This window comes from Pleurodeles waltl, chromosome 11 (genome assembly GCF_031143425.1).
Source record: "Pleurodeles waltl isolate 20211129_DDA chromosome 11, aPleWal1.hap1.20221129, whole genome shotgun sequence".
NCBI classification, from domain to species: Eukaryota; Metazoa; Chordata; class Amphibia; order Caudata; family Salamandridae; genus Pleurodeles; species Pleurodeles waltl.
Genome location: NC_090450.1, coordinates 835,791,026 through 835,862,484, shown reverse-complemented (window position 1 = coordinate 835,862,484; position 71,459 = coordinate 835,791,026).

Genomic DNA, 71,459 nt, shown 5'->3' with positions numbered 1-71,459 from the left:
TATCATCAAAGATGAGCTTGTGGGGCCTTTTCGGGTTGAGGATGGAGTCAAGCTCAACTCCCAGTCCTACTGCCAGTTCCTGGAAGACACCTTCTTCAAGCAGTGGTACAGGAAGAAGTCTGCATCCTTCAAGAAAAACATGATTTTCATGCAGGACAATGCTCCATCACACGCGTCCAAGTACTCCACAGCGTGGCTGGCAAGAAAGGGTATAAAAGAAGGAAATCTAATGACATGGCCTCCTTGTTCACCTGATCTGAACCCCATTGAGAACCTGTGGTCCATCATCAAATGTGAGATTTACAAGGAGGGAAAACAGTACACCTCTCTGAACAGTGTCTGGGAGGCTGTGGTTGCTGCTGCACGCAATGTTGATGGTGAACAGATCAAAACACTGACAGAATCCATGGATGGCAGGCTTTTGAGTGTCCTTGCAAAGAAAGGTGGCTATATTGGTCACTGATTCGTTTTTGTTTTGTTTTTGAATGTCAGAAATGTATATTTGTGAATGTTGAGATGTTATATTGGTTTCACTGGTAATAATAAATAATTGAAATGGGTATATATATTTTTTTGTTAAGTTGCCTAATAATTATGCACAGTAATAGTCACCTGCACACACAGATATCCCCCTAACATAGCTAAAACTAAAAACAAACTAAAAACTACTTCCAAAAATATTCAGCTTTGATATTAATGAGTTTTTTGGGTTCATTGAGAACATGGTTGTTGTTCAATAATAAAATTAATCCTCAAAAATACAACTTGCCTAATAATTCTGCACTCCCTGTATGTATATGTCAATTCAAATGTTTTGCATTTACCACTTTATAGAGTAGACACACTACCTTGTGGACTATAAGGCCTACTCAGGGGTGACCTGTGTAATATTTAAAAGTAAGGTTCTTCCAGTTACAAAAGGTTCTTTCTGAAAGGTTGACCTGCAGGTTTAAAGCCTGCATGATTTAGTAAACACAGGGTGGGCCTCAAGTATGTTTTATTTGTCAGCCGAGAGGATGCCCAACATATGCTGCAGTCCACAGCTGACATTTAACTTTCCCATGCCATTGGTGGTGGTGTATTTTCTGTATCACATACTATGTCCTTACTGAGCAATTAAATTAGGAATTAGCCAATTGTCCATGTTTTAGGATTCGGATTACATACTCTGATGGATGGCTAGCACTGCCCCAATGTTCAGAGTTCAAAGACTAGCAGCATCGGTACACAAAAAATGGGGGTGTCACAATAGATACATTTCTTCAACAGTCAGGGTGTTCATATTGAAAGAAAGGTGAAAGGAAAGTCGAAATTTACTAATTAAAAGCACCCATATGTTTCTTCTTTAAGATATCATTTTTGCATTTCGCACTAAATTAGGAGAAGGGCAAACGTTTCCTTATTACATTCTATTTTTGCATAAATATTTTTTTGTGGTAAAGCCAGTTTCAAGTCTTTTTGTATTTCTCTGGTCTTATGGGTTTTTGAAGGAGGGGTTGCAGGCATTATTCAAGTCAATTGCCAGTCTCTGCATTCAGAGCCTGTTTTGTATTGTTCACTATGAACCCAGCGACTTTAATGCCAGGGGCAAAGGAAACTGAAAATGAAAATATTTTGAAGAAAGATCTTTCTGATCTCAAAGATTCCTATTGGCCAACCTACAGATGGACTTGCTTGTAAAATTATTTTTACTAGAACATTTTCTAGTCAACAAACTGACATATTTGTACAGGCGAGCTCGACTGTTAACATATTAACACAGATTATAGCACTATCCAAGCAATCCATATATCTATTGATCATTGTCATACCTATATCATTGTACGGAGCCTGGGGGAAAGTATAACAGTGTGTCTTCCAGTATGTGACTATAAAAATCATCCCCCAAGTGGGTAAACAATTCACAGTACCGTCCCATGAGGCCGCGTCAACAAGAAACATATTACCAGGGATTATAATTACAGTACTTTCCACGTTTCAATCCCCAGGTCGAAACATAGCTCAATAGATTTGTGCAATTGATTACAGATTTCTTTCAATGACTGATGTCATACATGTACATTCCACTCGAATATTGAAAAGCTGAGTCTGAAGTTTGCAAAGACATAATTGGTGTGGAAGAAAGTCCACATTCTATAAGCAGTGTTAAATGGCTACTGATAAAGGGCGTGACATCGTGTAATAGGGGCAGTTGAACTATGCACATAGTATGAATTATGTGAGGCCTTAATGGCCAGTGTGACCACCAGCCTCTGCCTATATAAACATGCTTTCACCACATACTGCACTATATCGTCCATTTGAAAGAAAGGTGAACACAGAGCACTCCAGATCGTTGTCGTGGCAGACCCAAGGTCCACAGAAATTCACAAGCGAGAAGCTTTATTTGAAATCAGCCTCGGTGCTTGTTGTAATTTGCAACACTAGTGCTGGATGGCTAAATGCAAGCAGACTGTTTTTAGATAACACTATTATGGGTTGTCTGCCTGGTTATGCGTTTACTCCTACCACTGGCAAATAAGGGAACTGAGGAAATGGGGAGGTTACGCGGTACAGCATGCACACGATAAGATAATTTTTGGAATGTGGTACTGAAACTTAAGCCCCTTTCTAGAAGAGTATTGAATTTAGCCATGGTGGTGTAAGAAAATACAGTGTTAATCTATAGAGGCGTGCATCCATCTTTTCCTGTTTTTTTAGACCCCTACATCATTAAATAGCACCAATGTTGGACCACTGTTTGGTACGTGCTGCACCACATCTCTTTCTGCACAATTTCAGCCCTGCTATCACACCAGTGTCACCCTGGCCCATGCTTTGCATTTGTTCAGCAGAAGTCGGTTCGCTCCTTTAGAGAACCACCCGGCCTCTCTGTCAAAATGTATCCTCTTTTCACTAAGAAGTTAGGGCGCGAACCAAAGAAATAAATAAAGGGGCATTTGGTTGTTCGGGCCATTGCCGAATAACATGTGCACTCTGTGTGTTTGTTGATTTGAAAGTTATCTTGGTAGGCCTCTCAGTGCACTGTCACCAGCCAGTCACCAGTGCCACAGTGGCGACGAGTAAGGTGTAACTCTTTTTGCCCAACTGCACTCTCCAGTGCGATCCGGACTCCTGCCTGCCATCACTCTGGGTGCTGAAGCAAGCAGTGCTGCAACCTGCCCCCCTCTGCATGCCAAACAACAGAACCCCTGCAGAGACTTGTTGAGTTTCATGGTGGGAGCCCTTTAAGACCTGCCCTTCTGTCCCTCAAGGATCCCATACCCAGTGGTACATGGGCCCTCGCCTGCTTCTCAGCACTCTGCCCCGCCCACCTCAACATGCAGGACGGTGCTTGTGGAGACATCAGCACTCTAAGGTGTTCCAGGACTTTGGCGCGTGGCCAGAAGAGGCATTGGTGAGCCACTGATGCACCACTGAGCGGTGGAGCTGGTTGCTTCACTGCCACCTGCATTTGATGCCCTCATCACCAGCCATCATGTGGTGCTGCCACGCCCTACTCCTGCTTTTTCCCAAAGCCCATGCAGAGTCCGGCATACTGTGTATCTGCTCGTTTGCCTGTACTGGCTGCTGGAGGTCCGGCAATCATGTGGCCTGCACCCTCAGACTAAGGAGCTTTGTGGATCCTGTGAACTTTGCACACAAATACAATCTACCAGGCTGGTGTACTGTAGCGTTGTGTTGCCAAGTGGCTTCATTGGACAATTTGCTTCTGGGACATAATGGGTGAGTTGAGTACTGAGAAATTATAATGTTTATTGTTCGATTAATAAATGGTAAAACATGGTAAAATATCAATTTAAAATGACCAACTGCAAATGTCAAAAGGTTAAGGTCTTAAAAATGCTTGAAATCAATGAGACTAGTAATTAAAGGTCATTGGAAGCCCTGCCTCATCCGGCTCATTACAGTAATTAATAAAGCTGCGTAATCGGACTTAGGAGGAGAGCATCTGAACTATCATTTGCTAGTTGAAAGCCAAGGCACTCTACTTTTACTAACTCATTATGGGCATTAATAAGACTACCTGTTCTGAGCCAGAGCAGAACGTTTCGTGAGCGGGACATTCATAAATCATGGATGAAGTTTTAAACTAAGGCCCTCATTATAACATCAGCGGTAAAAACCACCTACCGCTGCGGCAACGGCCGCCAAAAGACCATCGGCTTGGCTATCAGCTGTCTGCCATAATATGACCACAGCCAGATTTCCGCCACAAGAATGGTGGAAATCTGGCTGTGGCCATACTGGCGGTTGGTGGTAAGGTGGCGCTGCAACCACCAGCAGCACCACGTCAGTAGACCGCCGACAGCCGTATTATGACAAATAATACAGCCTGGGGTGTTCTGCTGGCGGGTACTGCTGGTGGTAGCAGTGCCCCGTCAAGTCTCCTGCCGGAGGACCCCCTGGATCCAGGTAGTTGGGTCTCCAACAGGGAACGGGGTGGGGGTGTTGTGTGGGTGTGCGAGGGTGTGAGAATGTAGGTGTGTGCGTGAATGCGGGTGTGTTTTGAGTGTTGAATGCCTGTGTTCATGTACAGACATGTGAGTGTGTGTATGTTGTGTAATGTGAATGCGTGTGTGCCTGTTTGGAAGTGTGTGCAGATGTGTCTGTGATTGGATGTATGCATGCGTGTAAGTATGTGGGAATGAGTGTGTGTACGCGTGTGTGTGAAGTGGGGCATGAATGTGGGGGTGGAAGGTTTGGAGAGGTAGGGGAGTGGGGAGATATCTGGAGAGGTGGGGAGATACCCCAATCAGTGACAGGGAACGAAATTCCCTTTACTGATATGGCCTACCGCCATGGTTTTTGTGGCGTTACCAACACCACAAAAACGATGTCAGTAGGCGGGGTCATAATCCCGCAGGTGGCACAATGTTACTGCTGTGGCGGTCGGAGTGGTACATTGGCGGGTTGGCTTCAGCCCACCCACCAGTGTCATAATGTGGCGGTAAGTATCGCCAGCCTTTTGGCATTACTACTGCCACATTATCGCTGACTGCCGGGGTCATAATGACTACCTAAGTTCTTAAGGTAGTGATAAAACATGTAAACTGTTACTTGCAAAGTGTCGTCCGGGGCACTATATGTATCAACAGTTATCCCAAGTCAGCCATGGTCAGTTTCTTGTCAAGCAGTTGTAGAAACTTTACTCCAAAATGGAATTGACTTGCCTTCGAGCCAAGCTATTACCACCGGTCTACAAGAATGGGTGAGTTGTACCCATGAACGTACAAGTTGGGGAAGTGCCTGCCTCCATCACCCAGGGTGTTCGTGTCTGGGATCGCTAGGTGTTGCTGCATGTGAGAAGAAAAACAAAGAAAGAGAAAAGGGCACCAGACGTATAGCACACGCTGAAGGAGCGTCTTCCCACTAATGAGGATATGGCCAAGTGACATACCATCATGAGCTCAACAAAGGATTTAGGTTTAGGTTGAGTAAACTGCTGGACCCCGCCATGGCGGCAAAAAAGTGGCACTCATTGGTAGAATGCTTCAGCATTATTTTCACACCACGAGGGAAACCAATGGCACAGCAAAGAGGTCCTTACTGATGCATTTAGTGGTGATGAACTGTACGTACTCTTTGAATCCCTACCGAATACTGGGGATGATGCTGATTTCGAAGTGGTGGTGGCCAGTTTGAACAGGCATTTCAATATGTAACTATACCGGGACTACAAACATTTTAAGTTACAACAGGCCAAACAAACGGACACTGAGTTGGTTGATTTGTTTTAAACTAGTTTGAGGAAGATAGTTAGCACATGCACAGGCATCAACCAGCACAAAGAGATCTGTGCACAAATCGTACAAGGATTTTGGTCAATGATGTTAAGAACACTCATCCTTAGACACCCAGGTATTTCGCTGAACAACTTTTTAACGCTGACATGGTCACACAAACTTTCAAACAGCCATTCCAAGGATATATAGGCAACTCTGTGTAGGCCTATAGTGACAACGGGATAGCAAAAGCCCAGCAGTGTGAAGGAGGAGTGTTGACACAACTCAAGTGCACTGAGGTGCACAACAATCAGCCGGGTGCCCCAGATCATCAAGCAGTTGACAATTTGCAGTTTGTGGCAATTGTTGGATGGACCACAAAATACCGGGAGTGTGTCCCACAAAAGGGAAGATGTACTCGAAGTGTGGAAGAGCTAACCACTTTGCAAAGTTATGCCATGGCAGGAGTCCAAAACTTAACACTGACCACTCGAAGAGAGCGACTGCAGCCCTGCATCAACTGTCAGTTGCGGTCACTGTGGAAGACACCACCCCTGGTAACAGTCAGAGGAGTGTTCTCTATGACAGTGATGATAATAAAATTTTTGTCATGTAATCGCTGGACGACAAGGCCACAAGAAACAACCACCCCCATGTGCACAGTCAACATCAGAGGTGTTCCTGTGACAGCCTGAATGGACATGGGAGGGCCTGGAAGAGCATCACACGAGACTGAGGACCACTCTTCAGAGGCTGCGCTGACTCAGGGTCAAAGCTGCACAAGAAGAAGTGCTCCTTCTATCAGGATTCAGTAGACTTTTTTTAATACATCTTACTGCCTCTAGGGAGGTGAGGGATTGGTTCCTTAATGCTAGGCAGAGGAGGTGAGGTGTTGGTTCCTTACAGTTTCAGAGGAGTTGATGTAGAGTTGACAGCAAGACGTTGGTTCTTTACGTCAAGGTGGGGATCTATGAATCACAGCAGGTCAAGGCATGATGCTTCTACTTTACACTGTTGCAATCACACCACCGGGCCACAGGTGCTGGGGTGAGGTCATAGCCGGGATCCATGGATGTTGGTGACATAGCACTCTGTACTCATGCAATGGCCAGACATTGAAGGTGCTGTGGCAGTGTCAGGCCTGTATTGTAGTTTGGGGTCACAGCACTCAGCAGGAACCACAGCTGTGGTGCAAGTAGCAGCGAGGGGTCAGGGAGCAGAGCCGGTTCCAAAGTCATTCGGGACGTTTATGCACTGGTTTCTTTCCTGCTGCACCAGAACTCACTCCCAAGGGCCCAGGAATTGGATTTGGCACCACTTGGCAAATCAGGACTCTCAGGAAGAGAGCCCAGGCACTGGCAGGAGAAGCCTTTGAAGTCCCTGAGACTTTTTAAGATGAGGCAAGCTCAGTCCAAGCCCTTGAAGAACCTTTGGAAGCAGAATGTAGGGATCAAAGTCTAGTCCTCTCCTTCCCAGGACAGAAGCATTGACTTTGCGATGTTGCAATGACACCACGGGGCCACAGGTGATGTGGCAGAGTCGAGTGCCATGGAGATAGGTGACACGGCACTCAGGACTCAGGCTGTGGTGGCAGTTTGAAAGTGCTTCCACAACAGCGGGCCTGCATTATAGGTCATGGTTGTTGCACTCAGCGGGGACCATGGCTCTAATGCAGGCAGCAGTGTAGGTTCAGAGAGTGGCACGGGTTTCGAAATTGTTCTGGAAGGTGATGCACTAGTTTTTTCCTTGTTGCACCAGAGCTCGCTCCCAAGGGCCTAGAGACTGGATTTGGCACCACTTGGCAGGTCAGGACTCTCAGCAACAGAGCCCAGGTACTGGCAGGAGAAGTCTTTGATGTCCCTATGACTTCTTAACACAAGGCAAACTCAGTCCAAGCCATTGGAGAACCTTTGGAAGCAGGATGTAGAAATCAAAGTCCAGTTGTGTAACTCCCAGCACAGAAGCAGCAAGCAGCACGCCAGCACAACAAAGCAACAGGCAGAGTGGCAGTCCCTCCTGCAGCACCCAGCTCTTCTTCCTGGCAACCTTTCCTCAGTCCAGAAGGATTCTATGTGGTGACAGAGGTCCAGTATGTATACTCATTTCTGTCTTTGAAGTAGGCAAACTTCCAACAGAAGTCTTTGTAGTGCACAAGACCCTGCCTTTCCTTGCCCTGGCCCCAGGCACAGCGCAGGGGGTTGGGGACTGCTTTGTGTGAGGAGAGGCATAACACTATTCAGGTGTAAGTGTCAGCTCCTCCCACCAATCAAGCTCAGGAAGATCAATTAGTCTGGTGATGGGCCATCAGGATAGGCAGGGCACACCTCAGCACCCTTTTATGTGACTGCCTAGAGTGAATGCACAAACAGCCCAACTGTCACCCTGACTCAGATGCATATTCAGCGGACATGCAGAGACACAGAATGGCTGAACAAGAAAATGCCCACTTTCTAAAAGTGGCATTTTCAAACTTACAATTCAAAAATTAACTTAATCAAAAGATGCATTTTTTAACCCCTTCTGTGCCGAGGACGTAGTGGTTACGTCCTTCGGCACAGTGCGGCTGTGCCGAGGACGTAACCACTACGTCCTCGGCACACAGCCCAGAGGGAGCGCTCTGGCTCCCTCTGTGTGCTTCCCCCCACCTCCCAAAGTCAGGGATGGAAGGGGAAGCCCTTCCCCTTCCACCCCGACTCCCCCATAATGACGGCGCGCTGGCTTCATTATGGGGATATCGCCGCACAGGAAGCCATTTGCTTCCTGTGTGGCATTGAGAGAAGAGGTGAGTTCCTCTTCCCTGTGGTGGGGGGTTTGGGCCAAAGAGGCACCAGGGGAAAGGAAAGGCTTTTCCTTTCCCCCGTTGTCTCTTTGAGCATTCCTGCTGCCCGATCGCATTGCGATCGGGCAGCAGGAATGCCCACTAGACACCAGGGATTTATGTTTTTTGTATTGATTTACTCTGATTGGCACGCGGGGAGCGGCCCCTTGGGCAAGGGTCGCTCCCCTTTAGGGGGCAATTATGTACGGTCACAAGGGGGGCAGAAGCCACTAAGACACCAGGGATAGTGTGTGTGTGTGTGTGTTAGTGGATGGGGGGTGGCCTTGGGCAAGGGTCGCCCCCCACTTTGGGGGCACATGTACCCAGGCCATTTCTGCACCCCTTGAAGACAGATCAGCCTATTATTTTTAGGCTGATCTGCCCCCAAGGGGGGCAGAAACCACTAGAGCGCCAGGGATTATTATTTTTTGTTTATTTTTGTGGGGGACGTCCCCTTGGTCACGGGGCGCCCCCCCCCCCCCCAAGGGGGGCATTGACCTGTTGGCCATTTCTGCACCCCCTGGGGGCAGATGGGCCTATTTTCTTAGGCCCACCTGCCCCCAAGGGGGGCAGAAGCCACTTAGGCACCAGGGATAGTGTTGTGTGTGTTTTTTTGTTTTTTTTTGTTTGAGGGCTGTCCCCTTTGGCAAGGGTCGTTCTCCATGGGGACACACTACTAAAGGTATTATCTGGCTTCCTTGGGGCAGACAGGCCTATTTTTTTAGCAGGCCCATCTGCCCCTATGGCAGAATCCACTTAGGCACCAATTTCTAAATGTTTGATGGTGGGGTGTTTGTCAACTGAAGAAGTCTTTGCATTTGTGCTAAAAAAAAAAAAATCCTCCTTTTTGTTCTAGTTCAAAGCTTTTGCTTTATTTGCTGTGGCTCCTTGCGGTTTTGGCGGTGGTTGACCTGCAGTTTGCACAGTTGCATGTTTTAGGTAAGTAAAAACAATTTACTCCAAAGGAGTATTGTTGCCATGCATGAATGACATGTTTGTAGGGGGTGTACTAAATGCAGGATTGTGTGTGAAATTGTCCTTAGGTTTGTGCACAATGATATTTGTTTTGTCTTATTTCTAATTTGCCTTTCTTTCTTTATTTTTAGTGGGATATCATTGGTGATTGCTGTGTAGTTGCTGGTGAATCAAGCTTTTTTAGGCAAGTGAGCGGTATAGTTTTTGAGTTTATAACTCTTTCTAACAAAGCTACACTTTGTTACTTGTCTTACACAGTGCTAGTTGTTGGTGGTGAATTCGTCCAGTTAATTTCAGCAGGAGAGATCATGGCTAGCCGCAGGATGACGGCTCAGCAGGTGGTTGGTATGCTTTTTGAGTCACAGTCTGATCATGACTATGAGACGGACTCTGCATCTGAGGCAGAGGAGGAAGTCAGAGATTCTGGCAGTGATGTTTCTGTTGGAGGGGAATCTTCTGATGATGAAGCCACACTCAGTGCAGATGAAGGGCCTGTTTTAGAGGAGGACATTGATGTGCCAATAGTGCAGCAACCTGAGGCTGAAAGGTTTCCCGTTATAATACCTGATGTCTGGGTTGCCCCAAACATGGAGCAGCCAGAGTTGCCTGCCTTTACTGGTCTCCCGGGGTGTAACGCCAATACAGAGAACTTTTTGCCTATCAATTTCTTTGAGTTATTCATGGATGATATGTTTTTGGAAGAGATTGTCGAGCAGACTAATTTGTATGCGGAGCAGCATTTGAGGGACAACGCTGCTAGACTTAGGCCACACTCTAGAGCTGCCCAGTGGATTCCCACAAATTTGGAGGAGATAAAAAAGTTTTTGGGTTTGACTTTTTTGATGGGGTTGATAAGGAAGCCGTCACTGGCTTCTTATTGGTCTACTAGTCCCTTGATGGCAACAGCTATATTTCCAGCGACCATGAGTCGTAATCGGTATTTGCTTCTTCTTAGGATGCTGCATTTTGTTGACAATGCATTAGCCTTGCCACGAGATCACCCAGATTCTGACCGTCTTTTTAAGATTAGGCCTGTCCTTGATCATATTGTAGATCGGTTTTCGGAGGTCTATGTTCCAGGCAAAGAGTTAAGTGTGGACGAGTCTTTGTTCCTCTTCAAGGGTCGTTTGGTTTTTAGGCAGTACATTCCTAGCAAAAGGGCACAATATGGAATTAAATTGTATATGCTGTCTGAAAGTAGGACAGGATATGTGTATAGTTTCCATGTACACTGGAAGGGATTCCAATATTGACCCCCCTAGTTGTCCTCCCACTTTTGGAGTTACTGAGAAAATTGTGTGGGATCTTGGTAGACGACTGTTCAACAAAGGTCACCATTTGTATGTAGATAACTTCTACACTGGTGTGCAGTTGTTCAAGGAATTGTTTAGAGTGGACACAGTTGCTTGTGGCACAATCCGTTCTAACCGGAAAGGCTATCCAAGGGAGCTTGTCTGTAAAAAACTTGAGAGGGGACAGTGCTGTGCCTTGCGGAACGAGGAGCTGCTAGCTTTGAAATTTTCAGACAAGAGGGATGTCTACATGCTAAGTACCATCCATGATGAGAGTACTTCCCCTGTGACTGTTTGGGGCCAGGTTGCTGAAGTGCGCAAACCTGTGTGCATTTTAGATTATAATAAGCACATGGGAGGTGTAGATAGAGTTGACCAGAGGTTGGAACCTTATACTGCTATTCGTAAGTCTTACGTTTGGTATAAGAAGTTAGCACTTCACCTCTTCCACTTAGCAACCTTCAATGCTTTTATTGTGTTTAGGGATAGGTCTACAGAGTCAAAGATGACATTTGTGAAATTTCAGGAGTCAGTGATAAAGAACCTTATTGAGGTGGAACAGGCCAGAGTTCCTAGAGAAGCAGTGGTGGAGGATGTGGCTAGATTGAAAGATCGCCACTTTGCTGAGCACATTCCTCCCACACCCGAAAAAGACTTTCCAGTTAAGAAATGTTGAGTGTGTTTTCGAAGAGGTATCCAGAGGGAGACTTGAATGTACTGCCCAGATTGTCCTTCAAAGCCTGGGCTGTGTGTCGGTGGTTGTTTTAAGAATTACCACACCCAGAAGAATTTCTGGGAACAACCATGAGTGTAAACTTATGTATGTTTTGTATTTTCATGTGTTTAGTTTCATGGTTAGCATTTCTGTCATGTTCTTAGTTAGAGCTTTTGTGTTTGTAGTGTTGTAATTCTTTCTACTTTCTCTAGTTAGGGGTTCCTCTGTTTAAAAAAAAAAAAATGATGCCATTGAGTGTGGAGTGGGGCTTGGTTGAGAGTGTACATATTGACTTGCTGTTGGCTACTGCAACACACTGCCAGCCAAACACCAGTCCACACACTCCCATCAGCTGGTGTGATTGTTGTTTCAGGCATGTGGGCGTATGTAAGTGATGGGCCCTTGAGTGGCGCTGTCTGTCGATGTGAGTGTTGTAATGTGCTGGGCCCGTGGCTGGCGGTGTGAATGGCCTTGTGTGTGTCATGTATGAAAGTTGTGTGAATGGACTGTAAAGCGGTTGGGGCCTTGTCGCGGCTTTACAGCTAACGAGCTGTGAGTCATTGGTTCAGTTTTTTGCCTTTCAGTTATTAACAGTGCATTTCATTTTTGTGAAAGCTCTTATTAGTAAAATTTGATCCACTGAACCATCACTCACCCTCCTGCCAAATCCAACCAGTATGTGTGGTAAAAATGACAAAACCTGCTCCGCTGCAATCAGGCGTCGCAGCACACCTGTGACACGCTGGGTGCCTCAGGTGGGACCCCGATGATGAAGCATGCCACCAACTTGGTTGGTGGGTGAGGGGTCTTTTTCACATAACCTAAGTGTGTTTCTTTTCAAAATTTTAGTGTTTGGCACATCACGGACGTATGTGGACACATCAAAACGATATATTACAAAACTACCTGTGTTTGGGGGGGAGAGGGCACCTATGTTTTTGGTCCTTTGTGCGGCCTTCATCTAGGGAAACCTACCAAACCCAGACATTTTTTAAAACTAGACACCCCAAGGAGTCCAGGGAGGTGTGGCTTGCGTGGATCCCCCAACATTTTCTTACCCAGATTCCTCTGTAAACCTCAAAATTTGCTTAAAAAAGCATATTTTCCTGACTTTTCTTCGTAGGATCACCACCCCAGCACAAAATTCCTACTCCCCAGTGTTCCCCTCAGTCTCCCAAGTAAAATGATACCTCACTTATGTGGGTCCCCAAAGCAGAGTCAGTCTAAAGATGTATAAAAGAATATGTCCTTATAAACTCGCTGTGCTATCCCCTCTATCTCTACAAGTTTTGGGCCTTATTCTGTTGCAGGCACCTGGCCCACCCACACAAGTGAGGTATCATTTTTATCGGGAGACTTGGGGGAACGCTGGGTGGAAGGAAATTTGTGGCTCCACTCAGATTCCAGAACTTTCTGTCACCGAAATGTGTGGAAAATGTTTTTTTTAGCCAGAATTTGAGGTTTGCAAAGGATTCTGGGTAACAGAACCTGGTCCGAGCCCCGCAAGTCACCCCATCTTGGATTCCCCTAGGTCTCTAGTTTTCAAAAATGCACAGGTTTGGTTGGTTTCCCTAGGTGGCGGCTGAGCTACAGGCCAAAATCTACAGGTAGGCACTGTTTTCAATGAAAAAATGTGATGTGTCCACGTTGTGTTTTGGGGCGTCTCCTGTCGCAGGCGCTAGGCCTACCCACACAAGTGAGGTATCATTTTTATCGGGAGACGTGGGGGAACGCTGGGTGGATGGAAGTTTGTGGCTCCTCTCAGATTCCAGAACTTTCTGCCACAGAAATGTGAGGAACATGTGTTTTTTTAGCCAAATTTTGAGGTTTGCAAAGGATTCTGGGTAACAGAACCTGGACTGAGCCACACAAGTCACCCCATCTTGGATTCCCCTAGGTGTCTAGTTTTCAGAAATGCACAGGTTTGGTAGGTTTCCCTAGGTGGCGGCTGAGCTACAGGCCAAAATCTACAGGTAGGCACTTTGCAAAAAACACCTCTGTTTTCTTTCAAAAATTTCGATGTGTCCACGTTGCGCTTTGGGGCGTTTCATGTCGCGGGCGCTAGGCCTACCCACACAAGTGAGGTATCATTTTTATCGGGAGACGTGGGGGAACGCTGGGTGGAAGGAAATTTGTGGCTCCTCTCAGATTCCAGAACTTTCTGCCACAGAAATTTGAGGAACATGTGTTTTTTTAGCCAAATGTTGAGGTTTGCAAAGGATTCTGGGTAACAGAACCTGGTGCGAGCCACACAAGTCACCCCTTCTTGGATTCCCCTAGGTCTCTAGTTTTCAGAAATGCACAGGTTTGGTAGGTTTCCCTAGGTGACAGCTGAGCTACAGGCCAAAATCTACAGGTAGGCACTTTGCAAAAAACACCTCTGTGTTCTTTCAAAAATTTCGATGTGTCCACGTTGCGCTTTGGGGCGTTTCCTGTCGCGGGCGCTAGGCCTACCCACACAAGTGAAGTATCATTTTTATCGGGAGACGTGGGGGAACGCTGGGTGGAAGGAAATTTGTGGCTCCTCTCAGATTCCAGAACTTTCTGCCACAGAAATGTGAGGAACATGTGTTTTGTAACCAAATTTTGAGGTTTGCAAAGGATTCTGGGTAACAGAACCTGGTCCGAGCCACACAAGTCACCCCATTTTGGATTCCCCTAGGTCTCTAGTTTTCAGAAATGCACAGGTTTGGTAGGTTTCCCTAGGTGGCGGCTGAGCTACAGGCCAAAATCTACAGGTAGGCACTTTGCAAAAAACACCTCTGTTTTCTTTCAAAAATTTCGATGTGTCCACGTTGCGCTTTGGGGCGTTTCATGTCGCGGGCGCTAAGCCTACCCACACAAGTGAGGTATCATTTTTATCGGGAGATGTGGGGGAACGCTGGGTGGAATGAAATTTGGGGCTCCTCTCAGATTCCAGAACTTTCTGCCACAGAAATGTGAGGAACATATGTTTTTTTAGCCAAATTTTGAGGTTTGCAAAGGATTCTGGGTAACAGAACCTGGACCGAGCCACACAAGTCACCCCATCTTGGATTCCCCTAGATCTCTAGTTTTCAGAAATGCACAGGTTTGGTAGGTTTCCCTAGGTGGCGGCTGAGCTACAGGCCAAAATCTACAGGTAGGCACTTTGCAAAAAACACCTCTGTTTTCTTTCAAAAATGTGGATGTGTCCACGTTGCGCTTTTGGGGCGTTTCCTGTCGCGGGCGCTAGGCCTACCCACACAAGTGAGGTATCATTTTTATCGGGAGACGTGGGGGAACGCTGGGTGGAAGGAAATTTGTGGCTCCTCTCAGATTCCAGAACTTTCTGCCACAGAAATGTAAGGAACATGTGTTTTTTTAGCCAAATTTTGAGGTTTGCAATGGATTCTGGGTAACAGAACCTGGTCCGAGCCCAACAAGTCACCCCATCTTGGATTCCCCTAGGTCTCTAGTTTTCAGAAATGCACAGGTTTGGTAGGTTTCCCTAGGTGGCGGCTGAGCTACAGGCCAAAATCTACAGGTAGGCACTTTGCAAAAAACACCTCTGTTTTCTTTCAAAAATTTCGATGTGTCCACGTTGCGCTTTGGGGCGTTTCCTGTTGCGGGCGCTAGGCCTACCCACACAAGTGAGGTATCATTTTTATCGGGAGACGTGGGGGAACGCTGAGTGGAAGGAAATTTGTGGCTCCTCTCAGTTTCCAGAACTTTCTGCCACAGAAATGTGAGGAACATGTGTTTTTTTAGACAAGTTTTGAGGTTTGCAAAGGATTCTGGGTAACAGAACCTGGTCCGAGCCACACAAGTCACCCCATCTTGGATTCCCCTAGGTCTCTAGTTTTCAGAAATGCACAGGTTTGGTAGGTTTCCCTAGGTGGCAGCTGAGCTACAGGCCAAAATCTACAGGTAGGCACTTTGCAAAAAACACCTCTGTTTTCTTTCAAAAATTTGGATGTGTCCACGTTGCGTTTTGGTCCGTTTCCTGTTGCGGGCGCTAGGCCTACCCACACAAGTGAGGTATCATTTTTATCGGGAGACGTGGGGGAACGCTGGGTGGAAGGAAATTTGTGGCTCCTCTCAGATTCCAGAACTTTCTGCCACAGAAATGTGAGGAACATGTGTTTTTTTAGCCAAATTTTGAGGTTTGCAAAGGATTCTGGGTAACAGAACCTGGTCCGAGCCACACAAGTCACCCCATCTTGGATTCCCCTAGGTCTCTAGTTTTCAGAAATGCACAGGTTTGGTAGGTTTCCCTAGGTGGCGGCTGAGCTACAGGCCAAAATCTACAGGTAGGCACTTTGCAAAAAACACCTCTGTTTTCTTTAAAAAATTTGAATGTGTACACGTTGGCCTTTGGGGCGTTTCCTGTTGCGGGCGCTAGGCCTACCCACACAAGTGAGGTACCATTTTTATCGGGAGACGTGGGGGAACGCTTGGTGGAAGGAAATTTGTGGCTCCTCTCAGATTCCAGAACTTTCTGCCACAGAAATGTGAGGAACATGTGTTTTTTTAGCCAAATTTTGAGGTTTGCAAAGGATTCTGGGTAACAGAACCTGGTCTGAGCCACACAAGTCACCCCATCTTGGATTCCCCTAGGTCTCTAGTTTTCAGAAATGCACTAGTTTGGTGGGTTTCCCTAGGTGGCGGCTGAGCTACAGGCCAAAATCTACAGGTAGGCACTTTGCAAAAAACACCTCTGTTTTCTTTCAAACATTTCGATGTGTCCACGTTGCGCTTTGGGGCGTTTCCTGTCGCGGGCGCTAGGCCTACCCACACAAGTGAGGTATCATTTTTATCGGGAGACGTGGGGGAACGCTGGGTGGAAGGAAATTTGTGGATCCTCTCAGATTCCAGAACATTCTGCCACAGAAATGTGAGGAACATGTGTTTTTTTAGCCAAATTTTGAGGTTTGCAAAGGATTCTGGGTAACAGAACCTGGTCCGAGCCATACAAGTCACCCCATCTTGGATTCCCCTAGGTCTCTAGTTTTCAGAAATGCACAGGTTTGGTAGGTTTTCCTAGGTGACGGCTGAGCTACAGGCCAAGATCTACAGGTAGGCACTTTGCAAAAAACACCTCTGTGTTCTTTCAAAAATTTCGATGTGTCCATTTTGCGCATTGGGGCGTTTCCTGTCGCGGGCGTTAGGCCTACCCACACAAGTGAGGTATCATTTTTATCGGGAGACGTGGGGGAACGCTGGGTGGATGGAAATTTGTGGCTCCTCTCAGATTCCAGAACTTTCTGAAACAGAAATGTGAGGAACATGTGTTTTTTTAGCCAAATTTTGAGGTTTGCAAAGGATTCTGGGTAACAGAACCTGGTCCGAGCCACACAAGTCACCCCATCTTGGATTCCCCTAGGTCTCTAGTTTTCAGAAATGCACAGGTTTGGTAGGTTTTCCTAGGTGACGGCTGAGCTACAGGCCAAGATCTACAGGTAGGCACTTTGCAAAAAACACCTCTGTTTTCTTTCAAAAATTTCGATGTGTCCATTTTGCGCTTTGGGGCGTTTCCTGTCGCGGGCGTTAGGCCTACCCACACAAGTGAGGTATCATTTTTATCGGGAGACGTGGGGGAACGCTGGGTGGATGGAAATTTGTGGCTCCTCTCAGATTCCAGAACTTTCTGAAACAGAAATGTGAGGAACATGTGTTTTTTTAGCCAAATTTTGAGGTTTGCAAAGGATTCTGGGTAACAGAACCTGGTCCGAGCCACACAAGTCACCCCATCCTGGATTCCCCTAGGTCTCTAGTTTTCAGAAATGCACAGGTTTGGTAGGTTTCCCTAAGTGGTGGCTGAGCTACAGGCCAAAATCTACAGGTAGGCACTTTGCAAAAAACACTGCTGTTTGCTTTCAAAAATTTGTATGTGTCCACGTTGTGCTTTGGGGCGTTTCCTGTCGCGGGCGCTAGGCCTACCCACACAAGTGAGGTATCATTTTTATCGGGAGACGTGGGGGAACGCTGGGTGGAAGGAAATTTGTGGCTCCTCTCAGAATCCAGAACTTTCTGCCACAGAAATGTGAGGAACATGTGTTTTTTCCGCCAAATTTTGTGGTTTGCAAAGGATTCTGGGTAACAGAACCTGGTCCGAGCCACACAAGTCACCCCATCTTGGATTCCCCTAGGTCTCTAGTTTTCAGAAATGCACAGGTTTGGTAGGGTTCCCTAGGTGGCGGCTGAGCTACAGGCCAAAATCTACAGGTAGGCACTTTGCAAAAAACACCTCTGTTTTCTTTCAAAAATGTGGATGTGTCCACGTTGCGCTTTGGGGCATTTTCTGTCGCGGGCGCTAGGCCTACCCACACAAGTGAGGTATCATTTTTATCGGGAGACGTGGGGGAACGCTGGGTGGAAGGAAATTTGAGGCTCCTCTCAGATTCCAGAACTTTCTGCCACAGAAATGTAAGGAACATGTGTTTTTTTAGCCAAATTTTGAGGTTTGCAATGGATTCTGGGTAACAGAACCTGGTCTGAGCCACACAAGTCACCCCATCTTGGATTCCCCTAGGTCTCTAGTTTTCAGAAATGCACAGGTTTGGTAGGTTTCCATAGGTGGCGGCTGAGCTACAGGCCAAAATCTACAGGTAGGCACTTTGCAAAAAACACCTCTGTTTTCTTTCAAAAATTTCGATTTGTCCACGTTGCGCTTTGGGGCGTTTCCTGTTGCGGGCGCTAGGCCTACCCACACAAGTGAGGTATCATTTTTATCGGGAGACGTGGGGGAACGCTGAGTGGAAGGAAATTTGTGGCTCCTCTCAGTTTCCAGAACTTTCTGCCACAGAAATGTGAGGAACATGTGTTTTTTTAGACAAGTTTTGAGGTTTGCAAAGGATTCTGGGTAACAGAACCTGGTCCGAGCCACACAAGTCACCCCATCTTGGATTCCCCTAGGTCTCTAGTTTTCAGAAATGCACAGGTTTGGTAGGTTTCCCTAGGTGGCAGCTGAGCGACAGGCCAAAATCTACAGGTAGGCACTTTGCAAAAAACACCTCCGTTTTCTTTCAAAAATTTGGATGTGTCCACGTTGCGTTTTGGGCCGTTTCCTGTCGCGGGCGCTAGGCCTACCCACACAAGTGAGGTATCATTTTTATCGGGAGACGTGGGGGAACGCTGGGTGGAAGGAAATTCGTGGCTCCTCTCAGATTCAAGAACTTTCTGCCACAGAAATGTGAGGAACATGTGTTTTTTAGCCAAATTTTGAGGTTTGCAAAGGATTCTGGGTAACAGAACCTGGTCCGAGCCACACAAGTCACCCCATCTTGGATTCCCCTAGGTTTCTAGTTTTCAGAAACGCACAGGTTTGGTAGGTTTCCCTAGGTGGCGGCTGAGCTACAGGCCAAAATCTACAGGTAGGCACTTTGCAAAAAACACCTCTGTTTTCTTTCAAAAATTTGGATGTGTACACGTTGGCCTTTGGGGCGTTTCCTGTTGCGGGCGCTAGGCCTACCCACACAAGTGAGGTATCATTTTTATCGGGAGACGTTGGGGAACGCTGGGTGGAAGGAAATTTGTGGCTCCTCTCAGATTCCAGAACTTTCTGCCACAGAAATGTGAGGAACATGTGTTTTTTTAGCCAAATTTTGAGGTTTGCAAAGGATTCTGGGTAACAGAACCTGGTCCGAGCCACACAAGTCACCCCATCTTGGATTCCCCTAGGTCTCTAGTTTTCAGAAATGCACAGGTTTGGTAGGTTTCCCTAGGTGGCGGCTGAGCTACAGGCCAAAATCTACAGGTAGGCACTTTGCAAAAAACACCTCTGTTTTCTTTAAAAAATTTGAATGTGTACACGTTGGCCTTTGGGGCGTTTCCTGTTGCGGGCGCTAGGCCTACCCACACAAGTGAGGTACCATTTTTATCGGGAGACGTGGGGGAACGCTTGGTGGAAGGAAATTTGTGGCTCCTCTCAGATTCCAGAACTTTCTGCCACAGAAATGTGAGGAACATGTGTTTTTTTAGCCAAATTTTGAGGTTTGCAAAGGATTCTGGGTAACAGAACCTGGTCTGAGCCACACAAGTCACCCCATCTTGGATTCCCCTAGGTCTCTAGTTTTCAGAAATGCACAGGTTTGGTAGGTTTCCCTAGGTGGCGGCTGAGCTACAGGCCAAAAACTACAGGTAGGCACTTTGCAAAAAACACCTCTGTTTTCTTTCAAAAATTTCGATGTGTCCACGTTGCGCTTTGGGGCGTTTCCTGTCGCGGGCGCTAGGCCTACCCACACAAGTGAGGTATCATTTTTATCGGGAGACGTGGGGGAACGCTGGGTGGAAGTAAATTTGTGGATCCTCTCAGATTCCAGAACTTTCTGCCACAGAAATGTGAGGAACATGTGTTTTTTTAGCCAAATTTTGAGGTTTGCAAAGGATTCTGGGTAACAGAACCTGGTCCGAGCCACAAAAGTCACCCCATCTTGTATTCCCCTAGGTCTCTAGTTTTCAGAAATGCACAGGTTTGATAGGTTTTCCTAGGTGACGGCTGAGCTACAGGCCAAGATGTACAGGTAGGCACTTTGCAAAAAACACCTCTGTTTTCTTTCAAAAATTTCGATGTGTCCATTTTGCGCTTTGGGGCGTTTCCTGTCGCGGGCGTTAGGCCTACCCACACAAGTGAGGTATCATTTTTATCGGGAGACGTGGGGGAACGCTGGGTGGATGGAAATTTGTGGCTCCTCTCAGATTCCAGAACTTTCTGAAACAGAAATGTGAGGAATATGTGTTTTTTTAGCCAAATTTTGAGGTTTGCAAAGGATTCTGGGTAACAGAACCTGGTCCGAGCCACACAAGTCACCCCATCTTGGATTCCCCTAGGTCTCTAGTTTTCAGAAATGCACAGGTTTGGTAGGTTTCCCTAAGTGGTGGCTGAGCTACAGGCCAAAATCTACAGGTAGGCACTTTGCAAAAAACACTGCTGTTTTCTTTCAAAAATTTGGATGTGTCCACGTTGTGCTTTGGGGCGTTTCCTGTCGCGGGCGCTAGGCCTACCCACACAAGTGAGGTATCATTTTTATCGGGAGACGTGGGGGAACGCTGGGTGGAATGAAAATTTGTGGCTCCTCTCAGATTCCAGAACTTTCTGCCACAGAAATTTGAGGAACATGTGTTTTTTCCGCCAAATTTTGAGGTTTGCAAAGGATTCTGGGTAACAGAACCTGGTGCGAGCCACACAAGTCACCCTTTCTTGGATTCCCCTAGGTCTCTAGTTTTCAGAAATGCACAGGTTTGGTAGGTTTCCCTTGGTGGCAGCTGAGCTACAGGCCAAAATCTACAGGTAGGCACTTTGCAAAAAACACCTCTGTTTTCTTTCAAAAATTTCGATGTGTCCACGTTGCGCTTTGGGGCGTTTCCTTTCGCGGGCGCTAGGCCTACCCACACAAGTGAGGTATGATTTTTATCGGGAGACGTTTGGGAACGCTGGGTGGAAGGAAATTTGTGGCTCCTCTCAGATTCCAGAACTTTCTGCCACAGAAATGTGAGGAACATGTGTTTTTTTAAGACAAGTTTTGAGGTTTGCAAAGGATTCTGGGTAACAGAACCTGGTCCGAGCCACACAAGTCACCCCATCTTGGATTTCCCTAGGTCTCTAGTTTTCAGAAATGCACAGGTTTGGTAGGTTTCCCTAGGTGGCGGCTGAGCTACAGGCCAAAATCTACAGGTAGACACTTTGCAAAAAACACCTCTGTTTTCTTTCAAAAATTTCGATGTGTCCACGTTGCGCTTTGGGGCGTTTCCTGTCGCGGGCGCTAGGCCTACCCACACAAGTGAGGTATCATTTTTATCGGGAGACGTGGGGGAACGCTGAGTGGAAGGAAATTTGTGGCTCCTCTCAGATTCCAGAACTTTCTGCCACAGAAATGTGAGGAACATGTGTTTTTTAGCCAAATTTTGAGGTTTGCAAAGGATTCTGGGTAACAGAACCTGGTCCGAGCCACACAAGTCACCCCATCTTGGATTCCCCTAGGTCTCTAGTTTTCAGAAATGCACAGGTTTGGTAGGTTTTCCTAGGTGACGGCTGAGCTATAGGCCAAGATCTACAGGTAGGCACTTTGCAAAAAACACCTCTGTTTTCTTTCAAAAATTTCGATGTGTCCATGTTGCGCTTTGGGGCGTTTCCTGTCGCGGGCGTTAGGCCTACCCACACAATTGAGGTATCATTTTTATCGGGAGACGTGGGGGAACGCTGGGTGGATGGAAATTTGTGGCTCCTCTCAGATTCCAGAACTTTCTGCCACAGAAATGTGAGGAACATGTGTTTTTTTAACCAAATTTTGAGGTTTGCAAAGGATTCTGGGTAACAGAACCTGGTCCGAGCCACACAAGTCACCCCATCTTGGATTCCCCTAGGTCTCTAGTTTTCAGAAATGCACAGGTTTGGTAGGTTTCCCTAAGTGGCGGCTGAGCTACAGGCCAAAATCTACAGGTAGGCACTTTGCAAAAAACACCTCTGTTTTCTTTCAAAAATGTGGATGTGTCCACGTTGCGCTTTGGGGCGTTTCCTGTCGCGGGCGCTAGGCCTACCCACACAAGTGAGGTATCATTTTTATCGGGAGACGTGGGGGAACGCTGGGTGGAAGGAAATTTGTGGCTCCTCTCAGATTCCAGAACTTTCTGCCACAGAAATGTAAGGAACATGTGTTTTTTTAGCCAAATTTTGAGGTTTGCAATGGATTCTTGGTAACAGAACCTGGTCCGAGCCACACAAGTCACCCCATCTTGGATTCCCCTAGGTCTCTAGTTTTCAGAAATGCACAGGTTTGGTAGGTTTCCCTAGGTGGCGGCTGAGCTACAGGCCAAAATCTACAGGTAGGCACTTTGCAAAAAACACCTCTGTTTTCTTTCAAAAATTTTGATGAGTCCACGTTGCGCTTTGGGGCGTTTCCTGTTGCGGGCGCTAGGCCTACCCACACAAGTGAGGTATCATTTTTATCGGGAGACGTGGGGGAACGCTGAGTGGAAGGAAATTTGTGGCTCCTCTCAGATTCCAGAACTTTCTGCCACAGAAATGTGAGGAACATGTGTTTTTTTAGACAAGTTTTGAGGTTTGCAAAGGATTCTGGGTAACAGAACCTGGTCCGAGCCACACAAGTCACCCCATCTTGGATTCCCCTAGGTCTCTAGTTTTTAGAAATGCACAGGTTTGGTAGGTTTCCCTAGGTGGCAGCTGAGCTACAGGCCAAAATCTACAGGTAGGCACTTTGCAAAAAACACCTCTGTTTTCTTTCAAAAATTTGGATGTGTCCACGTTGCGTTTTGGGCCGTTTCCTGTCGCGGGCGCTAGGCCTACCCACACAAGTGAGGTATCATTTATATCGGGAGACGTGGGGGAACGCTGGGTGGAAGGAAATTCGTGGCTCCTCTCAGATTCCAGAACTTTCTGCCACAGAAATGTGAGGAACATGTGTTTTTTAGCCAAATTTTGAGGTTTGCAAAGGATTCTGGGTAACAGAACCTGGTCCAAGCCACACAAGTCACCCCATCTTGGATTCCCCTAGGTCTCTAGTTTTCAGAAATGCACAGGTTTGGTAGGTTTTCTTAGGTGACGTCTGAGCTATAGGCCAAGATCTACAGGTAGGCACTTTGCAAAAAACACCTCTGTTTTCTTTCAAAAATTTCGATGTGTCCATGTTGCGCTTTGGGGCGTTTCCTGTCGCGGGCGTTAGGCCTACCCACACAATTGAGGTATCATTTTTATCGGGAGACGTGGGGGAACGCTGGGTGGATGGAAATTTGTGGCTCCTCTCAGATTCCAGAACTTTCTGCCACAGAAATGTGAGGAACATGTGTTTTTTTAGCCAAATTTTGAGGTTTGCAAACGATTCTGGGTAACAGAACCTGGTCCGAGCCACACAAGTCACCCCATCTTGGATTCCCCTAGGTCTCTAGTTTTCAGAAATGCACAGGTTTGGTAGGTTTCCCTAAGTGGCGGCTGAGCTACAGGCCAAAATCTACAGGTAGACACTTTGCAAAAAACACCTCTGTTTTCTTTAAAAAATGTGGATGTGTCCACGTTGCGCTTTGGGGCGTTTCCTGTCGCGGGCGCTAGGCCTACCCACACAAGTGAGGTATCATTTTTATCGGGAGACGTGGGGGAACGCTGAGTGGAAGGAAATTTGTGGCTCCTCTCAGTTTCCAGAACTTTCTGCCACAGAAATGTGAGGAACATGTGTTTTTTTAGACAAGTTTTGAGGTTTGCAAAGGATTCTGGGTAACAGAACCTGGTCCGAGCCACACAAGTCACCCCATCTTGGATTCCCCTAGGTCTCTAGTTTTCAGAAATGCACAGGTTTGGTAGGTTTCCCTAGGTGGCAGCTGAGCTACAGGCCAAAATCTACAGGTAGGCACTTTGCAAAAAACACCTCTGTTTTCTTTCAAAAATTTGGATGTGTCCACGTTGCGTTTTGGGCCCTTTCCTGTCGCGGGCGCTAGGCCTACCCACACAAGTGAGGTATCATTTGTATCGGGAGACGTGGGGGAACGCTGGGTGGAAGGAATTTCTGCCACAGAAATGTGAGGAACATGTGTTTTTTAGCCAAATTTTGAGGTTTGCAAAGGATTCTGGGTAACAGAACCTGTTCCGAGCCACACAAGTCACCCCATCTTGGATTCCCCTAGGTTTCTAGTTTTCAGAAACGCACAGATTTGGTAGGTTTCCCTAGGTGGCGGCTGAGCTACAGGCCAAAATCTACAGGTAGGCACTTTGCAAAAAACACCTCTGTTTTCTTTCAAAAATTTGGATGTGTACACGTTGGCCTTTGGGGCGTTTCCTGTTGCGGGCGCTAGGCCTACTCACACAAGTGAGGTATCATTTTTATCGGGAGACGTGGGGGAACGCTGGGTGGAAGGAAATTTGTGGCTCCTCTCAGATTCCAGAACTTTCTGCCACAGAAATGTGAGGAACATGTGTTTTTTTAGCCAAATTGTGAGGTTTGCAAAGGATTCTGGGTAACAGAACCTGGTCCGAGCCACACAAGTCACCCCATCTTGGATTCCCCTAGGTCTCTAGTTTTCAGAAATGCACAGGTTTGGTAGGTTTCCCTAAGTGGTGGCTGAGCTACAGGCCAAAATCTACAGGTAGGCACTTTGCAAAAAACACTGCTGTTTTCTTTCAAAAATTTGGATGTGTCCATGTTGTGCTTTGGGGCGTTTCCTGTCGCGGGCGCTAGGCCTACCCACACAAGTGAGGTATCATTTTTATCGGGAGACGTGGGGGAACGCTGGGTGGAATGAAAATTTGTGGCTCCTCTCAGATTCCAGAACTTTCTGCCACAGAAATTTGAGGAACATGTGTTTTTTCCGCCAAATTTTGAGGTTTGCAAAGGATTCTGGGTAACAGAACCTGGTGCGAGCCACACAAGTCACCCTTTCTTGGATTCCCCTAGGTCTCTAGTTTTCAGAAATGCACAGGTTTGGTAGGTTTCCCTTGGTGGCAGCTGAGCTACAGGCCAAAATCTACAGGTAGGCACTTTGCAAAAAACACCTCTGTTTTCTTTCAAAAATTTCGATGTGTCCACGTTGCGCTTTGGGGCGTTTCCTTTCGCGGGCGCTAGGCCTACCCACACAAGTGAGGTATGATTTTTATCGGGAGACGTTTGGGAACGCTGGGTGGAAGGAAATTTGTGGCTCCTCTCAGATTCCAGAACTTTCTGCCACAGAAATGTGAGGAACATGTGTTTTTTTAAGACAAGTTTTGAGGTTTGCAAAGGATTCTGGGTAACAGAACCTGGTCCGAGCCACACAAGTCACCCCATCTTGGATTTCCCTAGGTCTCTAGTTTTCAGAAATGCACAGGTTTGGTAGGTTTCCCTAGGTGGCGGCTGAGCTACAGGCCAAAATCTACAGCTAGACACTTTGCAAAAAACACCTCTGTTTTCTTTCAAAAATTTCGATGTGTCCACGTTGCGCTTTGGGGCGTTTCCTGTCGCGGGCGCTAGGCCTACCCACACAAGTGAGGTATCATTTTTATCGGGAGACGTGGGGAAACGCTGAGTGGAAGGAAATTTGTGGCTCCTCTCAGATTCCAGAACTTTCTGCCACAGAAATGTGAGGAACATGTGTTTTTTTAGACAAGTTTTGAGGTTTGCAAAGGATTCTGGGTAACAGAACCTGGTCCGAGCCACACAAGTCACCCCATCTTGGATTCCCCTAGGTCTCTAGTTTTTAGAAATGCACAGGTTTGGTAGGTTTCCCTAGGTGGCAGCTGAGCTACAGGCCAAAATCTACAGGTAGGCACTTTGCAAAAAACACCTCTGTTTTCTTTCAAAAATTTGGATGTGTCCACGTTGCGTTTTGGGCCGTTTCCTGTCGCGGGCGCTAGGCCTACCCACACAAGTGAGGTATCATTTATATCGGGAGACGTGGGGGAACGCTGGGTGGAAGGAAATTCGTGGCTCCTCTCAGATTCCAGAACTTTCTGCCACAGAAATCTGAGGAACATGTGTTTTTTAGCCAAATTTTGAGGTTTGCAAAGGATTCTGGGTAACAGAACCTGGTCCGAGCCACACAAGTCACCCCATCTTGGATTCCCCTAGGTCTCTAGTTTTCAGAAATGCACAGGTTTGGTAGGTTTTCCTAGGTGACGGCTGAGCTATAGGCCAAGATCTACAGGTAGGCACTTTGCAAAAAACACCTCTGTTTTCTTTCAAAAATTTCGATGTGTCCATGTTGCGCTTTGGGGCGTTTCCTGTCGCAGGCGTTAGGCCTACCCACACAATTGAGGTATCATTTTTATCGGGAGACGTGGGGGAACGCTGGGTGGATGGAAATTTGTGGCTCCTCTCAGATTCCAGAACTTTCTGCCACAGAAATGTGAGGAACATGTGTTTTTTTAGCCAAATTTTGAGGTTTGCAAAGGATTCTGGGTAACAGAACCTGGTCCGAGCCACACAAGTCACCCCATCTTGGATTCCCCTAGGTCTCTAGTTTTCAGAAATGCACAGGTTTGGTAGGTTTCCCTAAGTGGCGGCTGAGCTACAGGCCAAAATCTACAGGTAGGCACTTTGCAAAAAACACCTCTGTTTTCTTTCAAAAATGTGGATGTGTCCACGTTGCGCTTTGGGGCGTTTCCTGTCACGGGCGCTAGGCCTACCCACACAAGTGAGGTATCATTTTTATCGGGAGATGTGGGGGAACGCTGGGTGGAAGGAAATTTGTGGCTCCTCTCAGATTCCAGAACTTTCTGCCACAGAAATGTAAGGAACATGTGTTTTTTTAGCCAAATTTTGAGGTTTGCAATGGATTCTTGGTAACAGAACCTGGTCCGAGCCACACAAGTCACCCCATCTTGGATTCCCCTAGGTCTCTAGTTTTCAGAAATGCACAGGTTTGGTAGGTTTCCCTAGGTGGCGGCTGAGCTACAGGCCAAAATCTACAGGTAGGCACTTTGCAAAAAACACCTCTGTTTTCTTTCAAAAATTTCGATGTGTCCACGTTGCGCTTTGGGGCGTTTCCTGTTGCGGGCGCTAGGCCTACCCACACAAGTGAGGTATCATTTTTATCGGGAGACGTGGGGGAACGCTGAGTGGAAGGAAATTTGTGGCTCCTCTCAGATTCCAGAACTTTCTGCCACAGAAATGTGAGGAACATGTGTTTTTTTAGACAAGTTTTGAGGTTTGCAAAGGATTCTGGGTAACAGAACCTGGTCCGAGCCACACAAGTCACCCCATCTTGGATTCCCCTAGGTCTCTAGTTTTTAGAAATGCACAGGTTTGGTAGGTTTCCCTAGGTGGCAGCTGAGCTACAGGCCAAAATCTACAGGTAGGCACTTTGCAAAAAACACCTCTGTTTTCTTTCAAAAATTTGGATGTGTCCACGTTGCGTTTTGGGCCGTTTCCTGTCGCGGGCGCTAGGCCTACCCACACAAGTGAGGTATCATTTATATCGGGAGACGTGGGGGAACGCTGGGTGGAAGGAAATTCGTGGCTCCTCTCAGATTCCAGAACTTTCTGCCACAGAAATGTGAGGAACATGTGTTTTTTAGCCAAATTTTGAGGTTTGCAAAGGATTCTGGGTAACAGAACCTGGTCCGAGCCACACAAGTCACCCCATCTTGGATTCCCCTAGGTCTCTAGTTTTCAGAAATGCACAGGTTTGGTAGGTTTTCTTAGGTGACGGCTGAGCTATAGGCCAAGATCTACAGGTAGGCACTTTGCAAAAAACACCTCTGTTTTCTTTCAAAAATTTCGATGTGTCCATGTTGCGCTTTGGGGCGTTTCCTGTCGCGGGCGTTAGGCCTACCCACACAATTGAGGTATCATTTTTATCGGGAGACGTGGGGGAACGCTGGGTGGATGGAAATTTGTGGCTCCTCTCAGATTCCAGAACTTTCTGCCACAGAAATGTGAGGAACATGTGTTTTTTTAGCCAAATTTTGAGGTTTGCAAAGGATTCTGGGTAACAGAACCTGGTCCGAGCCACACAAGTCACCCCATCTTGGATTCCCCTAGGTCTCTAGTTTTCAGAAATGCACAGGTTTGGTAGGTTTCCCTAAGTGGCGGCTGAGCTACAGGCCAAAATCTACAGGTAGGCACTTTGCAAAAAACACCTCTGTTTTCTTTAAAAAATGTGGATGTGTACACGTTGCGCTTTGGGGCGTTTCCTGTCGCGGGCGCTAGGCCTACCCACACAAGTGAGGTATCATTTTTATCGGGAGACGTGGGGGAACGCTGAGTGGAAGGAAATTTGTGGCTCCTCTCAGATTCCAGAACTTTCTGCCACAGAAATGTGAGGAACATGTGTTTTTTTAGACAAGTTTTGAGGTTTGCAAAGTATTCTGGGTAACAGAACCTGGTCCGAGCCACACAAGTCACCCCATCTTGGATTCCCCTAGGTCTCTAGTTTTCAGAAATGCACAGGTTTGGTAGGTGTCCCTAGGTGGCGGCTGAGCTACAGGCCAAAATCTACAGGTAGGCACTTTGCAAAAAACACCTCTGTTTTCTTTCAAAAATTTCGATGTGTCCACGTTGCGCTTTGGGGCGTTTCCTGTTGCGGGCGCAAGGCCTACCCACACAAGTGAGGTATCATTTTTATCGGGAGACGTGGGGGAACGCTGAGTGGAAGGAAATTTGTGGCTCCTCTCAGTTTCCAGAACTTTCTGCCACAGAAATGTGAGGAACATGTGTTTTTTTAGACAAGTTTTGAGGTTTGCAAAGGATTCTGGGTAACAGAACCTGGTCCGAGCCACACAAGTCACCCCATCTTGGATTCCCCTAGGTCTCTAGTTTTCAGAAATGCACAGGTTTGGTAGGTTTCCCTAGGTGGCAGCTGAGCTACAGGCCAAAATCTACAGGTAGGCACTTTGCAAAAAACACCTCTGTTTTCTTTCAAAAATTTGGATGTGTCCACGTTGCGTTTTGGGCCGTTTCCTGTCGCAGGCGCTAGGCCTACCCACACAAGTGAGGTATCATTTGTATCGGGAGACGTGGGGGAACGCTGGGTGGAAGGAAATTCGTGGCTCCTCTCAGATTCCAGAACTTTCTGCCACAGAAATGTGAGGAACATGTGTTTTTTAGCCAAATTTTGAGGTTTGCAAAGGATTCTGGGTAACAGAACCTGGTCCGAGCCACACAAGTCACCCCATCTTGGATTCCCCTAGGTTTCTAGTTTTCAGAAACGCACAGGTTTTGTAGGTTTCCCTAGGTGGCGGCTGAGCTACAGGCCAAAATCTACAGGTAGGCACTTTGCAAAAAACACCTCTGTTTTCTTTAAAAAATTTGAATGTGTACACGTTGGCCTTTGGGGTGTTTCCTGTTGCGGGCGCTAGGCCTACCCACACAAGTGAGGTACCATTTTTATCGGGAGACGTGGGGGAACGCTGGGTGGAAGGAAATTTGTGGCTCCTCTCAGATTCCAGAACTTTCTGCCACAGAAATGTGAGGAACATGTGTTTTTTTAGCCGAATTTTGAGGTTTGCAAAGGATTCTGGGTAACAGAACCTGGTCCGAGCCACACAAGTCACCCCATCTTGGATTCCCCTAGGTCTCTAGTTTTCAGAAATGCACAGGTTTGGTAGGTTTTCCTAGGTGACGGCTGAGCTACAGGCCAAGATCTACAGGTAGGCACTTTGCAAAAAACACCTCTGTTTTCTTTCAAAAATTTCGATGTGTCCATGTTGCGCTTTGGGGCGTTTCCTGTCGCGGGCGTTAGGCCTACCCACACAAGTGAGGTATCATTTTTATCGGGAGACGTGGGGGAACGCTGGGTGGATGGAAATTTGTGGCTCCTCTCAGATTCCAGAACTTTCTGCCACAGAAATGTGAGGAACATGTGTTTTTTTAGCCAAATTTTGAGGTTTGCAAAGGATTCTGGGTAACAGAACCTGGTCCGAGCCACACAAGTCACCCCATCTTGGATTCCCCTAGGTCTCTAGTTTTCAGAAATGCACAGGTTTGGTAGGTTTCCCTAAGTGGTGGCTGAGCTACAGGCCAAAATCTAAAGGTAGGCACTTTGCAAAAAACACTGCTGTTTTCTTTCAAAAATGTGGATGTGTCCACGTTGTGCTTTGGGGCGTTTCCTGTCGCGGGCGCTAGGCCTACCCACACAAGTGAGGTATCATTTATATCGGGAGACGTGGGGGAACGCTGGGTGGAAGGAAATTCGTGGCTCCTCTCAGATTCCAGAACTTTCTGCCACAGAAATGTGAGGAACATGTGTTTTTTTAGCCAAATTTTGAGGTTTGCAAAGGATTCTGGGTAACAGAACCTGGTCCGAGCCACACAAGTCACCCCATCTTGGATTCCCCTAGGTCTCTAGTTTTCAGAAATGCACCGGTTTGGTAGGTTTCCCTAAGTGGCGGCTGAGCGACAGGCCAAAATCTACAGGTAGGCACTTTACAAAAAACACCTCTGTTTTCTTTAAAAAATGTGGATGTGTCCACGTTGCGCTTTGGGGCGTTTCCTGTCGCGGGCGCTAGGCCTACCCACACAAGTGAGGTATCATTTTTATCGGGAGACGTGGGGGAACGCTGAGTGGAAGGAAATTTGTGGCTCCTCTCAGATTCCAGAACTTTCTGCCACAGAAATGTGAGGAACATGTGTTTTTTTAGACAAGTTTTGAGGTTTGCAAAGGATTCTGGGTAACAGAACCTGGTCCGAGCCACACAAGTCACCCCATCTTGGATTCCCCTAGGTCTCTAGTTTTCAGAAATGCACAGGTTTGGTAGGTTTCCCTAGGTGGCGGCTGAGCTACAGGCCAAAATCTACAGGTAGGCACTTTGCAAAAAACACCTCTGTTTTCTTTCAAAAATTTGGATGTGTCCACGTTGCGTTTTGGGCCGTTTCCTGTCGCGGGCGCTAGGCCTACCCACACAAGTGAGGTATCATTTGTATCGGGAGACGTGGGGGAACGCTGGGTGGAAGGAAATTCGTGGCTCCTCTCAGATTCCAGAACTTTCTGCCACAGAAATGTGAGGAACATGTGTTTTTTAGCCAAATTTCGAGGTTTGCAAAGGATTCTGGGTAACAGAACCTGGTCCGAGCCACACAAGTCACCCCATCTTGGATTCCCCTAGGTTTCTAGTTTTCAGAAACGCACAGGTTTGGTAGGTTTCCCTAGGTGGCGGCTGAGCTACAGGCCAAAATCTACAGGTAGGCACTTTGCAAAAAACACCTCTGTTTTCTTTCAAAAATTTGGATGTGTACACGTTGGCCTTTGGGGCGTTTCCTGTTGCGGGCGCTAGGCCTACCCACACAAGTGAGGTATCATTTTTATCGGGAGACGTGGGGGAACGCTGGGTGGAAGGAAATTTGTGGCTCCTCTCAGATTCCAGAACTTTCTGCCACAGAAATGTGAGGAACATGTGTTTTTTTAGCCAAATTGTGAGGTTTGCAAAGGATTCTGGTTAACAGAACCTGGTCCGAGCCACACAAGTCACCCCATCTTGGATTCCCCTAGGTCTCTAGTTTTCAGAAATGCACAGGTTTGGTAGGTTTCCCTAGGTGGCGGCTGAGCTACAGGCCAAAATCTACAGGTAGGCACTTTGCAAAAAACACCTCTGTTTTCTTTCAAAAATTTGAATGTGTACACGTTGGCCTTTGGGGCGTTTCCTGTTGCGGGCGCTAGGCCTACCCACACAAGTGAGGTACCATTTTTATCGGGAGACGTGGGGGAATGCTGGGTGGAAGGACATTTGTGGCTCCTCTCAGATTCCAGAACTTTCTGCCACAGAAATGTGAGGAACATGTGTTTTTTTAGCCAAATTTTGAGGTTTGCAAAGGATTCTGGGTAACAGAACCTGGTCCGAGCCACACAAGTCACCCCATCTTGGATTCCCCTAGGTCTCTAGTTTTCAGAAATGCACAGGTTTGGTAGGTTTCCCTAAGTGGTGGCTGAGCTACAGGCCAAAATCTACAGGTAGGCACTTTGCAAAAAACACCTCTGTTTTCTTTCAAAATTTCGATGTGTCCACGTTGCGCTTTGGGGCGTTTCCTGTCGCGGACGCTAGGCCTACCCACACAAGTGAGGTATCATTTTTATCGGGAGACGTGGGGGAACGCTGGGTGGAAGGAAATTTGTGGCTCCTCTCAGATTCCAGAACTTTCTGCACAGAAATTTGAGGAACATGTGTTTTTTCCGCCAAATTTTGAGGTTTGCAAAGGATTCTGGGTAACAGAACCTGGTGCGAGCCACACAAGTCACCCTTTCTTGGATTCCCCTAGGTCTCTAGTTTTCAGAAATGCACAGGTTTGGTAGGTTTCCCTTGGTGGCAGCTGAGCTACAGGCCAAAATCTACAGGTAGGCACTTTGCAAAAAACACCTCTGTTTTCTTTCAAAAATTTCGATGTGTCCACGTTGCGCTTTGGGGCGTTTCCTGTCGCGGGCGCTAGGCCTACCCACACAAGTGAGGTATCATTTTTATCGGGAGACGTTTGGGAACGCTGGGTGGAAGGAAAATTGTGGCTCCTCTCAGATTCCAGAACTTTCTGCCACAGAAATGTGAGGAACATGTGTTTTTTTAAGACAAGTTTTGAGGTTTGCAAAGGATTCTGGGTAACAGAACCTGGTCCGAGCCACACAAGTCACCCCATCTTGGATTTCCCTAGGTCTCTAGTTTTCAGAAATGCACAGGTTTGGTAGGTTTCCCTAGGTGGCGGCTGAGCTACAGGCCAAAATCTACAGGTAGGCACTTTGCAAAAAACACCTCTGTTTTCTTTCAAAAATTTCGATGTGTCCACGTTGCGCTTTGGGGCGTTTCCTGTCGCGGGCGCTAGGCCTACCCACACAAGTGAGGTATCATTTTTATCGGGAGACGTGGGGGAACGCTGAGTGGAAGGAAATTTGTGGCTCCTCTCAGATTCCAGAACTTTCTGCCACAGAAATGTGAGGAACATGTGTTTTTTTAGACAAGTTTTGAGGTTTGCAAAGGATTCTGGGTAACAGAACCTGGTCCGAGCCACACAAGTCACCCCATCTTGGATTCCCCTAGGTCTCTAGTTTTTAGAAATGCACAGGTTTGGTAGGTTTCCCTAGGTGGCAGCTGAGCTACAGGCCAAAATCTACAGGTAGGCACTTTGCAAAAAACACCTCTGTTTTCTTTCAAAAATTTGGATGTGTCCACGTTGCGTTTTGGGCCGTTTCCTGTCGCGGGCGCTAGGCCTACCCACACAAGTGAGGTATCATTTATATCGGGAGACGTGGGGGAACGCTGGGTGGAAGGATATTCGTGGCTCCTCTCAGATTCCAGAACTTTCTGCCACAGAAATGTGAGGAACATGTGTTTTTTAGCCAAATTTTGAGGTTTGCAAAGGATTCTGGGTAACAGAACCTGGTCCGAGCCACACAAGTCACCCCATCTTGGATTCCTCTAGGTCTCTAGTTTTCAGAAATGCACAGGTTTGGTAGGTTTCCCTAAGTGGCGGCTGAGCTACAGGCCAAAATCTACAGGTAGGCACTTTGCAAAAAACACCTCTGTTTTCTTTCAAAAATGTGGATGTGTCCACGTTTCGCTTTGGGGCGTTTCCTGTCGCCGGCGCTAGGCCTACCCACACAAGTGAGGTATCATTTTTATCGGGAGACGTGGGGGAACGCTGGGTGGAAGGAAATTTGTGGCTCCTCTCAGATTCCAGAACTTTCTGCCACAGAAATGTAAGGAACATGTGTTTTTTTTGCCACATTTTGAGGTTTGCAATGGATTCTTGGTAACAGAACCTGGTCCGAGCCACACAAGTCACCCCATCTTGGATTCCCCTAGGTCTCTAGTTTTCAGAAATGCACAGGTTTGGTAGGTTTCCCTAGGTGGCGGCTGAGCTACAGGCCAAAATCTACAGGTAGGCACTTTGCAAAAAACACCTCTGTTTTCTTTCAAAAATTTCGATGTGTCCACGTTGCGCTTTGGGGCGTTTCCTGTTGCGGGCGCTAGGCCTACCCACACAAGTGAGGTATCATTTTTATCGGGAGACGTGGGGGAACGCTGAGTGGAAGGAAATTCGTGGCTCCTCTCAGATTCCAGAACTTTCTGCCACAGAAATGTGAGGAACATGTGTTTTTTAGCCAAATTTTGAGGTTTGCAAAGGATTCTGGGTAACAGAACCTGGTCCGAGCCACACAAGTCACCCCATCTTGGATTCCCCTAGGTCTCTAGTTTTCAGAAATGCACAGGTTTGGTAGGTTTTCCTAGGTGACGGCTGAGCTATAGGCCAAGATCTACAGGTAGGCACTTTGCAAAAAACACCTCTGTTTTCTTTCAAAAATTTCGATGTGTCCACGTTGCGCTTTGGGGCGTTTCCTGTCGCGGGCGCTAGGCCTACCCACACAAGTGAGGTATCATTTTTATCGGGAGACGTGGGGGAACGCTGAGTGGAAGGAAATTTGTGGCTCCTCTCAGATTCCAGAACTTTCTGCCACAGAAATGTGAGGAACATGTGTTTTTTTAGACAAGTTTTGAGGTTTGCAAAGGATTCTGGGTAACAGAACCTGGTCCGAGCCACACAAGTCACCCCATCTTGGATTCCCCTAGGTCTCTAGTTTTTAGAAATGCACAGGTTTGGTAGGTTTCCCTAGGTGGCAGCTGAGCTACAGGCCAAAATCTACAGGTAGGCACTTTGCAAAAAACACCTCTGTTTTCTTTCAAAAATTTGGATGTGTCCACGTTGCGTTTTGGGCCGTTTCCTGTCGCGGGCGCTAGGCCTACCCACACAAGTGAGGTATCATTTATATCGGGAGACGTGGGGGAACGCTGGGTGGAAGGATATTCGTGGCTCCTCTCAGATTCCAGAACTTTCTGCCACAGAAATGTGAGGAACATGTGTTTTTTAGCCAAATTTTGAGGTTTGCAAAGGATTCTGGGTAACAGAACCTGGTCCGAGCCACACAAGTCACCCCATCTTGGATTCCTCTAGGTCTCTAGTTTTCAGAAATGCACAGGTTTGGTAGGTTTCCCTAAGTGGCGGCTGAGCTACAGGCCAAAATCTACAGGTAGGCACTTTGCAAAAAACACCTCTGTTTTCTTTCAAAAATGTGGATGTGTCCACGTTTCGCTTTGGGGCGTTTCCTGTCGCCGGCGCTAGGCCTACCCACACAAGTGAGGTATCATTTTTATCGGGAGACGTGGGGGAACGCTGGGTGGAAGGAAATTTGTGGCTCCTCTCAGATTCCAGAACTTTCTGCCACAGAAATGTAAGGAACATGTGTTTTTTTAGCCACATTTTGAGGTTTGCAATGGATTCTTGGTAACAGAACCTGGTCCGAGCCACACAAGTCACCCCATCTTGGATTCCCCTAGGTCTCTAGTTTTCAGAAATGCACAGGTTTGGTAGGTTTCCCTAGGTGGCGGCTGAGCTACAGGCCAAAATCTACAGGTAGGCACTTTGCAAAAAACACCTCTGTTTTCTTTCAAAAATTTCGATGTGTCCACGTTGCGCTTTGGGGCGTTTCCTGTTGCGGGCGCTAGGCCTACCCACACAAGTGAGGTATCATTTTTATCGGGAGACGTGGGGGAACGCTGAGTGGAAGGAAATTCGTGGCTCCTCTCAGATTCCAGAACTTTCTGCCACAGAAATGTGAGGAACATGTGTTTTTTAGCCAAATTTTGAGGTTTGCAAAGGATTCTGGGTAACAGAACCTGGTCCGAGCCACACAAGTCACCCCATCTTGGATTCCCCTAGGTCTCTAGTTTTCAGAAATGCACAGGTTTGGTAGGTTTTCCTAGGTGACGGCTGAGCTATAGGCCAAGATCTACAGGTAGGCACTTTGCAAAAAACACCTCTGTTTTCTTTCAAAAATTTCGATGTGTCCACGTTGCGCTTTGGGGCGTTTCCTGTCGCGGGCGTTAGGCCTACCCACACAATTGAGGTATCATTTTTATCGGGAGACGTGGGGGAACGCTGGGTGGATGGAAATTTGTGGCTCCTCTCAGATTCCAGAACTTTCTGCCACAGAAATGTGAGGAACATGTGTTTTTTAGCCAAATTTTGAGGTTTGCAAAGGATTCTGGGTAACAGAACCTGGTCCGAGCCACACAAGTCACCCCATCTTGGATTCCCCTAGGTCTCTAGTTTTCAGAAATGCACAGGTTTGGTAGGTTTCCCTAAGTGGCGGCTGAGCTACAGGCCAAAATCTACAGGTAGGCACTTTGCAAAAAACACCTCTGTTTTCTTTAAAAAATTTGAATGTGTACACGTTGGCCTTTGGGGCGTTTCCTGTTGCGGGCGCTAGGCCTACCCACACAAGTGAGGTACCATTTTTATCGGGAGACGTGGGGGAACGCTGGGTGGAAGGAAATTTGTGGCTCCTCTCAGATTCCAGAACTTTCTGCCACAGAAATGTGAGGAACATGTGTTTTTTTAGCCGAATTTTGAGGTTTGCAAAGGATTCTGGGTAACAGAACCTGGTCCGAGCCACACAAGTCACCCCATCTTGGATTCCCCTAGGTCTCTAGTTTTCAGAAATGCACAGGTTTGGTAGGTTTTCCTAGGTGACGGCTGAGCTACAGGCCAAGATCTACAGGTAGGCACTTTGCAAAAAACACCTCTGTTTTCTTTCAAAAATTTCGATGTGTCCATGTTGCGCTTTGGGGCGTTTCCTGTCGCGGGCGTTAGGCCTACCCACACAAGTGAGGTATCATTTTTATCGGGAGACGTGGGGGAACGCTGGGTGGATGGAAATTTGTGGCTCCTCTCAGATTCCAGAACTTTCTGCCACAGAAATGTGAGGAACATGTGTTTTTTTAGCCAAATTTTGAGGTTTGCAAAGGATTCTGGGTAACAGAACCTGGTCCGAGCCACACAAGTCACCCCATCTTGGATTCCCCTAGGTCTCTAGTTTTCAGAAATGCACAGGTTTGGTAGGTTTCCCTAAGTGGTGGCTGAGCTACAGGCCAAAATCTACAGGTAGGCACTTTGCAAAAAACACTGCTGTTTTCTTTCAAAAATGTGGATGTGTCCACGTTGTGCTTTGGGGCGTTTCCTGTCGCGGGCGCTAGGCCTACCCACACAAGTGAGGTATCATTTATATCGGGAGACGTGGGGGAACGCTGGGTGGAAGGAAATTCGTGGCTCCTCTCAGATTCCAGAACTTTCTGCCACAGAAATGTGAGGAACATGTGTTTTTTTAGCCAAATTTTGAGGTTTGCAAAGGATTCTGGGTAACAGAACCTGGTCCGAGCCACACAAGTCACCCCATCTTGGATTCCCCTAGGTCTCTAGTTTTCAGAAATGCACCGGTTTGGTAGGTTTCCCTAAGTGGCGGCTGAGCTACAGGCCAAAATCTACAGGTAGGCACTTTACAAAAAACACCTCTGTTTTCTTTAAAAAATGTGGATGTGTCCACGTTGCGCTTTGGGGCGTTTCCTGTCGCGGGCGCTAGGCCTACCCACACAAGTGAGGTATCATTTTTATCGGGAGACGTGGGGGAACGCTGAGTGGAAGGAAATTTGTGGCTCCTCTCAGATTCCAGAACTTTCTGCCACAGAAATGTGAGGAACATGTGTTTTTTTAGACAAGTTTTGAGGTTTGCAAAGGATTCTGGGTAACAGAACCTGGTCCGAGCCACACAAGTCACCCCATCTTGGATTCCCCTAGGTCTCTAGTTTTCAGAAATGCACAGGTTTGGTAGGTTTCCCTAAGTGGTGGCTGAGCTACAGGCCAAAATCTACAGGTAGGCACTTTGCAAAAAACACTGCTGTTTTCTTTCAAAAATTTGGATGTGTCCACGTTGTGCTTTGGGGCGTTTCCTGTCGCGGGCGCTAGGCCTACCCACACAAGTGAGGTATAATTTTTATCGGGAGACGTGGGGGAACGCTGGGTGGAAGGAAATTTGTGGCTCCTCTCAGATTCCAGAACTTTCTGCCACAGAAATTTGAGGAACATGTGTTTTTTCTGCCAAATTTTGAGGTTTGCAAAGGATTCTGGGTAACAGAACCTGGTGCGAGCCACACAAGTCACCCTTTCTTGGATTCCCCTAGGTCTCTAGTTTTCAGAAATGCACAGGTTTGGTAGGTTTCCCTAGGTGGCAGCTGAGCTACAGGCCAAAATCTACAGGTAGGCACTTTGCAAAAAACACCTCTGTTTTCTTTAAAAAATGTGGATGTGTCCACGTTGCGCTTTGGGGCGTTTCCTGTCGCGGGCGCTAGGCCTACCCACACAAGTGAGGTATCATTTATATCGGGAGACGTGGGGGAACGCTGGGTGGAAGGAAATTCGTGGCTCCTCTCAGATTCCAGAACTTTCTGCCACAGAAATGTGAGGAACATGTGTTTTTTTAGCCAAATTTTGAGGTTTGCAAAGGATTCTGGGTAACAGAACCTGGTCCGAGCCACACAAGTCACCCCATCTTGGATTCCCCTAGGTCTCTAGTTTTCAGAAATGCACCGGTTTGGTAGGTTTCCCTAATTGGCGGCTGAGCTACAGGCCAAAATCTACAGGTAGGCACTTTACAAAAAACACCTCTGTTTTCTTTAAAAAATGTGGATGTGTCCACGTTGCGCTTTGGGGCGTTTCCTGTCGCGGGCGCTAGGCCTACCCACACAAGTGAGGTATCATTTTTATCGGGAGACGTGGGGGAACGCTGAGTGGAAGGAAATTTGTGGCTCCTCTCAGATTCCAGAACTTTCTGCCACAGAAATGTGAGGAACATGTGTTTTTTTAGACAAGTTTTGAGGTTTGCAAAGGATTCTGGGTAACAGAACCTGGTCCGAGCCACACAAGTCACCCCATCTTGGATTCCCCTAGGTCTCTAGTTTTCAGAAATGCACAGGTTTGGTAGGTTTCCCTAGGTGGCGGCTGAGCTACAGGCCAAAATCTACAGGTAGGCACTTTGCAAAAAACACCTCTGTTTTCTTTCAAAAATTTGGATGTGTCCACGTTGCGTTTTGGGCCGTTTCCTGTCGCGGGCGCTAGGCCTACCCACACAAGTGAGGTATCATTTGTATCGGGAGACGTGGGGGAACGCTGGGTGGAAGGAAATTCGTGGCTCCTCTCAGATTCCAGAACTTTCTGCCACAGAAATGTGAGGAACATGTGTTTTTTAGCCAAATTTCGAGGTTTGCAAAGGATTCTGGGTAACAGAACCTGGTCCGAGCCACACAAGTCACCCCATCTTGGATTCCCCTAGGTTTCTAGTTTTCAGAAACGCACAGGTTTGGTAGGTTTCCCTAGGTGGCGGCTGAGCTACAGGCCAAAATCTACAGGTAGGCACTTTGCAAAAAAACCTCTGTTTTCTTTCAAAAATTTGGATGTGTACACGTTGGCCTTTGGGGCGTTTCCTGTTGCGGGCGCTAGGCCTACCCACACAAGTGAGGTATCATTTTTATCGGGAGTCGTGGGGGAACGCTGGGTGGAAGGAAATTTGTGGCTCCTCTCAGATTCCAGAACTTTCCGCCACAGAAATGTGAGGAACATGTGTTTTTTTAGCCAAATTGTGAGGTTTGCAAAGGATTCTGGGTAACAGAACCTGGTCCGAGCCACACAAGTCACCCCATCTTGGATTCCCCTAGGTCTCTAGTTTTCAGAAATGCACAGGTTTGGTAGGTTTCCCTAGGTGGCGGCTGAGCTACAGGCCAAAATCTACAGGTAGGCACTTTGCAAAAAACACCTCTGTTTTCTTTAAAAAATTTGAATGTGTACACGTTGGCCTTTGGGGCGTTTCCTGTTGCGGGCGCTAGGCCTACCCACACAAGTGAGGTACCATTTTTATCGGGAGACGTGGGGGAACGCTGGGTGGAAGGAAATTTGTGGCTCCTCTCAGATTCCAGAACTTTCTGCCACAGAAATGTGAGGAACATGTGTTTTTTTAGCCAAATTTTGAGGTTTGCAAAGGATTCTGGGTAACAGAACCTGGTCCGAGCCACACAAGTCACCCCATCTTGGATTCCCCTAGGTCTCTAGTTTTCAGAAATGCACAGGTTTGGTAGGTTTTCCTAGGTGACGGCTGAGCTACAGGCCAAGATCTACAGGTAGGCACTTTGCAAAAAACACCTCTGTTTTCTTTCAAAAATTTCGATGTGTCCATGTTGCGCTTTGGGGCGTTTCCTGTCGCGGGCGTTAGGCCTACCCACACAAGTGAGGTATCATTTTTATCGGGAGACGTGGGGGAACGCTGGGTGGATGGAAATTTGTGGCTCCTCTCAGATTCCAGAACTTTCTGCCACAGAAATGATAGGAACATGTGTTTTTTTAGCCAAATTTTGAGGTTTGCAAAGGATTCTGGGTAACAGAACCTGGTCCGAGCCACACAAGTCACCCCATCTTGGATTCCCCTAGGTCTCTAGTTTTCAGAAATGCACAGGTTTGGTAGGTTTCCCTAAGTGGTGGCTGAGCTACAGGCCAAAATCTACAGGTAGGCACTTTGCAAAAAACACTGCTGTTTTCTTTCAAAAATTTGGATGTGTCCACGTTGTGCTTTGGGGCGTTTCCTGTCGCGGGCGCTAGGCCTACCCACACAAGTGAGGTATAATTTTTATCGGGAGACGTGGGGGAACGCTGGGTGGAAGGAAATTTGTGGCTCCTCTCAGATTCCAGAACTTTCTGCCACAGAAATTTGAGGAACATGTGTTTTTTCTGCCAAATTTTGAGGTTTGCAAAGGATTCTGGGTAACAGAACCTGGTGCGAGCCACACAAGTCACCCTTTCTTGGATTCCCCTAGGTCTCTAGTTTTCAGAAATGCACAGGTTTGGTAGGTTTCCCTTGGTGGCAGCTGAGCTACAGGCCAAAATCTACAGGTAGGCACTTTGCAAAAAACACCTCTGTTTTCTTTCAAAAATGTGGATGTGTCCACGTTGCGCTTTGGGGCGTTTCCTGTCGCGGGCGCTAGGCCTACCCACACAAGTGAGGTATCATTTTTATCGGGAGACGTGGGGGAACGCTGGGTGGAAGGAAATTTGTGGCTCCTCTCAGATTCCAGAACTTTCTGCCACAGAAATGTAAGGAACATGTGTTTTTTTAGCCAAATTTTGAGGTTTGCAAAGGATTCTGGGTAACAGAACCTGGTCCGAGCCACACAAGTCACCCCATCTTGGATTCCCCTAGGTCTCTAGTTTTCAGAAATGCACAGGTTTGGTAGGTTTCCCTAGGTGGCAGCTGAGCTACAGGCCAAAATCTACAGGTAGGCACTTTGCAAAAAACACCTCTGTTTTCTTTCAAAAATTTCGATGTGTCCACGTTGCGCTTTGGGGCGTTTCCTGTTGCGGGCGCTAGGCCTACCCACACAAGTGAGGTATCATTTTTATCGGGAGACGTGGGGGAACGCTGAGTGGAAGGAAATTTGTGGCTCCTCTCAGTTTCCAGAACTTTCTGCCACAGAAATGTGAGGAACATGTGTTTTTTTAGACAAGTTTTGAGGTTTGCAAAGGATTCTGGGTAACAGAACCTGGTCCGAGCCACACAAGTCACCCCATCTTGGATTCCCCTAGGTCTCTAGTTTTCAGAAATGCACAGGTTTGGTAGGTTTCCCTAGGTGGCAGCTGAGCGACAGGCCAAAATCTACAGGTAGGCACTTTGCAAAAAACACCTCTGTTTTCTTTCAAAAATTTGGATGTGTCCACGTTGCGTTTTGGGCCGTTTCCTGTCGCGGGCGCTAGGCCTACCCACACAAGTGAGGTATCATTTTTATCGGGAGACGTGGGGGAACGCTGGGTGGAAGGAAATTCGTGGCTCCTCTCAGATTCCAGAACTTTCTGCCACAGAAATGTGAGGAACATGTGTTTTTTAGCCAAATTTTGAGGTTTGCAAAGGATTCTGGGTAACAGAACCTGGTCCGAGCCACACAAGTCACCCCATCTTGGATTCCCCTAGGTTTCTAGTTTTCAGAAACGCACAGGTTTGGTAGGTTTCCCTAGGTGGCGGCTGAGCTACAGGCCAAAATCTACAGGTAGGAACTTTGCAAAAAACACCTCTGTTTTCTTTCAAAAATTTGGATGTGTACACGTTGGCCTTTGGGGCGTTTCCTGTTGCGGGCGCTAGGCCTACCCACACAAGTGAGGTATCATTTTTATCGGGAGACGTGGGGGAACGCTGGGTGGAAGGAAATTTGTGGCTCCTCTCAGATTCCAGAACTTTCTGCCACAGAAATGTGAGGAACATGTGTTTTTTTAGCCAAATTTTGAGGTTTGCAAAGGATTCTGGGTAACAGAACCTGGTCCGAGCAACACATGTCACCCCATCTTGGATTCCCCTAGGTCTCTAGTTTTCAGAAATGCACAGGTTTGGTAGGTTTCCCTAGGTGGCGGCTGAGCTACAGGCCAAAATCTACAGGTAGGCACTTTGCAAAAAACACCTCTGTTTTCTTTAAAAAATTTGAATGTGTACACGTTGGCCTTTGGGGCGTTTCCTGTTGCGGGCGCTAGGCCTACCCACACAAGTGAGGTACCATTTTTATCGGGAGACGTGGGGGAACGCTGGGTGGAAGGAAATTTGTGGCTCCTCTCAGATTCCAGAACTTTCTGCCACAGAAATGTGAGGAACATGTGTTTTTTTAGCCAAATTTTGAGGTTTGCAAAGGATTCTGGGTAACAGAACCTGGTCCGAGCCACACATGTCACCCCATCTTGGATTCCCCTAGGTCTCTAGTTTTCAGAAATGCACAGGTTTGGTAGGTTTCCCTAGGTGGCGGTTGAGCTACAGGCAAAAATCTACAGGTAGGGACTTTGCAAAAAACACCTCTGTTTTCTTTCAAAAATTTCGATGTGTCCACGTTGCGCTTTGGGGCGTTTCCTGTTGCGGGCGCTAGATCTACCCACACAAGTGAGGTATCATTTTTATCGGGAGACGTGGGGGAATGCTGGGTGGAAGGACATTTGTGGCTCCTCTCAGATTCCAGAACTTTCTGCCACAGAAATGTGAGGAACATGTGTTTTTTTAGCCAAATTTTGAGGTTTGCAAAGGATTCTGGGTAACAGAACCTGGTCCGAGCCACACAAGTCACCCCATCTTGGATTCCCCTAGGTCTCTAGTTTTCAGAAATGCACAGGTTTGGTAGGTTTCCCTAGGTGGCGGCTGAGCTACAGGCCAAAATCTACAGGTAGGCACTTTGCAAAAAACACCTCTGTTTTCTTTCAAAATTTCGATGTGTCCACGTTGCGCTTTGGGGCGTTTCCTGTCGCGGGCGCTAGACCTACCCACACAAGTGAGGTATCATTTTTATCCTGAGACGTGGGGGAACGCTGGGTGGAAGGAAATTTGTGGCTCCTCTCAGATTCCAGAACTTTCTGCCACAGAAATTTGAGGAACATGTGTTTTTTCCGCCAAATTTTGAGGTTTGCAAAGGATTCTGGGTAACAGAACCTGGTGCGAGCCACACAAGTCACCCTTTCTTGGATTCCCCTAGGTCTCTAGTTTTCAGAAATGCACAGGTTTGGTAGGTTTCCCTTGGTGGCAGCTGAGCTACAGGCCAAAATCTACAGGTAGGCACTTTGCAAAAAACACCTCTGTTTTCTTTCAAAAATTTCGATGTGTCTACGTTGCGCTTTGGGGCGTTTCCTGTCGCGGGCGCTAGGCCTACCCACACAAGTGAGGTATCATTTTTATCGGGAGACGTTTGGGAACGCTGGGTGGAAGGAAATTTGTGGCTCCTCTCAGATTCCAGAACTTTCTGCCACAGAAATGTGAGGAACATGTGTTTTTTTAGACAAGTTTTGAGGTTTGCAAAGGATTCTGGGTAACAGAACCTGGTCCGAGCCACACAAGTCACCCCATCTTGGATTCCCCTAGGTCTCTAGTTTTTAGAAATACACAGGTTTGGTAGGTTTCCCTAGGTGGCAGCTGAGCTACAGGCCAAAATCTACAGGTAGGCACTTTGCAAAAAACACCTCTGTTTTCTTTCAAAAATTTGGATGTGTCCACGTTGCGTTTTGGGCCGTTTCCTGTCGCGGGCGCTAGGCCTACCCACACAAGTGAGGTATCATTTATATCGGGAGACGTGGGGGAACGCTGGGTGGAAGGATATTCGTGGCTCCTCTCAGATTCCAGAACTTTCTGCCACAGAAATGTGAGGAACATGTGTTTTTTAGCCAAATTTTGAGGTTTGCAAAGGATTCTGGGTAACAGAACCTGGTCCGAGCCACACAAGTCACCCCATCTTGGATTCCTCTAGGTCTCTAGTTTTCAGAAATGCACAGGTTTGGTAGGTTTCCCTAAGTGGCGGCTGAGCTATAGGCCAAAATCTACAGGTAGGCACTTTGCAAAAAACACCTCTGTTTTCTTTCAAATATTTCGATGTGTCCACGTTGCGCTTTGGGGCGTTTCCTGTCGCCGGCGCTAGGCCTACCCACACAAGTGAGGTATCATTTTTATCGGGAGACGTGGGGGAACGCTGGGTGGAAGGAAATTTGTGGCTCCTCTCAGATTCCAGAACTTTCTGCCACAGAAATGTAAGGAACATGTGTTTTTTTAGCCACATTTTGAGGTTTGCAATGGATTCTTGGTAACAGAACCTGGTCCGAGCCACACAAGTCACCCCATCTTGGATTCCCCTAGGTCTCTAGTTTTCAGAAATGCACAGGTTTGGTAGGTTTCCCTAGGTGGCGGCTGAGCTACAGGCCAAAATCTACAGGTAGGCACTTTGCAAAAAACACCTCTGTTTTCTTTCAAAAATTTCGATGTGTCCACGTTGCGCTTTGGGGCGTTTCCTGTTGCGGGCGCTAGGCCTACCCACACAAGTGAGGTATCATTTTTATCGGGAGACGTGGGGGAACGCTGAGTGGAAGGAAATTCGTGGCTCCTCTCAGATTCCAGAACTTTCTGCCACAGAAATGTGAGGAACATGTGTTTTTTTGCCAAATTTTGAGGTTTGCAAAGGATTCTGGGTAACAGAACCTGGTCCGAGCCACACAAGTCACCCCATCTTGGATTCCCCTAGGTCTCTAGTTTTCAGAACTGCACAGGTTTGGTAGGTTTTCCTAGGTGACGTCTGAGCTATAGGCCAAGATCTACAGGTAGGCACTTTGCAAAAAACACCTCTGTTTTCTTTCAAAAATTTCGATGTGTCCACGTTGCGCTTTGGGGCGTTTCCTGTCGCGGGCGCTAGGCCTACCCACACAAGTGAGGTATCATTTTTATCGGGAGACGTGGGGGAACGCTGGGTGGAAGGAAATTTGTGGCTCCTCTCAGATTCCAGAACTTTCTGCCACAGAAATGTAAGGAACATGTGTTTTTTTAGCCACATTTTGAGGTTTGCAATGGATTCTTGGTAACAGAACCTGGTCCGAGCCACACAAGTCACCCCATCTTGGATTCCCCTAGGTCTCTAGTTTTCAGAAATGCACAGGTTTGGTAGGTTTCCCTAGGTGGCGGCTGAGCTACAGGCCAAAATCTACAGGTAGGCACTTTGCAAAAAACACCTCTGTTTTCTTTCAAAAATGTCGATGTGTCCACGTTGCGCTTTGGGGCATTTCCTGTTGCGGGCGCTAGGCCTACCCACACAAGTGAGGTATCATTTTTATCGGGAGACGTGGGGGAACGCTGAGTGGAAGGAAATTTGTGGCTCCTCTCAGATTCCAGAACTTTCTGCCACAGAAATGTGAGGAACATGTGTTTTTTAGCCAAATTTTGAGGTTTGCAAAGGATTCTGGGTAACAGAACCTGGTCCGAGCCACACAAGTCACCCCATCTTGGATTCCCCTAGGTCTCTAGTTTTCAGAAATGCACAGGTTTGGTAGGTTTTCCTAGGTGACGGCTGAGCTATAGGCCAAGATCTACAGGTAGGCACTTTGCAAAAAACACCTCTGTTTTCTTTCAAAAATTTCGATGTGTCCATGTTGCGCTTTGGGGCGTTTCCTGTCGCGGGCGTTAGGCCTACCCACACAATTGAGGTATCATTTTTATCGGGAGACGTGGGGGAACGCTGGGTGGATGGAAATTTGTGGCTCCTCTCAGATTCCAGAACTTTCTGCCACAGAAATGTGAGGAACATGTGTTTTTTTAGCCAAATTTTGAGGTTTGCAAAGGATTCTGGGTAACAGAACCTGGTCCGAGCCACACAAGTCACCCCATCTTGGATTCCCCTAGGTCTCTAGTTTTCAGAAATGCTCAGGTTTGGTAGGTTTCCCTAAGTGGCGGCTGAGCTACAGGCCAAAATCTACAGGTAGGCACTTTGCAAAAAACACCTCTGTTTTCTTTCAAAAATGTGGATGTGTCCACGTTGCGCTTTGGGGCGTTTCCTGTCGCGGGCGCTAGGCCTACCCACACAAGTGAGGTATCATTTTTATCGGGAGACGTGGGGGAACGCTGGGTGGAAGGAAATTTGTGGCTCCTCTCAGATTCCAGAACTTTCTGCCACAGAAATGTAAGGAACATGTGTTTTTTTAGCCACATTTTGAGGTTTGCAATGGATTCTTGGTAACAGAACCTGGTCCGAGCCACACAAGTCACCCCATCTTGGATTCCCCTAGGTCTCTAGTTTTCAGAAATGCACAGGTTTGGTAGGTTTCCCTAGGTGGCGGCTGAGCTACAGGCCAAAATCTACAGGTAGGCACTTTGCAAAAAACACCTCTGTTTTCTTTCAAAAATTTCGATGTGTCCACGTTGCGCTTTGGGGCGTTTCCTGTTGCGGGCGCTAGGCCTACCCACACAAGTGAGGTATCATTTTTATCGGGAGACGTGGGGGAACGCTGAGTGGAAGGAAATTCGTGGCTCCTCTCAGATTCCAGAACTTTCTGCCACAGAAATGTGAGGAACATGTGTTTTTTAGCCAAATTTTGAGGTTTGCAAAGGATTCTGGGTAACAGAACCTGGTCCGAGCCACACAAGTCACCCCATCTTGGATTCCCCTAGGTCTCTAGTTTTCAGAAATGCACAGGTTTGGTAGGTTTTCCTAGGTGACGGCTGAGCTATAGGCCAAGATCTACAGGTAGGCACTTTGCAAAAAACACCTCTGTTTTCTTTCAAAAATTTCGATGTGTCCACGTTGCGCTTTGGGGCGTTTCCTGTCGCGGGCGTTAGGCCTACCCACACAATTGAGGTATCATTTTTATCGGGAGACGTGGGGGAACGCTGGGTGGATGGAAATTTGTGGCTCCTCTCAGATTCCAGAACTTTCTGCCACAGAAATGTGAGGAACATGTGTTTTTTAGCCAAATTTTGAGGTTTGCAAAGGATTCTGGGTAACAGAACCTGGTCCGAGCCACACAAGTCACCCCATCTTGGATTCCCCTAGGTCTCTAGTTTTCAGAAATGCACAGGTTTGGTAGGTTTCCCTAAGTGGCGGCTGAGCTACAGGCCAAAATCTACAGGTAGGCACTTTGCAAAAAACACCTCTGTTTTCTTTAAAAAATTTGAATGTGTACACGTTGGCCTTTGGGGCGTTTCCTGTTGCGGGCGCTAGGCCTACCCACACAAGTGAGGTACCATTTTTATCGGGAGACGTGGGGGAACGCTGGGTGGAAGGAAATTTGTGGCTCCTCTCAGATTCCAGAACTTTCTGCCACAGAAATGTGAGGAACATGTGTTTTTTTAGCCGAATTTTGAGGTTTGCAAAGGATTCTGGGTAACAGAACCTGGTCCGAGCCACACAAGTCACCCCATCTTGGATTCCCCTAGGTCTCTAGTTTTCAGAAATGCACAGGTTTGGTAGGTTTTCCTAGGTGACGGCTGAGCTACAGGCCAAGATCTACAGGTAGGCACTTTGCAAAAAACACCTCTGTTTTCTTTCAAAAATTTCGATGTGTCCATGTTGCGCTTTGGGGCGTTTCCTGTCGCGGGCGTTAGGCCTACCCACACAAGTGAGGTATCATTTTTATCGGGAGACGTGGGGGAACGCTGGGTGGATGGAAATTTGTGACTCCTCTCAGATTCCAGAACTTTCTGCCACAGAAATGTGAGGAACATGTGTTTTTTTAGCCAAATTTTGAGGTTTGCAAAGGATTCTGGGTAACAGAACCTGGTCCGAGCCACACAAGTCACCCCATCTTGGATTCCCCTAGGTCTCTAGTTTTCAGAAATGCACAGGTTTGGTAGGTTTCCCTAAGTGGTGGCTGAGCTACAGGCCAAAATCTACAGGTAGGCACTTTGCAAAAAACACTGCTGTTTTCTTTCAAAAATTTGGATGTGTCCACGTTGTGCTTTGGGGCGTTTCCTGTCGCGGGCGCTAGGCCTACCCACACAAGTGAGGTATCATTTATATCGGGAGACGTGGGGGAACGCTGGGTGGAAGGAAATTCGTGGCTCCTCTCAGATTCCAGAACTTTCTGCCACAGAAATGTGAGGAACATGTGTTTTTTTAGCCAAATTTTGAGGTTTGCAAAGGATTCTGGGTAACAGAACCTGGTCCGAGCCACACAAGTCACCCCATCTTGGATTCCCCTAGGTCTCTAGTTTTCAGAAATGCACCGGTTTGGTAGGTTTCCCTAAGTGGCGGCTGAGCTACAGGCCAAAATCTACAGGTAGGCACTTTACAAAAAACACCTCTGTTTTCTTTAAAAAATGTGGATGTGTCCACGTTGCGCTTTGGGGCGTTTCCTGTCGCGGGCGCTAGGCCTACCCACACAAGTGAGGTATCATTTTTATCGGGAGACGTGGGGGAACGCTGAGTGGAAGGAAATTTGTGGCTCCTCTCAGATTCCAGAACTTTCTGCCACAGAAATGTGAGGAACATGTGTTTTTTTAGACAAGTTTTGAGGTTTGCAAAGGATTCTGGGTAACAGAACCTGGTCCGAGCCACACAAGTCACCCCATCTTGGATTCCCCTAGGTCTCTAGTTTTCAGAAATGCACAGGTTTGGTAGGTTTCCCTAGGTGGCGGCTGAGCTACAGGCCAAAATCTACAGGTAGGCACTTTGCAAAAAACACCTCTGTTTTCTTTAAAAAATTTGGATGTGTCCACGTTGCGTTTTGGGCCGTTTCCTGTCGCGGGCGCTAGGCCTACCCACACAAGTGAGGTATCATTTGTATCGGGAGACGTGGGGGAACGCTGGGTGGAAGGAAATTCGTGGCTCCTCTCAGATTCCAGAACTTTCTGCCACAGAAATGTGAGGAACATGTGTTTTTTAGCCAAATTTCGAGGTTTGCAAAGGATTCTGGGTAACAGAACCTGGTCCGAGCCACACAAGTCACCCCATCTTGGATTCCCCTAGGTTTCTAGTTTTCAGAAACGCACAGGTTTGGTAGGTTTCCCTAGGTGGCGGCTGAGCTACAGGCCAAAATCTACAGGTAGGCACTTTGCAAAAAACACCTCTGTTTTCTTTAAAAAATTTGGATGTGTACACGTTGGCCTTTGGGGCGTTTCCTGTTGCGGGCGCTAGGCCTACCCACACAAGTGAGGTATCATTTTTATCGGGAGACGTGGGGGAACGCTGGGTGGAAGGAAATTTGTGGCTCCTCTCAGATTCCAGAACTTTCCGCCACAGAAATGTGAGGAACATGTGTTTTTTTAGCCAAATTGTGAGGTTTGCAAAGGATTCTGGGTAACAGAACCTGGTCCGAGCCACACAAGTCACCCCATCTTGGATTCCCCTAGGTCTCTAGTTTTCAGAAATGCACAGGTTTGGTAGGTTTCCCTAAGTGGCGGCTGAGCTACAGGCCAAAATCTACAGGTAGGCACTTTGCAAAAAACACCTCTGTTTTCTTTAAAAAATTTGAATGTGTACACGTTGGCCTTTGGGGCGTTTCCTGTTGCGGGCGCTAGGCCTACCCACACAAGTGAGGTACCATTTTTATTGGGAGACGTGGGGGAACGCTGGGTGGAAGGAAATTTGTGGCTCCTCTCAGATTCCAGAACTTTCTGCCACAGAAATGTGAGGAACATGTGTTTTTTTAGCCAAATTTTGAGGTTTGCAAAGGATTCTGGGTAACAGAACCTGGTCCGAGCCACACAAGTCACCCCATCTTGGATTCCCCTAGGTCTCTAGTTTTCAGAAATGCACAGGTTTGGTAGGTTTTCCTAGGTGACGGCTGAGCTACAGGCCAAGATCTACAGGTAGGCACTTTGCAAAAAACACCTCTGTTTTCTTTCAAAAATTTCGATGTGTCCATGTTGCGCTTTGGGGCGTTTCCTGTCGCGGGCGTTAGGCCTACCCACACAAGTGAGGTATCATTTTTATCGGGAGACGTGGGGGAACGCTGGGTGGATGGAAATTTGTGGCTCCTCTCAGATTCCAGAACTTTCTGCCACAGAAATGTGAGGAACATGTGTTTTTTTAGCCAAATTTTGAGGTTTGCAAAGGATTCTGGGTAACAGAACCTGGTCCGAGCCACACAAGTCACCCCATCTTGGATTCCCCTAGGTCTCTAGTTTTCAGAAATGCACAGGTTTGGTAGGTTTCCCTAAGTGGTGGCTGAGCTACAGGCCAAAATCTACAGGTAGGCACTTTGCAAAAAACACTGCTGTTTTCTTTCAAAAATTTGGATGTGTCCACGTTGTGCTTTGGGGCGTTTCCTGTCGCGGGCGCTAGGCCTACCCACACAAGTGAGGTATAATTTTTATCGGGAGACGTGGGGGAACGCTGGGTGGAAGGAAATTTGTGGCTCCTCTCAGATTCCAGAACTTTCTGCCACAGAAATTTGAGGAACATGTGTTTTTTCTGCCAAATTTTGAGGTTTGCAAAGGATTCTGGGTAACAGAACCTGGTGCGAGCCACACAAGTCACCCTTTCTTGGATTCCCCTAGGTCTCTAGTTTTCAGAAATGCACAGGTTTGGTAGGTTTCCCTTGGTGGCAGCTGAGCTACAGGCCAAAATCTACAGGTAGGCACTTTGCAAAAAACACCTCTGTTTTCTTTCAAAAATGTGGATGTGTCCACGTTGCGCTTTGGGGCGTTTCCTGTCGCGGGCGCTAGGCCTACCCACACAAGTGAGGTATCATTTATATCGGGAGACGTGGGGGAACGCTGGGTGGAAGGAAATTCGTGGCTCCTCTCAGATTCCAGAACTTTCTGCCACAGAAATGTGAGGAACATGTGTTTTTTTAGCCAAATTTTGAGGTTTGCAAAGGATTCTGGGTAACAGAACCTGGTCCGAGCCACACAAGTCACCCCATCTTGGATTCCCCTAGGTCTCTAGTTTTCAGAAATGCACCGGTTTGGTAGGTTTCCCTAAGTGGCGGCTGAGCTACAGGCCAAAATCTACAGGTAGGCACTTTACAAAAAACACCTCTGTTTTCTTTAAAAAATGTGGATGTGTCCACGTTGCGCTTTGGGGCGTTTCCTGTCGCGGGCGCTAGGCCTACCCACACAAGTGAGGTATCATTTTTATCGGGAGACGTGGGGGAACGCTGAGTGGAAGGAAATTTGTGGCTCCTCTCAGATTCCAGAACTTTCTGCCACAGAAATGTGAGGAACATGTGTTTTTTTAGACAAGTTTTGAGGTTTGCAAAGGATTCTGGGTAACAGAACCTGGTCCGAGCCACACAAGTCACCCCATCTTGGATTCCCCTAGGTCTCTAGTTTTCAGAAATGCACAGGTTTGGTAGGTTTCCCTAGGTGGCGGCTGAGCTACAGGCCAAAATCTACAGGTAGGCACTTTGCAAAAAACACCTCTGTTTTCTTTCAAAAATTTGGATGTGTCCACGTTGCGTTTTGGGCCGTTTCCTGTCGCGGGCGCTAGGCCTACCCACACAAGTGAGGTATCATTTGTATCGGGAGACGTGGGGGAACGCTGGGTGGAAGGAAATTCGTGGCTCCTCTCAGATTCCAGAACTTTCTGCCACAGAAATGTGAGGAACATGTGTTTTTTAGCCAAATTTCGAGGTTTGCAAAGGATTCTGGGTAACAGAACCTGGTCCGAGCCACACAAGTCACCCCATCTTGGATTCCCCTAGGTTTCTAGTTTTCAGAAACGCACAGGTTTGGTAGGTTTCCCTAGGTGGCGGCTGAGCTACAGGCCAAAATCTACAGGTAGGCACTTTGCAAAAAACACCTCTGTTTTCTTTCAAAAATTTGGATGTGTACACGTTGGCCTTTGGGGCGTTTCCTGTTGCGGGCGCTAGGCCTACCCACACAAGTGAGGTATCATTTTTATCGGGAGTCGTGGGGGAACGCTGGGTGGAAGGAAATTTGTGGCTCCTCTCAGATTCCAGAACTTTCCGCCACAGAAATGTGAGGAACATGTGTTTTTTTAGCCAAATTGTGAGGTTTGCAAAGGATTCTGGGTAACAGAACCTGGTCCGAGCCACACAAGTCACCCCATCTTGGATTCCCCTAGGTCTCTAGTTTTCAGAAATGCACAGGTTTGGTAGGTTTCCCTAGGTGGCGGCTGAGCTACAGGCCAAAATCTACAGGTAGGCACTTTGCAAAAAACACCTCTGTTTTCTTTAAAAAATTTGAATGTGTACACGTTGGCCTTTGGGGCGTTTCCTGTTGCGGGCGCTAGGCCTACCCACACAAGTGAGGTACCATTTTTATCGGGAGACGTGGGGGAACGCTGGGTGGAAGGAAATTTGTGGCTCCTCTCAGATTCCAGAACTTTCTGCCACAGAAATGTGAGGAACATGTGTTTTTTTAGCCAAATTTTGAGGTTTGCAAAGGATTCTGGGTAACAGAACCTGGTCCGAGCCACACAAGTCACCCCATCTTGGATTCCCCTAGGTCTCTAGTTTTCAGAAATGCACAGGTTTGGTAGGTTTTCCTAGGTGACGGCTGAGCTACAGGCCAAGATCTACAGGTAGGCACTTTGCAAAAAACACCTCTGTTTTCTTTCAAAAATTTCGATGTGTCCATGTTGCGCTTTGGGGCGTTTCCTGTCGCGGGCGTTAGGCCTACCCACACAAGTGAGGTATCATTTTTATCGGGAGACGTGGGGGAACGCTGGGTGGATGGAAATTTGTGGCTCCTCTCAGATTCCAGAACTTTCTGCCACAGAAATGTGAGGAACATGTGTTTTTTAGCCAAATTTTGAGGTTTGCAAAGGATTCTGGGTAACAGAACCTGGTCCGAGCCACACAAGTCAACCCATCTTGGATTCCCCTAGGTCTCTAGTTTTCAGAAATGCACAGGTTTGGTAGGTTTCCCTAAGTGGTGGCTGAGCTACAGGCCAAAATCTACAGGTAGGCACATTGCAAAAAACACTGCTGTTTTCTTTCAAAAATTTGGATGTGTCCACGTTGTGCTTTGGGGCGTTTCCTGTCGCGGGCGCTAGGCCTACCCACACAAGTGAGGTATAATTTTTATCGGGAGACGTGGGGGAACGCTGGGTGGAAGGAAATTTGTGGCTCCTCTCAGATTCCAGAACTTTCTGCCACAGAAATTTGAGGAACATGTGCTTTTTCTGCCACATTTTGAGGTTTGCAAAGGATTCTGGGTAACAGAACCTGGTGCGAGCCACACAAATCACCCTTTCTTGGATTCCCCTAGGTCTCTAGTTTTCAGAAATGCACAGGTTTGGTAGGTTTCCCTTGGTGGCAGCTGAGCTACAGGCCAAAATCTACAGGTAGGCACTTTGCAAAAAACACCTCTGTTTTCTTTCAAAAATGTGGATGTGTCCACGTTGCGCTTTGGGGCGTTTCCTGTCGCGGGCGCTAGGCCTACCCACACAAGTGAGGTATCATTTTTATCGGGAGACGTGGGGGAACGCTGGGTGGAAGGAAATTCGTGGCTCCTCTCAGATTCCAGAACTTTCTGCCACAGAAATGTAAGGAACATGTGTTTTTTTAGCCAAATTTTGAGGTTTGCAAAGGATTCTGGGTAACAGAACCTGGTCCGAGCCACACAAGTCACCCCATCTTGGATTCCCCTAGGTCTCTAGTTTTCAGAAATGCACAGGTTTGGTAGGTTTCCCTAGGTGGCAGCTGAGCTACAGGCCAAAATCTACAGGTAGGCACTTTGCAAAAAACACCTCTGTTTTCTTTCAAAAATTTCGATGTGTCCACGTTGCGCTTTGGGGCGTTTCCTGTTGCGGGCGCTAGGCCTACCCACACAAGTGAGGTATCATTTTTATCGGGAGACGTGGGGGAACGCTGAGTGGAAGGAAATTTGTGGCTCCTCTCAGTTTCCAGAACTTTCTGCCACAGAAATGTGAGGAACATGTGTTTTTTTAGACAAGTTTTGAGGTTTGCAAAGGATTCTGGGTAACAGAACCTGGTCCGAGCCACACAAGTCACCCCATCTTGGATTCCCCTAGGTCTCTAGTTTTCAGAAATGCACAGGTTTGGTAGGTTTCCCTAGTGTGCAGCTGAGCGACAGGCCAAAATCTACAGGTAGGCACTTTGCAAAAAACACCTCTGTTTTCTTTCAAAAATTTGGATGTGTCCACGTTGCGTTTTGGGCCGTTTCCTGTCGCGGGCGCTAGGCCTACCCACACAAGTGAGGTATCATTTTTATCGGGAGACGTGGGGGAACGCTGGGTGGAAGGAAATTCGTGGCTCCTCTCAGATTCCAGAACTTTCTGCCACAGAAATGTGAGGAACATGTGTTTTTTAGCCAAATTTTGAGGTTTGCAAAGGATTCTGGGTAACAGAACCTGGTCCGAGCCACACAAGTCACCCCATCTTGGATTCCCCTAGGTTTCTAGTTTTCAGAAACGCACAGGTTTGGTAGGTTTCCCTAGGTGGCGGCTGAGCTACAGGCCAAAATCTACAGGTAGGAACTTTGCAAAAAACACCTCTGTTTTCTTTCAAAAATTTGGATGTGTACACGTTGGCCTTTGGGGCGTTTCCTGTTGCGGGCGCTAGGCCTACCCACACAAGTGAGGTATCATTTTTATCGGGAGACATGGGGGAACGCTGGGTGGAAGGAAATTTGTGGCTCCTCTCAGATTCCAGAACTTTCTGCCACAGAAATGTGAGGAACATGTGTTTTTTTAGCCAAATTTTGAGGTTTGCAAAGGATTCTGGGTAACAGAACCTGGTCCGAGCAACACATGTCACCCCATCTTGGATTCCCCTAGGTCTCTAGTTTTCAGAAATGCACAGGTTTGGTAGGTTTCCCTAGGTGGCGGCTGAGCTACAGGCCAAAATCTACAGGTAGGCACTTTGCAAAAAACACCTCTGTTTTCTTTAAAAAATTTGAATGTGTACACGTTGGCCTTTGGGGCGTTTCCTGTTGCGGGCGCTAGGCCTACCCACACAAGTGAGGTACCATTTTTATCGGGAGACGTGGGGGAACGCTGGGTGGAAGGAAATTTGTGGCTCCTCTCAGATTCCAGAACTTTCTGCCACAGAAATGTGAGGAACATGTGTTTTTTTAGCCAAATTTTGAGGTTTGCAAAGGATTCTGGGTAACAGAACCTGGTCCGAGCCACACATGTCACCCCATCTTGGATTCCCCTAGGTCTCTAGTTTTCAGAAATGCACAGGTTTGGTAGGTTTCCCTAGGTGGCGGTTGAGCTACAGGCAAAAATCTACAGGTAGGGACTTTGCAAAAAACACCTCTGTTTTCTTTCAAAAATTTCGATGTGTCCACGTTGCGCTTTGTGGCGTTTCCTGTCGCGGGCGCTAGATCTACCCACACAAGTGAGGTATCATTTTTATCGGGAGACGTGGGGGAATGCTGGGTGGAAGGACATTTGTGGCTCCTCTCAGATTCCAGAACTTTCTGCCACAGAAATGTGAGGAACATGTGTTTTTTTAGCCAAATTTTGAGGTTTGCAAAGGATTCTGGGTAACAGAACCTGGTCCGAGCCACACAAGTCACCCCATCTTGGATTCCCCTAGGTCTCTAGTTTTCAGAAATGCACAGGTTTGGTAGGTTTCCCTAGGTGGCGGCTGAGCTACAGGCCAAAATCTACAGGTAGGCACTTTGCAAAAAACACCTCTGTTTTCTTTCAAAATTTCGATGTGTCCACGTTGCGCTTTGGGGCGTTTCCTGTCGCGGGCGCTAGGCCTACCCACACAAGTGAGGTATCATTTTTATCGGGAGACGTGGGGGAACGCTGGGTGGAAGGAAATTTGTGGCTCCTCTCAGATTCCAGAACTTTCTGCCACAGAAATTTGAGGAACATGTGTTTTTTCCGCCAAATTTTGAGGTTTGCAAAGGATTCTGGGTAACAGAACCTGGTGCGAGCCACACAAGTCACCCTTTCTTGGATTCCCCTAGGTCTCTAGTTTTCAGAAATGCACAGGTTTGGTAGGTTTCCCTTGGTGGCAGCTGAGCTACAGGCCAAAATCTACAGGTAGGCACTTTGCAAAAAACACCTCTGTTTTCTTTCAAAAATTTCGATGTGTCTACGTTGCGCTTTGGGGCGTTTCCTGTCGCGGGCGCTAGGCCTACCCACACAAGTGAGGTATCATTTTTATCGGGAGACGTTTGGGAACGCTGGGTGGAAGGAAATTTGTGGCTCCTCTCAGATTCCAGAACTTTCTGCCACAGAAATGTGAGGAACATGTGTTTTTTTAGACAAGTTTTGAGGTTTGCAAAGGATTCTGGGTAACAGAACCTGGTCCGAGCCACACAAGTCACCCCATCTTGGATTCCCCTAGGTCTCTAGTTTTTAGAAATGCACAGGTTTGGTAGGTTTCCCTAGGTGGCAGCTGAGCTACAGGCCAAAATCTACAGGTAGGCACTTTGCAAAAAACACCTCTGTTTTCTTTCAAAAATTTGGATGTGTCCACGTTGCGTTTTGGGCCGTTTCCTGTCGCGGGCGCTAGGCCTACCCACACAAGTGAGGTATCATTTATATCGGGAGACGTGGGGGAACGCTGGGTGGAAGGATATTCGTGGCTCCTCTCAGATTCCAGAACTTTCTGCCACAGAAATGTGAGGAACATGTGTTTTTTAGCCAAATTTTGAGGTTTGCAAAGGATTCTGGGTAACAGAACCTGGTCCGAGCCACACAAGTCACCCCATCTTGGATTCCTCTAGGTCTCTAGTTTTCAGAAATGCACAGGTTTGGTAGGTTTCCCTAAGTGGCGGCTGAGCTATAGGCCAAAATCTACAGGTAGGCACTTTGCAAAAAACACCTCTGTTTTCTTTCAAAAATTTCGATGTGTCCACGTTGCGCTTTGGGGCGTTTCCTGTCGCCGGCGCTAGGCCTACCCACACAAGTGAGGTATCATTTTTATCGGGAGACGTGGGGGAACGCTGGGTGGAAGGAAATTTGTGGCTCCTCTCAGATTCCAGAACTTTCTGCCACAGAAATGTAAGGAACATGTGTTTTTTTAGCCACATTTTGAGGTTTGCAATGGATTCTTGGTAACAGAACCTGGTCCGAGCCACACAAGTCACCCCATCTTGGATTCCCCTAGGTCTCTAGTTTTCAGAAATGCACAGGTTTGGTAGGTTTCCCTAGGTGGCGGCTGAGCTACAGGCCAAAATCTACAGGTAGGCACTTTGCAAAAAACACCTCTGTTTTCTTTCAAAAATTTCGATGTGTCCACGTTGCGCTTTGGGGCGTTTCCTGTTGCGGGCGCTAGGCCTACCCACACAAGTGAGGTATCATTTTTATCGGGAGACGTGGGGGAACGCTGAGTGGAAGGAAATTCGTGGCTCCTCTCAGATTCCAGAACTTTCTGCCACAGAAATGTGAGGAACATGTGTTTTTTAGCCAAATTTTGAGGTTTGCAAAGGATTCTGGGTAACAGAACCTGGTCCGAGCCACACAAGTCACCCCATCTTGGATTCCCCTAGGTCTCTAGTTTTCAGAACTGCACAGGTTTGGTAGGTTTTCCTAGGTGACGTCTGAGCTATAGGCCAAGATCTACAGGTAGGCACTTTGCAAAAAACACCTCTGTTTTCTTTCAAAAATTTCGATGTGTCCACGTTGCGCTTTGGGGCGTTTCCTGTCGCGGGCGCTAGGCCTACCCACACAAGTGAGGTATCATTTTTATCGGGAGACGTGGGGGAACGCTGGGTGGAAGGAAATTTGTGGCTCCTCTCAGATTCCAGAACTTTCTGCCACAGAAATGTAAGGAACATGTGTTTTTTTAGCCACATTTTGAGGTTTGCAATGGATTCTTGGTAACAGAACCTGGTCCGAGCCACACAAGTCACCCCATCTTGGATTCCCCTAGGTCTCTAGTTTTCAGAAATGCACAGGTTTGGTAGGTTTCCCTAGGTGGCGGCTGAGCTACAGGCCAAAATCTACAGGTAGGCACTTTGCAAAAAACACCTCTGTTTTCTTTCAAAAATGTCGATGTGTCCACGTTGCGCTTTGGGGCGTTTCCTGTTGCGGGCGCTAGGCCTACCCACACAAGTGAGGTATCATTTTTATCGGGAGACGTGGGGGAACGCTGAGTGGAAGGAAATTTGTGGCTCCTCTCAGATTCCAGAACTTTCTGCCACAGAAATGTGAGGAACATGTGTTTTTTAGCCAAATTTTGAGGTTTGCAAAGGATTCTGGGTAACAGAACCTGGTCCGAGCCACACAAGTCACCCCATCTTGGATTCCCCTAGGTCTCTAGTTTTCAGAAATGCACAGGTTTGGTAGGTTTTCCTAGGTGACGGCTGAGCTATAGGCCAAGATCTACAGGTAGGCACTTTGCAAAAAACACCTCTGTTTTCTTTCAAAAATTTCGATGTGTCCATGTTGCGCTTTGGGGCGTTTCCTGTCGCGGGCGTTAGGCCTACCCACACAATTGAGGTATCATTTTTATCGGGAGACGTGGGGGAACGCTGGGTGGATGGAAATTTGTGGCTCCTCTCAGATTCCAGAACTTTCTGCCACAGAAATGTGAGGAACATGTGTTTTTTTAGCCAAATTTTGAGGTTTGCAAAGGATTCTGGGTAACAGAACCTGGTCCGAGCCACACAAGTCACCCCATCTTGGATTCCCCTAGGTCTCTAGTTTTCAGAAATGCTCAGGTTTGGTAGGTTTCCCTAAGTGGCGGCTGAGCTACAGGCCAAAATCTACAGGTAGGCACTTTGCAAAAAACACCTCTGTTTTCTTTCAAAAATGTGGATGTGTCCACGTTGCGCTTTGGGGCGTTTCCTGTCGCGGGCGCTAGGCCTACCCACACAAGTGAGGTATCATTTTTATCGGGAGACGTGGGGGAACGCTGGGTGGAAGGAAATTTGTGGCTCCTCTCAGATTCCAGAACTTTCTGCCACAGAAATGTAAGGAACATGTGTTTTTTTAGCCACATTTTGAGGTTTGCAATGGATTCTTGGTAACAGAACCTGGTCCGAGCCACACAAGTCACCCCATCTTGGATTCCCCTAGGTCTCTAGTTTTCAGAAATGCACAGGTTTGGTAGGTTTCCCTAGGTGGCGGCTGAGCTACAGGCCAAAATCTACAGGTAGGCACTTTGCAAAAAACACCTCTGTTTTCTTTCAAAAATTTCGATGTGTCCACGTTGCGCTTTGGGGCGTTTCCTGTTGCGGGCGCTAGGCCTACCCACACAAGTGAGGTATCATTTTTATCGGGAGACGTGGGGGAACGCTGAGTGGAAGGAAATTCGTGGCTCCTCTCAGATTCCAGAACTTTCTGCCACAGAAATGTGAGGAACATGTGTTTTTTAGCCAAATTTTGAGGTTTGCAAAGGATTCTGGGTAACAGAACCTGGTCCGAGCCACACAAGTCACCCCATCTTGGATTCCCCTAGGTCTCTAGTTTTCAGAAATGCACAGGTTTGGTAGGTTTTCCTAGGTGACGGCTGAGCTATAGGCCAAGATCTACAGGTAGGCACTTTGCAAAAAACACCTCTGTTTTCTTTCAAAAATTTCGATGTGTCCACGTTGCGCTTTGGGGCGTTTCCTGTCGCGGGCGTTAGGCCTACCCACACAATTGAGGTATAATTTTTATCGGGAGACGTGGGGGAACGCTGGGTGGATGGAAATTTGTGGCTCCTCTCAGATTCCAGAACTTTCTGCCACAGAAATGTGAGGAACATGTGTTTTTTAGCCAAATTTTGAGGTTTGCAAAGGATTCTGGGTAACAGAACCTGGTCCGAGCCACACAAGTCACCCCATCTTGGATTCCCCTAGGTCTCTAGTTTTCAGAAATGCACAGGTTTGGTAGGTTTCCCTAAGTGGCGGCTGAGCTACAGGCCAAAATCTACAGGTAGGCACTTTGCAAAAAACACCTCTGTTTTCTTTAAAAAATTTGAATGTGTACACGTTGGCCTTTGGGGCGTTTCCTGTTGCGGGCGCTAGGCCTACCCACACAAGTGAGGTACCATTTTTATCGGGAGACGTGGGGGAACGCTGGGTGGAAGGAAATTTGTGGCTCCTCTCAGATTCCAGAACTTTCTGCCACAGAAATGTGAGGAACATGTGTTTTTTTAGCCGAATTTTGAGGTTTGCAAAGGATTCTGGGTAACAGAACCTGGTCCGAGCCACACAAGTCACCCCATCTTGGATTCCCCTAGGTCTCTAGTTTTCAGAAATGCACAGGTTTGGTAGGTTTTCCTAGGTGACGGCTGAGCTACAGGCCAAGATCTACAGGTAGGCACTTTGCAAAAAACACCTCTGTTTTCTTTCAAAAATTTCGATGTGTCCATGTTGCGCTTTGGGGCGTTTCCTGTCGCGGGCGTTAGGCCTACCCACACAAGTGAGGTATCATTTTTATCGGGAGACGTGGGGGAACGCTGGGTGGATGGAAATTTGTGACTCCTCTCAGATTCCAGAACTTTCTGCCACAGAAATGTGAGGAACATGTGTTTTTTTAGCCAAATTTTGAGGTTTGCAAAGGATTCTGGGTAACAGAACCTGGTCCGAGCCACACAAGTCACCCCATCTTGGATTCCCCTAGGTCTCTAGTTTTCAGAAATGCACAGGTTTGGTAGGTTTCCCTAAGTGGTGGCTGAGCTACAGGCCAAAATCTACAGGTAGGCACTTTGCAAAAAACACTGCTGTTTTCTTTCAAAAATTTGGATGTGTCCACGTTGTGCTTTGGGGCGTTTCCTGTCGCGGGCGCTAGGCCTACCCACACAAGTGAGGTATCATTTATATCGGGAGACGTGGGGGAACGCTGGGTGGAAGGAAATTCGTGGCTCCTCTCAGATTCCAGAACTTTCTGCCACAGAAATGTGAGGAACATGTGTTTTTTTAGCCAAATTTTGAGGTTTGCAAAGGATTCTGGGTAACAGAACCTGGTCCGAGCCACACAAGTCACCCCATCTTGGATTCCCCTAGGTCTCTAGTTTTCAGAAATGCACCGGTTTGGTAGGTTTCCCTAAGTGGCGGCTGAGCTACAGGCCAAAATCTACAGGTAGGCACTTTACAAAAAACACCTCTGTTTTCTTTAAAAAATGTGGATGTGTCCACGTTGCGCTTTGGGGCGTTTCCTGTCGCGGGCGCTAGGCCTACCCACACAAGTGAGGTATCATTTTTATCGGGAGACGTGGGGGAACGCTGAGTGGAAGGAAATTTGTGGCTCCTCTCAGATTCCAGAACTTTCTGCCACAGAAATGTGAGGAACATGTGTTTTTTTAGACAAGTTTTGAGGTTTGCAAAGGATTCTGGGTAACAGAACCTGGTCCGAGCCACACAAGTCACCCCATCTTGGATTCCCCTAGGTCTCTAGTTTTCAGAAATGCACAGGTTTGGTAGGTTTCCCTAGGTGGCGGCTGAGCTACAGGCCAAAATCTACAGGTAGGCACTTTGCAAAAAACACCTCTGTTTTCTTTAAAAAATTTGGATGTGTCCACGTTGCGTTTTGGGCCGTTTCCTGTCGCGGGCGCTAGGCCTACCCACACAAGTGAGGTATCATTTGTATCGGGAGACGTGGGGGAACGCTGGGTGGAAGGAAATTCGTGGCTCCTCTCAGATTCCAGAACTTTCTGCCACAGAAATGTGAGGAACATGTGTTTTTTAGCCAAATTTCGAGGTTTGCAAAGGATTCTGGGTAACAGAACCTGGTCCGAGCCACACAAGTCACCCCATCTTGGATTCCCCTAGGTTTCTAGTTTTCAGAAACGCACAGGTTTGGTAGGTTTCCCTAGGTGGCGGCTGAGCTACAGGCCAAAATCTACAGGTAGGCACTTTGCAAAAAACACCTCTGTTTTCTTTAAAAAATTTGGATGTGTACACGTTGGCCTTTGGGGCGTTTCCTGTTGCGGGCGCTAGGCCTACCCACACAAGTGAGGTATCATTTTTATCGGGAGACGTGGGGGAACGCTGGGTGGAAGGAAATTTGTGGCTCCTCTCAGATTCCAGAACTTTCCGCCACAGAAATGTGAGGAACATGTGTTTTTTTAGCCAAATTGTGAGGTTTGCAAAGGATTCTGGGTAACAGAACCTGGTCCGAGCCACACAAGTCACCCCATCTTGGATTCCCCTAGGTCTCTAGTTTTCAGAAATGCACAGGTTTGGTAGGTTTCCCTAGGTGGCGGCTGAGCTACAGGCCAAAATCTACAGGTAGGCACTTTGCAAAAAACACCTCTGTTTTCTTTAAAAAATTTGAATGTGTACACGTTGGCCTTTGGGGCGTTTCCTGTTGCGGGCGCTAGGCCTACCCACACAAGTGAGGTACCATTTTTATTGGGAGACGTGGGGGAACGCTGGGTGGAAGGAAATTCGTGGCTCCTCTCAGATTCCAGAACTTTCTGCCACAGAAATGTGAGGAACATGTGTTTTTTTAGCCAAATTTTGAGGTTTGCAAAGGATTCTGGGTAACAGAACCTGGTCCGAGCCACACAAGTCACCCCATCTTGGATTCCCCTAGGTCTCTAGTTTTCAGAAATGCACAGGTTTGGTAGGTTTTCCTAGGTGACGGCTGAGCTACAGGCCAAGATCTACAGGTAGGCACTTTGCAAAAAACACCTCTGTTTTCTTTCAAAAATTTCGATGTGTCCATGTTGCGCTTTGGGGCGTTTCCTGTCGCGGGCGTTAGGCCTACCCACACAAGTGAGGTATCATTTTTATCGGGAGACGTGGGGGAACGCTGGGTGGATGGAAATTTGTGGCTCCTCTCAGATTCCAGAACTTTCTGCCACAGAAATGTGAGGAACATGTGTTTTTTTAGCCAAATTTTGAGGTTTGCAAAGGATTCTGGGTAACAGAACCTGGTCCGAGCAACACATGTCACCCCATCTTGGATTCCCCTAGGTCTCTAGTTTTCAGAAATGCACAGGTTTGGTAGGTTTCCCTAAGTGGTGGCTGAGCTACAGGCCAAAATCTACAGGTAGGCACTTTGCAAAAAACACTGCTGTTTTCTTTCAAAAATTTGGATGTGTCCACGTTGTGCTTTGGGGCGTTTCCTGTCGCGGGCGCTAGGCCTACCCACACAAGTGAGGTATAATTTTTATCGGGAGACGTGGGGGAACGCTGGGTGGAAGGAAATTTGTGGCTCCTCTCAGATTCCAGAACTTTCTGCCACAGAAATTTGAGGAACATGTGTTTTTTCTGCCAAATTTTGAGGTTTGCAAAGGATTCTGGGTAACAGAACCTGGTGCGAGCCACACAAGTCACCCTTTCTTGGATTCCCCTAGGTCTCTAGTTTTCAGAAATGCACAGGTTTGGTAGGTTTCCCTTGGTGGCAGCTGAGCTACAGGCCAAAATCTACAGGTAGGCACTTTGCAAAAAACACCTCTGTTTTCTTTCAAAAATGTGGATGTGTCCACGTTGCGCTTTGGGGCGTTTCCTGTCGCGGGCGCTAGGCCTACCCACACAAGTGAGGTATCATTTATATCGGGAGACGTGGGGGAACGCTGGGTGGAAGGAAATTCGTGGCTCCTCTCAGATTCCAGAACTTTCTGCCACAGAAATGTGAGGAACATGTGTTTTTTTAGCCAAATTTTGAGGTTTGCAAAGGATTCTGGGTAACAGAACCTGGTCCGAGCCACACAAGTCACCCCATCTTGGATTCCCCTAGGTCTCTAGTTTTCAGAAATGCACCGGTTTGGTAGGTTTCCCTAAGTGGCGGCTGAGCTACAGGCCAAAATCTACAGGTAGGCACTTTACAAAAAACACCTCTGTTTTCTTTAAAAAATGTGGATGTGTCCACGTTGCGCTTTGGGGCGTTTCCTGTCGCGGGCGCTAGGCCTACCCACACAAGTGAGGTATCATTTTTATCGGGAGACGTGGGGGAACGCTGAGTGGAAGGAAATTTGTGGCTCCTCTCAGATTCCAGAACTTTCTGCCACAGAAATGTGAGGAACATGTGTTTTTTTAGACAAGTTTTGAGGTTTGCAAAGGATTCTGGGTAACAGAACCTGGTCCGAGCCACACAAGTCACCCCATCTTGGATTCCCCTAGGTCTCTAGTTTTCAGAAATGCACAGGTTTGGTAGGTTTCCCTAGGTGGCGGCTGAGCTACAGGCCAAAATCTACAGGTAGGCACTTTGCAAAAAACACCTCTGTTTTCTTTCAAAAATTTGGATGTGTCCACGTTGCGTTTTGGGCCGTTTCCTGTCGCGGGCGCTAGGCCTACCCACACAAGTGAGGTATCATTTGTATCGGGAGACGTGGGGGAACGCTGGGTGGAAGGAAATTCGTGGCTCCTCTCAGATTCCAGAACTTTCTGCCACAGAAATGTGAGGAACATGTGTTTTTTAGCCAAATTTCGAGGTTTGCAAAGGATTCTGGGTAACAGAACCTGGTCCGAGCCACACAAGTCACCCCATCTTGGATTCCCCTAGGTTTCTAGTTTTCAGAAACGCACAGGTTTGGTAGGTTTCCCTAGGTGGCGGCTGAGCTACAGGCCAAAATCTACAGGTAGGCACTTTGCAAAAAACACCTCTGTTTTCTTTCAAAAATTTGGATGTGTACACGTTGGCCTTTGGGGCGTTTCCTGTTGCGGGCGCTAGGCCTACCCACACACGTGAGGTATCATTTTTATCGGGAGTCGTGGGGGAACGCTGGGTGGAAGGAAATTTGTGGCTCCTCTCAGATTCCAGAACTTTCCGCCACAGAAATGTGAGGAACATGTGTTTTTTTAGCCAAATTGTGAGGTTTGCAAAGGATTCTGGGTAACAGAACCTGGTCCGAGCCACACAAGTCACCCCATCTTGGATTCCCCTAGGTCTCTAGTTTTCAGAAATGCACAGGTTTGGTAGGTTTCCCTAGGTGGCGGCTGAGCTACAGGCCAAAATCTACAGGTAGGCACTTTGCAAAAAACACCTCTGTTTTCTTTAAAAAATTTGAATGTGTACACGTTGGCCTTTGGGGCGTTTCCTGTTGCGGGCGCTAGGCCTACCCACACAAGTGAGGTACCATTTTTATCGGGAGACGTGGGGGAACGCTGGGTGGAAGGAAATTTGTGGCTCCTCTCAGATTCCAGAACTTTCTGCCACAGAAATGTGAGGAACATGTGTTTTTTTAGCCAAATTTTGAGGTTTGCAAAGGATTCTGGGTAACAGAACCTGGTCCGAGCCACACAAGTCACCCCATCTTGGATTCCCCTAGGTCTCTAGTTTTCAGAAATGCACAGGTTTGGTAGGTTTTCCTAGGTGACGGCTGAGCTACAGGCCAAGATCTACAGGTAGGCACTTTGCAAAAAACACCTCTGTTTTCTTTCAAAAATTTCGATGTGTCCATGTTGCGCTTTGGGGCGTTTCCTGTCGCGGGCGTTAGGCCTACTCACTCAAGTGAGGTATCATTTTTATCGGGAGACGTGGGGGAACGCTGGGTGGATGGAAATTTGTGGCTCCTCTCAGATTCCAGAACTTTCTGCCACAGAAATGTGAGGAACATGTGTTTTTTTAGCCAAATTTTGAGGTTTGCAAAGGATTCTGGGTAACAGAACCTGGTCCGAGCCACACAAGTCACCCCATCTTGGATTCCCCTAGGTCTCTAGTTTTCAGAAATGCACAGGTTTGGTAGGTTTCCCTAAGTGGTGGCTGAGCTACAGGCCAAAATCTACAGGTAGGCACTTTGCAAAAAACACTGCTGTTTTCTTTCAAAAATTTGGATGTGTCCACGTTGTGCTTTGGGGCGTTTCCTGTCGCGGGCGCTAAGCCTACCCACACAAGTGAGGTATAATTTTTATCGGGAGACGTGGGGGAACGCTGGGTGGAAGGAAATTTGTGGCTCCTCTCAGATTCCAGAACTTTCTGCCACAGAAATTTGAGGAACATGTGCTTTTTCTGCCACATTTTGAGGTTTGCATAGGATTCTGGGTAACAGAACCTGGTGCGAGCCACACAAATCACCCTTTCTTGGATTCCCCTAGGTCTCTAGTTTTCAGAAATGCACAGGTTTGGAAGGTTTCCCTTGGTGGCAGCTGAGCTACAGGCCAAAATCTACAGGTAGGCACTTTGCAAAAAACACCTCTGTTTTCTTTCAAAAATGTGGATGTGTCCACGTTGCGCTTTGGGGCGTTTCCTGTCGCGGGCGCTAGGCCTACCCACACAAGTGAGGTATCATTTTTATCGGGAGACGTGGGGGAACGCTGGGTGGAAGGAAATTTGTGGCTCCTCTCAGATTCCAGAACTTTCTGCCACAGAAATGTAAGGAACATGTGTTTTTTTAGCCAAATTTTGAGGTTTGCAAAGGATTCTGGGTAACAGAACCTGGTCCGAGCCACACAAGTCACCCCATCTTGGATTCCCCTAGGTCTCTAGTTTTCAGAAATGCACAGGTTTGGTAGGTTTCCCTAGGTGGCAGCTGAGCTACAGGCCAAAATCTACAGGTAGGCACTTTGCAAAAAACACCTCTGTTTTCTTTCAAAAATTTCGATGTGTCCACGTTGCGCTTTGGGGCGTTTCCTGTTGCGGGCGCTAGGCCTACCCACACAAGTGAGGTATCATTTTTATCGGGAGACGTGGGGGAACGCTGAGTGGAAGGAAATTTGTGGCTCCTCTCAGTTTCCAGAACTTTCTGCCACAGAAATGTGAGGAACATGTGTTTTTTTAGACAAGTTTTGAGGTTTGCAAAGGATTCTGGGTAACAGAACCTGGTCCGAGCCACACAAGTCACCCCATCTTGGATTCCCCTAGGTCTCTAGTTTTCAGAAATGCACAGGTTTGGTAGGTTTCCCTAGGTGGCAGCTGAGCGACAGGCCAAAATCTACAGGTAGGCACTTTGCAAAAAACACCTCTGTTTTCTTTCAAAAATTTGGATGTGTCCACGTTGCGTTTTGGGCCGTTTCCTGTCGCGGGCGCTAGGCCTACCCACACAAGTGAGGTATCATTTTTATCGGGAGACGTGGGGGAACGCTGGGTGGAAGGAAATTCGTGGCTCCTCTCAGATTCCAGAACTTTCTGCCACAGAAATGTGAGGAACATGTGTTTTTTAGCCAAATTTTGAGGTTTGCAAAGGATTCTGGGTAACAGAACCTGGTCCGAGCCACACAAGTCACCCCATCTTGGATTCCCCTAGGTTTCTAGTTTTCAGAAACGCACAGGTTTGGTAGGTTTCCCTAGGTGGCGGCTGAGCTACAGGCCAAAATCTACAGGTAGGAACTTTGCAAAAAACACCTCTGTTTTCTTTCAAAAATTTGGATGTGTACACGTTGGCCTTTGGGGCGTTTCCTGTTGCGGGCGCTAGGCCTACCCACACAAGTGAGGTATCATTTTTATCGGGAGACATGGGGGAACGCTGGGTGGAAGGAAATTTGTGGCTCCTCTCAGATTCCAGAACTTTCTGCCACAGAAATGTGAGGAACATGTGTTTTTTTAGCCAAATTTTGAGGTTTGCAAAGGATTCTGGGTAACAGAACCTGGTCCGAGCAACACATGTCACCCCATCTTGGATTCCCCTAGGTCTCTAGTTTTCAGAAATGCACAGGTTTGGTAGGTTTCCCTAGGTGGCGGCTGAGCTACAGGCCAAAATCTACAGGTAGGCACTTTGCAAAAAACACCTCTGTTTTCTTTAAAAAATTTGAATGTGTACACGTTGGCCTTTGGGGCGTTTCCTGTTGCGGGCGCTAGGCCTACCCACACAAGTGAGGTACCATTTTTATCGGGAGACGTGGGGGAACGCTGGGTGGAAGGAAATTTGTGGCTCCTCTCAGATTCCAGAACTTTCTGCCACAGAAATGTGAGGAACATGTGTTTTTTTAGCCAAATTTTGAGGTTTGCAAAGGATTCTGGGTAACAGAACCTGGTCCGAGCCACACATGTCACCCCATCTTGGATTCCCCTAGGTCTCTAGTTTTCAGAAATGCACAGGTTTGGTAGGTTTCCCTAGGTGGCGGTTGAGCTACAGGCAAAAATCTACAGGTAGGGACTTTGCAAAAAACACCTCTGTTTTCTTTCAAAAATTTCGATGTGTCCACGTTGCGCTTTGTGGCGTTTCCTGTCGCGGGCGCTAGATCTACCCACACAAGTGAGGTATCATTTTTATCGGGAGACGTGGGGGAATGCTGGGTGGAAGGACATTTGTGGCTCCTCTCAGATTCCAGAACTTTCTGCCACAGAAATGTGAGGAACATGTGTTTTTTTAGCCAAATTTTGAGGTTTGCAAAGGATTCTGGGTAACAGAACCTGGTCCGAGCCACACAAGTCACCCCATCTTGGATTCCCCTAGGTCTCTAGTTTTCAGAAATGCACAGGTTTGGTAGGTTTCCCTAGGTGGCGGCTGAGCTACAGGCCAAAATCTACAGGTAGGCACTTTGCAAAAAACACCTCTGTTTTCTTTCAAAATTTCGATGTGTCCACGTTGCGCTTTGGGGCGTTTCCTGTCGCGGGCGCTAGGCCTACCCACACAAGTGAGGTATCATTTTTATCGGGAGACGTGGGGGAACGCTGGGTGGAAGGAAATTTGTGGCTCCTCTCAGATTCCAGAACTTTCTGCCACAGAAATTTGAGGAACATGTGTTTTTTCCGCCAAATTTTGAGGTTTGCAAAGGATTCTGGGTAACAGAACCTGGTGCGAGCCACACAAGTCACCCTTTCTTGGATTCCCCTAGGTCTCTAGTTTTCAGAAATGCACAGGTTTGGTAGGTTTCCCTTGGTGGCAGCTGAGCTACAGGCCAAAATCTACAGGTAGGCACTTTGCAAAAAACACCTCTGTTTTCTTTCAAAAATTTCGATGTGTCTACGTTGCGCTTTGGGGCGTTTCCTGTCGCGGGCGCTAGGCCTACCCACACAAGTGAGGTATCATTTTTATCGGGAGACGTTTGGGAACGCTGGGTGGAAGGAAAATTGTGGCTCCTCTCAGATTCCAGAACTTTCTGCCACAGAAATGTGAGGAACATGTGTTTTTTTAAGACAAGTTTTGAGGTTTGCAAAGGATTCTGGGTAACAGAACCTGGTCCGAGCCACACAAGTCACCCCATCTTGGATTTCCCTAGGTCTCTAGTTTTCAGAAATGCACAGGTTTGGTAGGTTTCCCTAGGTGGCGGCTGAGCTACAGGCCAAAATCTACAGGTAGGCACTTTGCAAAAAACACCTCTGTTTTCTTTCAAAAATTTCGATGTGTCCACGTTGCGCTTTGGGGCGTTTCCTGTCGCGGGCGCTAGGCCTACCCACACAAGTGAGGTATCATTTTTATCGGGAGACGTGGGGGAACGCTGAGTGGAAGGAAATTTGTGGCTCCTCTCAGATTCCAGAACTTTCTGCCACAGAAATGTGAGGAACATGTGTTTTTTTAGACAAGTTTTGAGGTTTGCAAAGGATTCTGGGTAACAGAACCTGGTCCGAGCCACACAAGTCACCCCATCTTGGATTCCCCTAGGTCTCTAGTTTTTAGAAATGCACAGGTTTGGTAGGTTTCCCTAGGTGGCAGCTGAGCTACAGGCCAAAATCTACAGGTAGGCACTTTGCAAAAAACACCTCTGTTTTCTTTCAAAAATTTGGATGTGTCCACGTTGCGTTTTGGGCCGTTTCCTGTCGCGGGCGCTAGGCCTACCCACACAAGTGAGGTATCATTTATATCGGGAGACGTGGGGGAACGCTGGGTGGAAGGATATTCGTGGCTCCTCTCAGATTCCAGAACTTTCTGCCACAGAAATGTGAGTATCATGTGTTTTTTAGCCAAATTTTGAGGTTTGCAAAGGATTCTGGGTAACAGAACCTGGTCCGAGCCACACAAGTCACCCCATCTTGGATTCCTCTAGGTCTCTAGTTTTCAGAAATGCACAGGTTTGGTAGGTTTCCCTAAGTGGCGGCTGAGCTACAGGCCAAAATCTACAGGTAGGCACTTTGCAAAAAACACCTCTGTTTTCTTTCAAAAATTTCGATGTGTCCACGTTGCGCTTTGGGGCGTTTCCTGTCGCCGGCGCTAGGCCTACCCACACAAGTGAGGTATCATTTTTATCGGGAGACGTGGGGGAACGCTGGGTGGAAGGAAATTTGTGGCTCCTCTCAGATTCCAGAACTTTCTGCCACAGAAATGTAAGGAACATGTGTTTTTTTAGCCACATTTTGAGGTTTGCAATGGATTCTTGGTAACAGAACCTGGTCCGAGCCACACAAGTCACCCCATCTTGGATTCCCCTAGGTCTCTAGTTTTCAGAAATGCACAGGTTTGGTAGGTTTCCCTAGGTGGCGGCTGAGCTACAGGCCAAAATCTACAGGTAGGCACTTTGCAAAAAACACCTCTGTTTTCTTTCAAAAATTTCGATGTGTCCACGTTGCGCTTTGGGGCGTTTCCTGTCGCGGGCGCTAGGCCTACCCACACAAGTGAGGTATCATTTTTATCGGGAGACGTGGGGGAACGCTGGGTGGAAGGAAATTTGTGGCTCCTCTCAGATTCCAGAACTTTCTGCCACAGAAATGTAAGGAACATGTGTTTTTTTAGCCACATTTTGAGGTTTGCAATGGATTCTTGGTAACAGAACCTGGTCCGAGCCACACAAGTCACCCCATCTTGGATTCCCCTAGGTCTCTAGTTTTCAGAAATGCACAGGTTTGGTAGGTTTCCCTAGGTGGCGGCTGAGCTACAGGCCAAAATCTACAGGTAGGCACTTTGCAAAAAACACCTCTGTTTTCTTTCAAAAATGTCGATGTGTCCACGTTGCGCTTTGGGGCGTTTCCTGTTGCGGGCGCTAGGCCTACCCACACAAGTGAGGTATCATTTTTATCGGGAGACGTGGGGGAACGCTGAGTGGAAGGAAATTTGTGGCTCCTCTCAGATTCCAGAACTTTCTGCCACAGAAATGTGAGGAACATGTGTTTTTTAGCCAAATTTTGAGGTTTGCAAAGGATTCTGGGTAACAGAACCTGGTCCGAGCCACACAAGTCACCCCATCTTGGATTCCCCTAGGTCTCTAGTTTTCAGAAATGCACAGGTTTGGTAGGTTTTCCTAGGTGACGGCTGAGCTATAGGCCAAGATCTACAGGTAGGCACTTTGCAAAAAACACCTCTGTTTTCTTTCAAAAATTTCGATGTGTCCATGTTGCGCTTTGGGGCGTTTCCTGTCGCGGGCGTTAGGCCTACCCACACAATTGAGGTATCATTTTTATCGGGAGACGTGGGGGAACGCTGGGTGGATGGAAATTTGTGGCTCCTCTCAGATTCCAGAACTTTCTGCCACAGAAATGTGAGGAACATGTGTTTTTTTAGCCAAATTTTGAGGTTTGCAAAGGATTCTGGGTAACAGAACCTGGTCCGAGCCACACAAGTCACCCCATCTTGGATTCCCCTAGGTCTCTAGTTTTCAGAAATGCTCAGGTTTGGTAGGTTTCCCTAAGTGGCGGCTGAGCTACAGGCCAAAATCTACAGGTAGGCACTTTGCAAAAAACACCTCTGTTTTCTTTCAAAAATGTGGATGTGTCCACGTTGCGCTTTGGGGCGTTTCCTGTCGCGGGCGCTAGGCCTACCCACACAAGTGAGGTATCATTTTTATCGGGAGACGTGGGGGAACGCTGGGTGGAAGGAAATTTGTGGCTCCTCTCAGATTCCAGAACTTTC